The sequence below is a fragment of the Papaver somniferum genome, chromosome 2, assembly GCF_003573695.1.
Source record: "Papaver somniferum cultivar HN1 chromosome 2, ASM357369v1, whole genome shotgun sequence".
Taxonomy (NCBI): domain Eukaryota; kingdom Viridiplantae; phylum Streptophyta; class Magnoliopsida; order Ranunculales; family Papaveraceae; genus Papaver; species Papaver somniferum.
Window position 1 is genome coordinate 97,012,176 of NC_039359.1, and position 71,842 is coordinate 97,084,017.

The following is a 71,842-nucleotide window of genomic DNA, read 5'->3' on the forward strand; positions in this document are numbered from 1 at the left end:
AACCTGCTAAAAAATATAGCTGACGACCCTAAAAAATTTTAGAATGACCAGGAATCTTGGTATACAGAAAAGTGGTCATTTTGATTTTTTAAACATTGTTACCATCATTACCTTCATCCTCCTCCTCCTCCTCCTCCTCATCATCATCACCACCACCACCACCACCACCACCACCTAGTCCAGAACTACCATTACCACCACCATTACCATCGTCATGAATCTCTTCTTGTTCCATAATTTCTTCCTTATCGCTACCGGAAGCAGATACAACAAGGGTGGAAGAAGGTGACGAATCCGACGAATTATTATGTGAGTCTCTTGGTTCTTTCATAGACAAAGGTGCCTCATCCGTCTTTCTTCCTCGGAATGGACCGGCATTTAAGTATCTAGTGTGTCGGGGAGGTTTGGAAGGATGAGTGGGCATGTGTTTCTTGTCTTTCTTTTTACTACATTGGTAACATACACAAAAAAGGAACAAATAAGTTCAGTATTTCATGCTATCAGAACAAGGGTCGTCACACTTTTGTTCAAAACAAAAAACGACTCTCATACCTAATAGGACGAGTCTAACTAATATGTGACGACCGTATCATTTTTTTGGACAGTGAGTCTTTTTGTTTCTGTACAAGGGTCGTCATCTGTTACTATATAGAGGTAACGACTCAAATATAAACCAAAAGAATTCAATCACTACTCGCTTATATATAATGACGACCCTACCAATTCTTAAGACAGAGAGACTGTTCTTAGCAGAATTACGGTCGTCAAAAAGGATTCTGTTACAGAGTTAACGAGCCAAATCTAGGGCAAAAATTTGTAGTAGCAGAATTAGGGTCGTTCCCTATAACATCATACAAATTAAAGATTCTTCATAGAGTATACATGCAAATATAAGGTCGTTATGTTATAACATCATACATAGTAACGAGCCAAATCTAGGGAAACAATTTTGAAGATGTTCATGATCCCTCACAATTCTTGAAAGATTCATTTATTTATGGTATTTCCGGTTATGCCTCATGATCTCAGCACGTTTCTCTTTAAAATCTTTCGGCAAATGGGTTTCTTACGGTATATAACTTAACTACTCTTCAATTTACTATCCACGGAGTTTGGAAGGATCTCGTTATTTCTTTAGGTGCAAATGAGTTTTATTGTCCCTATGGACGTATCTGGCCATTGGAACTAGCAATTCTTTTATCGCTTTGTAAAACTATCCAAGATTCCAAGCCATATATGGCAAGGACATCTAATACAAATTTTTCAAGTGAAGGCCCTGGACCCTGGTGACTATTGTGTTTCTGTATTCTCTTAGTAGCCTCTTGCGAACTCCTAAAAAAAAAGAAAAACGCAATTGTTGGCTAAGAACCCTCACAATATAGGTGAGAATGGCAACTACTTTATCACCAACATGGAATTGTGCATCTGACCCAATCTCTTTACTTTTGTTCAATATGTCAGCTCTTCGTAGTTAGGGTTCCATTTTTATGATTTTCTTTGTTACGTTTGCTAAAGAAATTCCATCTTATTGTTGATGCCCTAATTTTGTGGGTACTAGGGTGATATACAGTTTGTTTATCGATTTCTTTCTTTCTTTCTTTTTTTTTTTACCTGTTTTTTTTTAATAGAAATTATACATGTTACTTTAGCTTATGTGGTGAAACTTTCAGAGGCTATAAATATTATCTTGATTTTTAACAATAATTTGGAAATTCTGATAATTTTTTCTTGTGACGGGTTTTATGTTTTGCATCATGCACAAATATAGTTATTAAATTTGAAGGGTTAGAGCGACTATATGTTTTCATGTTCCATACTCAGGAATATTTTTATCTCTAGGTCTTCATCTTTGTGGAACAAGGAGCACATAATTATTTTAGTTACAGTTCCAACCCTCTCTACTTGGTTTATATTTTAGTATTTGTTTTGGTAAAATTTCCATTTCCTTGTGTTGGTTGTTGTTTCTTGCTTGGTTCCAAGTTTCAATATAGCCAGGAAGCATTGCAGTGCACCTCTGTACCATAATTTATTGTGATTTTCTATATCTTCCACCTTTTGACTTATGTTTGTTTGTTCATAGGGTTTTGTTTTGACTAATTCTTATGATGTCTTAGTGTCGTAATTTAGTTAGATTTGTATATGTAATCCAGTTTAAACTTCTTCATTGTTTTCCTTGATTGCTTGAGTGCATGGTAGTCAATGCTAACTATTTACACCAGCATGTCAATAAGCTATAAAGAGAAAGTGATTATGCAAAAAAATTAAAGAAATTAAAGATCCCCTGTGCACATGTTGAGAAGCTGCAGATCGAAGAAATCTGACGACGGTATGATCAGTACTATTTCCAAATATGCATAATCCTATGTATTCCAAATTTAAACGGAAACATGTCCTTAGCAAAGTCTTTTGATATGTTTTTAGCAAATCGTGGAAACTATGTACCTTCAAATATGTAACCGTACGGGATTATTACCATATGAATTAGATATTTGTCCATATATTTTAATAGTTACCTCATTGGATGTAATTTTGCCTGAGAAAATATTTTAAGGAAAGCGGGTTTGGGTGGCATGTGTGTCCAATATACGACTATCTTTGATCCAATCAATAATTATGTATGCGTATTTTTTCAATCACATGGAATCACTGCGTTGTATCGAGTTCTAATTAATTATCCATGTAAGGAAAAACACTCTTTCATAAAACAAAAGTAATTAGTTTGGTTGAAGGCTGGAAATGCATAAATCGCTTCAAATGTAACAGGAAAATCGAATGCAACGATAATCATTTGTATAGTAATGCGTTGGGTGCAGAGCTTCCACGCCATCAATTAAACATAAGAAAATAATGTGAGGAGCCAATAATTAAACATTACTGATGCAAACAGGTACAGAATTCGTCTTAGAGTGGTGGATCACACTTTAAGAAGGTATTGAAAATCAGTATTCCTGATAATTAATACCTTCATTGACTAAAGCTACACATTTATAAAAGAAATAAATTGATGCATGACAATGTACTGGGGAACATTTAGAAGATACTTGGTCACTGTTTGATAGATAATTTGATGGACAATAGATATTTTTCCGATATGTTGTATTAGGGTAAATATAGAAACTTGATCAAACATGTTGATGGTATTGAAGGTTAATAAGTACGATACTCTTCACCAAGAAAAAGAGGAAGTGGAAGAATGCTTAACGTCAAAGATAACAATTGTGCCTTACCAAGATAGAGATGAACCGACAAAATTCTTTATAGTCGGACAAAGAGGATGTGGAAGAAGACCGGAAAGAAGTTCCTTTTCATTGCATATCTCCCTTGGAACCTTTTTCTTCTTTTTGGCCATTTTTGTTTTTTTTTTCCCGGCACACCAATAAATTTTTATAATAGTATTTTTTTCGCGTGAAATAAGTTTTAAAACGTGAGTTCAATTTTCTCCACGAGTTGTAAGAAACAACCCCGTGCATCGCACGGGTGAAAACTAGTTCAAAGAAAAAAGGAAGAACGATTTTTTCTTGTGACCCAACTGCCATTAGAACCAATGTGTAAAATCGGGTCCAACTGTAATCCATTTCCAGACCCGAGGCAATCTCTGTTCCGGGTTCTATATATCCCCGTACCATCGTACGGTACTCATTGTAATTGTCATATAATAGCAAGGGCATTCGCGTCATTTAAGTTTTAAGAGATATACACAGCTTGCTTCCTTTGGTAGGAAAAAGAAGACAGAGATCGAACCCGAGAGAAGAAGGCAAGTGAAGGGGAAGAGAGAAGATATAAGAAAACAAAAGAAACATAAAAAGAAGAACAAAAACCTAAGCTTCTCGAACCCTAAATAAAAAAATTTGGTACAAGGTTCTTTGCTTTTTTTTTTTTTTTGAACTTGGAAATTTTTGTGTTTTTTTGATTAATCCATGTTGTTGAATTTAATGCTCTTCATAGAACCGAAGTATGAAACCCTAAATCTGTTTCAAACGAAGAAGATCTTTTCAATTTTTTAGGTAACCCTAGTTTTACTGGAACCCCTCTTCCAGGGCCATTTTGTTCATGTAAGTTTGAAAAACTATTGAAATAGATTGGTTTTATGCTTGCTTTTGTGGTTTTAAGTTTCTTTTGGGACTTATAATTTGGTAAAACTTTCATAGTTATTGTTTTATTATGGATATGATATGATTCTGTGGGTTATGTTGGAATTTATGCATTTTGTTATTCAGCTGAGTAATGTATTTGTTAAGAAAATTTGACCTAGGAAAGCACTGTTTCTGTTAGGGTATCTTTGGGTAATGCATTCTGAGGAAATATCTTCGTTATGTTGTGTAGATTTTAGCGATTTTGACATGTCCTGTTTCATTGATTTTTCTTAGTTGGGATGTTTGGTTAGGTTTCTGTAGTGATTTGGCTGCTTTAGTAAAGGTTTCTTTATCGGCATTTTGAGCACTTATTACAGATTTCACTTTTATCAGCATTATATTATCGTTAGCTTAACATGCACTTTCACTACGAAAGGGAAAACACGAAAAGGTGTTACTGAACTTTTTATTGGTAAGAATGTCCACAAAATTAAGTATAAGGAGCGTATTCCTTCTTCATAGTAATCTTTGAAAAATACATCACATGCAGAATGGATGTTGCCTTTGCTTGAGATGAAGATTGATTAGAATTTATCCTGATTTAATGTTTGTTTCGTCTGTAACTGATGCAGTGAAAATATTTGATGCAGTGGATATACATGCAGAAATACTACAAAGTCTAGCAATGGCTGTTGACACTTGCATGACACCTAAAATACAAGAAGAGGATGACGATGATGATGAGCCAATTGTATTCAGAAGAACCAAGGTAACACCAAAGCAGAATCAAGTAAACTCCGAAATGAAGAAGGTATCATCACAAAGGCATGAGGGATCCTCCCAAAGACACGAGGGATCTTCCCAGAAGAACGATGGATCTTCTCAAAGACGGGATGGTTCTTCTCAGAGACAGGACGCATCTTCTCAAAGACGCGATGGATCTTCTCAAAGACAGGATGGATCTTCTCAAACACGTGATGGATCTTCGCAGAGACAGGACGGTTCTTCTCAAAGACGTAATGATTCATCTCAAAAACACCGTGGGCCATCAGAAAGGCCTAGTCCTGGAACAGCTTCTCCTAATGGTCAAAACTCAACTTTGCAAAAGGGAAAGATGGTTTCATCTTCAAAATCAGCACCACTCAAGTCACCTTTAGCTAATCCAAAGGCATCAACTTCCGTACCAGAGAAGCCGAAACAACCGCCTACGCAAAATTCACGAATAAATAATAATGAAAAGAAGCCTTTGAATAAACCTCCTGCTAAACCAAATGTCGATTCTGAGGATTCTGACGATGATAAGCCCTTGAGTGCCAGACTTCTGGTATCCACCTCAGCATTGCAGAAAAGCAACTCTCACAATGTTGCTAAGGTTCGTAGTCCACACCTTCCCAGTTCCAGTAAAAGATCTGTAGAAGATTCTGAAGATGAGGGTCCTTTGTCTGCAACGATCAAGATGAAGTCAGGGGGAGAGCCGTCTGTTAAGAACGGTTCCAGTAAAAGATCTGTAGAAGATTCTGAAGATGAGGGTCCTTTGTCTGCAACGATTAAGATGAAGTCAGGGGGAGAGCCGTCTGTTAAGAAGGAAATCGAAGAGAAACCTTTAGCTTCCAAAGCGAAGCAAAATGGCTCTATCAAGAAGGAAAGTGAAAAGTTAAACTCCCCAAAATTGTTAAACAAGAGGCCGCTAGGTGATAGCAGTACTCCAACTCACTCTTCTGCTAAAAAGCCAAAACTATCAGAGTCATCTGTTGCAGCTAAAGCAAAACAAGTGTCTGTGAAAGCTGAAGTCAAGACGGAGGATGACGATGATGACGATGATGATGTTCCAATTGCCGAGAGACTGAAGAAGGCAGCTGTGTCGGCAGGTACATCTCAACCAAAGAAGAAAACAATAACGAAGGTTGTTACCTCTTCACTTAAAACGTCAAAGAAATCAAAGAAAATAGTAAAGAAATCAAAATACTCGAAGTCTATAAAGCTACAGCCCAGTTCCGGCGATGGACAAAAGTGGACTACCTTAGAGCACAATGGTGTTATTTTCCCTCCAGACTACAAGCCTCATGGTGTCAAGATGCTGTACAATGGACAACCTGTTGATTTGACTCCTGAACAGGAGGAGGTGAGTTAAGGATCTTTAGATGGTTTTCGAGAATGATAAAATCACAATGTGGCAACATTTTTCATTTTCAAGCTATTTAATTGTGAATTGTTGCAGTTATCGTTTACTTAGTTTTAATTTCCCTTCTATGCAGGTTGCAACAATGTTCGCAGTGATGAAAGACACGGAGTTCGCTATGAAGGAGAAATTTGTGGAGAACTTCATGAATGATTGGAGAGGGATACTCGGAAGAAATCATATAATTAAAAAGTTTGAGCTTTGTGATTTCACCCCTATCTATGACTGGCATCAGGCTGAGAAGGAGAAGAGAAAACAAATGACCACGGAAGTAAGCATGCCTTTAGTTTTTAGTAGCAAAATGTTTTTTGGGTGCATCTTTCTCTCTCTCTCTGCTTTCTTATTTTTTGTTCTATTTTTGTGTATGAACTCTCATCTGCCATATTCTTTCATACTTCTTGAAAAAGTGGACTAAGCATTGACGGTTCCTACAGGAGAAGAGGGTTGCCAAAGAAGAAAAATTGAAGCAAGAGGAGAAGTACATGTGGGCTGTTGTTGATGGTGTGAAAGAGAAGGTGTAGCTCGTACCCTCATGCTTTAGTTATATCAGCAAGTATCTGTTAAACTTATTATGTTTATTTATTCCAGCATTGATCATGTGTTTTATTCCTCATTCTTAATTATTTGTTTATTTATTGAAGTCGGCTATCCTGATGTTCATAGATCTTCTATCTTTGTGGGCAATATATGCTAGATAGTTCATACCGTTATTAAGTATTAACTATGCTATATAAACTCATTTGTGAATGTGGTGAAGTTAACTAAGGCACGCCTCACGTTAGGATATGTTGAGTATCTCTATCTGAATGCTAGGCATAACAAAGTACCTACTGCTTGCTTGGATGTCCCATCAACATCTCTTTCTAATAAGCATTTTCTAATTTCAGAAAAAAAAATGTTCTTCTGCATATATTTAAGATGCAGAATTTTCTTTAATCTATAGGTATATTATTACTTAATTTTTACTGTGCACTATGTTTTTTGTTTTTTTAACCATGTTTACTAATTCTTCTAAAACCTTTTGGGGTGACCCTTCTGTTTGACAAATAAAATCACAGGTTGGAAACTTCAGAGTGGAACCACCTGGGTTGTTTCGTGGCCGTGGAGAGCATCCTAAGGTTCTCTTATTTGATGCTTTCTAGGATGATTGACAATTTGGGATGCCATATTAGTTGGACGCATCTATTTATTTCAGATATTTTTTTATTTTTATTTACAGTGGGTTATTTGGTTTTCAGATGGGAAAATTGAAAAAACGCATTCGACCGAGTGACATTACAATAAATATTGGGAAAGGGGTGCCAATTCCGGAGTGTCCAATTCCTGGTCAAAGGTTCTCGAATTCAACTCCTATATATAATTCTCTAACTGTATTCATGGTGTGGTTTAAAGGCATTATTTTGGCAGTTGACTGTTGAAATATTGTGGTGCCTTGACAGGTGGAAAGAAGTTAAACATGATAATACCGTTACATGGTTAGCATTTTGGATTGATCCAATCAATTCAAAAGAGTTCAAGTATGTTTTCTTGGCTGCTAGTAGTTCACTGAAAGGGCAAAGCGACAAGGAGAAGTATGAGAAAGCTAGATTATTAAAGGTACAGGGCTGTAGAGATAGCTTGGGTGTATTTGGTTAGTGTTTGTCTGCTACTTTTAACAGCTGCGGCATCAATATTGTTTGCAGGACTACATTCATGATATTAGAGCAAATTACACAAAGGACTTCACAAATAAAGATCTTGGGAAACGGCAAATAGCAGTCGCGACGTACCTTATCGATAAGTTGGCTCTCAGGGCAGGAAATGAGAAGGTAACCTGTATTTTGTGTGCTTCGGGTATTTGTTATGAACTTATGATCTATTTTTGTCTTTGTGAATGGCTTGTTTAAGTGAGGATATGCGAAAGGTGATTGATATACTGTGTTGTTGTGGTTCCACATTTCTTTGGTTATTGATTTACTGTACTGGATCTGAAGCAATCGTGTAATGGCAAAAACACTTATGAATGTACACCATCTTCATTTTTTGGCCTATGCAGGATGATGACGAGGCTGATACAGTTGGTTGCTGTACGCTGAAAGTGGAAAATGTTAAATTAGTCCCTCCAAACAAATTAGAGGTAGGTGTGAATTTCTTGAAGTATATTCCACTTGTTATAATTATTTTGCTGGAGATAACGTTTGAACTTCTCTCTTCATCCAGTTTGATTTCCTTGGTAAAGATTCCATTAGATATCTAAATACTGTTGATGTCGAGCTTCCAGTGTACAAAGCAATCGGACAGTTTAAAAATGGTGAGTGTATTTCCTTGTTAGCTAAGCTGTTTTTTCTTCACTCTTTGCATCTGGAGCTAATGACTGTTCTTTTTTAATGAAGGAAAAAATGATGGCGAAGATCTTTTCGACAAGCTTGATACTAGTAAACTGAATGCTCATCTTAAGGAACTCATGCCTGGACTCACTGCAAAAGTCTTTCGTACCTACAATGCATCGATTACTTTAGATGACCAGGTAAGAATTTCCAAGGCGGGTACCATGTATTTCTTTACTTCTTTTCTTGCCTTGAAATTTTGATGTGCATCTTCTGGCCACTGAGTTCTGTTTTGATTGATGGCAGTTGCATAAAAATACCAAGGATGGTGATGTTGGAGTGAAAGTTGTCGTTTATAACCTTGCAAACAAGGAGGTAAGGGTTGTGTATCCGCAGCTAGGAAGAAATGGCTTTTCGTCTTTATTGATTTCCGCTTCTGGTTTGCATTTTGCAGGTTGCAATTATATGTAACCATCAACGTACTGAATCAAAGTCCCACACTGCACAAGTGGGAAAATTGCAAGGCAATATACAGAAGTTGAAGGTAATAACCGTATTTCCACTTTGTAATATGATATACTCAGGCCGTAGATTTTTCTCTCAAATGTGTTAAGAGGAACATGTTCAAACATCTCTTTCTTGGTTTTGAATAGATTGAGATAGATGTCCTGGAGAAGGATTTGGAGAGAACCAAAAAAGGAAAGCCTCTACTTCCGAGGTTGGATGATAAAGGAGAGGAATTTGTGCCGAGGAACTTGGCCCCTGACGCGTAAGAAGACTGACCTAGTCATGTTGAACTTCGCCATAAATATCTTTTTTAGTTTTTATCTCACATCACTGTGATTTAATCCGCAGAATACAGAGGAAGATCAATAAGATATATGAGAGGATTGAGAAAATGGAACGTGATATTAGTACAAAAGAGGAGCTTAAAACCATTGCGTTGGGCACATCTAAGATTAATTATCTTGATCCTAGAATTTCAGTTGCTTGGTGCAAGCGACATGAAGTTCCTATTGAAAAGGTAAGCTATTATCTCAACTTTCAAATTCTGTTGTCCTTCATATCCGACAACTTTCTTGTCTATAATTTCTTAATTTGCTTTCCAGACCACATGAAATATTCTGATCATCTTAATACTAGGATTTTTACACAAGTTATCGTACTAATTGTATCCCACACAAGGCTTAGTTGAGTTAATGCTGCTCATCGTTCTTCTGACAGATATTCAACAAGTCACTTCTGGCGAAGTTTGCTTGGGCAATGGATGTGGATCCTAGTTTCAGATTTTGATATTTTGGTAAACAGAGCTTGCCTGAGTTTTAGTCGCAGACAGGCCGTGCCTTTCCACCTTGGATTTTTCCATTCCTTCTCTACTCTTCTCAGGCAGAATTTACAGGAGATGTATGGGAACTTTTCCCGCAGAGGTCTTATGGACTAGGCCATTGCCTAGAGCCTTAAATTGTTGGGGCCCAAATTTTTAATTTTTCTTATAACATGTTTCTTTTTCTTCTCATTTCTGTTCCCTTTAATGTAAGAACATTAGAATTCACTGCATTTTGCGGTTCTCTCTCAAAACTAATCTAGATATTCTCCTTCCCAGTGAATTAATACAAGATATGATGACTATCACTCTACCACTAGTAGAAGATCATACAAGATATGATGTTTCTATTAAAGCCACTCAAATGACGGGCTATCATCCAAAATGTATATGCATTTTGTGACTCCTGTTGGCGTGTTGGGTTCCATCAATATACTTGCACTTCCATGATCAACCAAAATATTGAGGTGGCATGGAACTTGAAGATGAAATTCTTACACCAAAGCACAAACATCCTTAGGTTACATTACCTATTAACTTATCTTCTAAAATCCATTCCAACGATACCCAGTTTTAAGTTTTAAATTCTCATCAGCTCTTCTTCTTCTTGGTGCTTGATTCAGGTATTTGTGAATCCAACTTCGTTTGATTATCTTTACTTAATTTTGCTATCAAATTTCAAACATCACGATTGATTAATATTGTATGTTGACATTGTGTTTGTGAAATTGCTCATGTGAAAAGCTAATTAAGAAAGTAAAGTTACTCGTATGTCTTAATTCAGATACATTTTAAGCTTTTTAAGATACAACCACGTAACCGAGGTCTAGAAGGACAGAGTCTAGCTTGATTTACTCAGCTTTTTCCAGGAAAATTTTTTCGTGTGTGTTCCTTTACGGAAAGGATAGCTGAATAGGTGTTTTATTGTAGCAAGAATCTTGTGAAAGTATTTATCTGATTGGTATTTATATGATTTGATCGATATGGAGGAACTGGCAGCGGAGAAACATGTATTATATCAGTCGAGAAGGTTCATAGATTCTAAATAAGTATATGTTTGCCAATTTGGAATTTGCTGTTGTAATCAGCTTTGACCTTTTGCCTTTAATTGTGTTTAGGAAAAGGATAGTTTTCAAGCTGTGTTGATGGAGCACCTGAGAATGAGCGGTGCATATTGGGGTTTGACCACTCTTGATCTTGTGGGAAAGCTTGGAGCTGTGGATCGAGATGAGATTGTTTCATGGGTTATGCAGTGCCAACATGAGTCTGGTTAGTGTTTATTGCTTTTAGCAATCTATTCTCCCTAGATTCAAGGGTACCCTTCAATTGGCTGTATTGGACCCAAACGCCAAGCGTGGACCTAAGTTATTCTATGGTCATCCACAGATTATCCTGAATATAACTGTTTAGACAAGAGTCTAATCTACAGTGCCTTACTTTCCCTCTATTGGAAGATCCAATAAGATAGCAGTATGTCAAAAAAGTATGGTTTATCCTAGGGGTGCACATACCCTACCCATACCCGCCAACCCTACCCTACCCGTCAGTTTTTTAACCTTATCATATCCTATCCACTATTTGGCGGGTAGGGTGGCGGGTAAAGATTTTCTTAACCGCCAGTAAACGGGTAGGGTGGCGGGTATAGGCCATATCCTACCCACTCTACCTAGGAGTGCACATACCCTACTCCTACCCGCCAACCCTACCCTACACGCCAGTTTTTTAACCGTATCCTACCCTATCCATTATTTGGCGGGTAGGGTGGCGGGTAAAGATTTTCTTAACCGCCGGTAAACGGGTAGGGTGGCGGGTATAGGCCATATCCTACCCACCCTACCCGTTGTGCAGCCCTGGTTTATCCTCCATTTCTCTTGTGCAGGTGGCTTTGCTGGTAATATTGGGCATGATCCCACATGCTCTACACGCTTAGTGCTGTGCAAGTTTTGGTTCTCCTTGACAAGCTCGATGTTCTGGACATCGACAAGCTATCGAACTGTATCCTTTTGTTCTATATTAACTGCTTTGAATATCCACTCATTTCTTGATTCCCTTGATTTGAAGGTCAGACATCGCCGGACTGCAAAATGAAGATGGATCATTTGCAGGAGACATTTGGGGTGAAATTGATACTAGGTGCAGGAGACATTTGGGGTGAAATATGGTTTGGTCCTTTTTAGGTGGTCCCACATTTATTTGATCCTTTCAAAAATTACTTTTTCCATTTGGTCCATAATTATTTAAAAATATCAAAATATCTAAAGTACCGTTCTTTCTCTCTCTTATTTTCATTCCTTCTAAAAATATCTAAAGTATCCTAAAAATAAAATCACTTTTTTAGGTGAATCATTTTTTTGGTTTTCTTTAGGGCTGCACATGGGTCGGTTTGGGTCGGGTTTGGCCTCACCCACCACCCAACCCACTGATGGTGGGTAACAGAAGTTGTCACCCACAACCAACCCAACATAACAATGGGTCGGTTTTCACCCGACCCACATTACAATGGGTTGGGTCGGGTGGGTGGTGGGTTACCCACCGTAAAATACACATTACAGTTACATTGCATCAAAAAAAAAAAGTTACAGACTTACCTAAAACTCTTACATATGACAATTAAAGAACTGACCCCAAGTCAAGTGTAAACAAATGATAATTATAATCCAGAGAAGTAAGAAGTTGGTGCAAAGTGCATACAAAGTACAAGAAATGAGCTCAATTGTTCGAAGCTCAGAAGATAAAAGACTATTCAAGGAAGTGATTGAAGAAGTGAAGACTGAAGTGAAGTTAGCGATTTAGGTTTAGGCATTATATATCACTACTTCAACGGCTGTGATTCATCTAGGATAGGTAATCTAAGGGTTAATATTAACTAAGAAATATTTAGGTGGGTAGGTGGGTTGGGTCGAGTGAGGGAAGCTTTGACCCATAGTCGACCCACAATACTATGGGTTTTGATGTTGTGACCCATAGTCGACCCGCTCCTAGGTGGGTTGGGTCGGGTGTGGGTAATTTCAGGTGGGTGTGGGTTGGGTCGGTGGGTTGAGTCGGGTTTGTGCAGCCCTAGTCTCTCTCTTCTTTATTTTCTCTACTAATTTCTCTCTCATCTAAACCTTAATAGATAAAAGTTTTAAAATTAAATATCTCTTAAAATATAAGTCAAAAATTAATAAATTTTATATATTCGGAAAGTCCTCGACGATAGCTTTCCAACGAGTATCATTGTCGCTATGTTTCAGAGTTTTTTTTTTTTTGTATAATAGTAGTTCATATTCGAGAATGAACACTATTTTATAACATGATAGTTCATTCTAGTTATAGCAGTTCATTTCGTAGAATAAACTCGTATACACTAGCTTTATTTTGTAGAATAAACTCATAGTAATTGTTCAATTTGAAGAATGAAGTCGCAATGGTAGTTCATTATTATAGTTCATATTGAAGAATGAACTCGTGATAGATGTTCTTAATTTTGAATGAACTCAAAATAGTTGTTCACTTTGCAGGATTGATAATTCATGTTGTAAAATGAACTCGTAATAGTAATTAAAAATGGTAGTTCATATTGTAGAATGAACTCGTAATAGTTGTTCATTATGGTAGTTCATTTTATAAAATGAACTCGTAAACGGTAGTTCATATTGTATAATGAACTCGTGATATGTGTTCATATTGTATAATGAACTCGTAATAATAGTTCATTATACCAGTTCATTTTGTAGAATGAAGTCGTATGGTAGTTCATTTTGTAGAATAACTCGTATGTCATTTAATCCAAAGTAGTTCATTTTGTAGAATGAACTAACTAGCATAATAGTTCATTAAAGTAGTTCATTTTGTAGAATGAACTCGTATAATAGTTCATTAAAGTAGTTCATTTTGTAGAATGAACTCGTATAATAATTCATTTTATAGCTAAAAAATAAGGCAAAAATTAAAAATTCCGAAACATAGCGACAATGGTACTCGTTGGAAAGCTATCATCGAGGGCTTTCCGAATATAAAAAATTTATCATTTTTTGACATATGGTTCAAGAGATATTTAAGTTTTAAGTTTTTATTTATTTATTTTTATTAAGAGAGAGAAAAAAGAGAAAAAAGAGAATTTTTGCCATACTGTGACATTATTGATGACATCATCCCGCGTGGGTATTGTCCAAATAGACAGTTGACTGGGTCAACTTGACCAAACTAACTCTAATATATTATTCTTAGGACCAATCGGTATTTCCTACTTCTAGTTAGCGTAATAAAATATCACAAAATGAAATATTTGTTTTGTGACAATCGTTTTTCCTTGTATGTAGGTTTTCTTATATCGCAATTTCATGTCTCTCGCTATTGCACCGTTTGGATAAAATCAATGTGGAGAAAGCTGTTGAATACATTGTGAGCTGTAAGAATTTGTGATGTAGGACATCCTACTCTATTTCCTATTATAGTTCTTCTTAGAACTTCCTATCATATTTCTTTATTTAGGATTTCCTTTCCTAGTTTTAGTGTGTTTCCTAGTTTGGTTTGATTTCCTTTTCTAGTCCTAATTATATTTAGAATCCTTAAAGCCTATATAAGAAGGCATAGACATAGCAGATATGTACAATTCTACAACCAATATTATTATTTGATTAATATCAAACTTATCTTTTATTTTATCATCATTTTTGTGAATCTATTGATCTCACACTAGTTTTTATCTTTATCGGATCTTTGATCCAAAAACATACGCTTCCGCTACGTCAAGTGGCATCAGAGCCACAGTTGAGATTCTCTTTTGAGTTTCTTGGATTTGTTTCTATCCACGGTTAAGAGCCACCATTGAGTGCCTTAATTTTCAAGTTCCTCATTATGGAAAAAGAATTTCGTACTAGATTCAGAGTAGATGGAACGATCACTGACTTTATTATTGATCCATCAAGTCCGAAAAACTATATATCTATTGGAGCAGCAAACTATTTTAAGAAAAAGAATTACGACGAATGGTACTTATTTGGCGGTCTTATTGAATTTACCTTCAAGAACGATAAGTATATCAGTTTTGCTTATTGTGAACTATCTTGTAGATAAAATTTTCATGTGATATTAGGCCAGCCTTGGCTAGGGGTGTAAATTGGGCCGGGCCGGGCAGCCCGACCTATTTATTAAATGGGACGGTATAGGGCGGGCCGGAACATTTCTTATCCATGAAATTAAAAGGGCCGGGCGGGAAGGGTTATTTATCTACAGTTAGTACCCATGGCCTACCCAAGCCTGTTTTGTAATTTGGGCTCGGGCGGGTAGGGCCGGGAGGGCCTTGAATATGACAAACAAATATATATATTATACATATATATTGTTAAAAATAAAAAGAAAGTAGTAATAATACACAAGTTTTACTTAAAATTAATAATCAAATACGAGAATTGAGATGGGAATAAGATAAACCAAACTTCCTATAATTTTTCCTGAATTGAATCATCAGAAAAGGAAACTTCCTTAGATTTTGCTCAATATTTTCTCTATATGGTTAACAAAATTAGACTCCAATGGAATAAAAGTTAAGAAATACATATGAAAACTATGAGGGTTGACTGTATTAAGTATATGTACCAAGTATATTCTAGGATAAAACAAATGAGAACAATCACTTAGGCTAGGTAAATGGATAACACTGGCGGGCTAACATGGCGGGTAGCATTGACGGGATAATAGGGAGGGTATTGGGCCGGGCAAGAAAATTTGAAGTGTGGCCTGTGCCCGCCCTCTTATTTAAACGGGCTAGGTCGGGCCAACCCGTAAAGGGCCACGGTCACCCATGGGCTGTCATGGGACAGGGCGGACGGTACTAGGCCTCGGGATGCCGAGCAAAATTTACACCCCTAGCCTTGGATTTCGAGTTTAGGTGTTGTTTATAATGAAAATTTGCATAGTTTTGATTTTCGTCAAGACAACAGAATACATCGTTTAATGGGATTACATGAACCAGCACCATTACGACGATGGACTGAAAAAGAAAAGTCAGATTTTTGGAAAGAATTCGATGAGATACTTGCATGTTTCCGAGAGAAGATATATTTTGAAGATCCTACACCAGCGCTAGATACCCAAGTGCCTATCTTAGAAGAAGAAGAAGAAAATAACGACAATGAAGAAAGTTCTAGTGTTGCTGAAATCGAGCACCCACACTCATCTGATTTTTCTGTTCCAATCACTTCTGTTTCTATCCCTAAGAATGTGCATATTCAAGAGAAACCCGATAACGACGTCAAGAATCTACCTTAATATTCTGAGATTTTTGATGTTTCTAATACTCCCATCGATCTAGTTATGCCAAATCCAAGCTTCAATAACCTCAGTTGTTATGTGAAGTTTCTGAATTTTCTTGCTTTATGGCCTAAACAATTCAAGTCACAGAAGGAGTCAAATTACATCGTTCGTTGGGATGGACGTTCGCAGTACTTACTAGATTTGAAGGTGAGTCCTTCAAAACATGGCGGGAATGTTCCTTCTTATAAATCACTTGAACTGATTCCAAAGCAATAGTCTATCTCCAGACGGATTTCGCAGGATACCATGGTCGACGGCTTGGAGCTGTATAGGGGAAAAGAGAATTCCGGTTTTCTGTGCTCAATACTTGGGATTTCTAAGGATGGCCACCTGATCAGTTATGAAGTGTATTGGATTGGCACAACTAATAAGTTTCAAATAGCTGAAGATAACAACTTCACTGGTCGTGCTCCTCCAGCAAGAGATTTCGGTAATCTGGATAAATATGTTCCTTCTTGTTCATGCTTCTCGGATGTTTTATTTGTCGGTTCCGTGAACAAACTTGTACAAGTTAAACCCTGAACTGGATACTTGCACTCGGTCGTTAATTCAGGTGCGCTTTTGAACTCTTTAAACTGGATGGTTAATTACAAACGTGAAGAAGCTTCTCCAAGTATGCATGGTAAGGTGTGTGAAATTCACAATATATTCCAAGCAGCTTCTCCACGTTCTCCGCATTGTGTTTCCACCCAAGAGTGTGAGATTCCAAGAAAATCATAGCATATGTTGAGCACAAAATATTTAAGTTTTATTAAATCAAATATGTAAATATGAGATTACCATTACTTTGGAAATTGGCCTAAAAACAATAAATAAATTGAAATTCATCTAGTTCTAAACACTAAAAACTTGAAACCGTGTATTCATAACTTTTTCTGAACTATTCATCCAGGTTCAACATTTGAATAGATATCTCTAGTTTGAATAATTCGGAATCTGCTTCTATCTTCCAGATTTTATTTTCTAGGTTTCCAATCAAATCTTCAAAAGGCATGCTCATGTCTCTTCTTTTAAATCTTCTTCCAAAAACCTCATTGTAAATATCATCTCTTTGCTCTCCTTGAATGATGTTTTTTTTTATAGACCTCAAAAAGTGTGGGTTCTTCCGGAATTTTTTTCTGTTCCACGTCAAAGAGAGGCTCATAAGTTGGAAACAAAAGTATAAATTACAAGTGATAGAGTTTTTTTTTTTTGAATAATAATTAGTAGTGAAATATATGTACCATTTTGTGGTGTTTAATGAATGACCTCGACCCTGTGTAAACTTTTTGGCCCCTATTTGAGAGAGTTACCTGTCGTTTCTACAACAATGATAAAATCATTAGCCCATATCTAAAAAAAGTATAATTATAACAAATAGTAACTATTATGCTAATAATACCTTAGAAGTCATTCTTCAATTCCTTTTTCGCCTTTGAAAACGACCATTGCAAAAAAAAAAAAGAAAAAAAAAAAAAAAAAAAAAAAAAAAAAAAAAAGAAAAAAAAAGAAAAGAAAAATAAACAATGAGATACATACAAACGAGATTAAAAACAAGTATAATCCAAAAGATATGCACAACGAGAAGAGGGAGATTTATTACTTGAGCAGTAGCAGTTGTTGACTTAAATTGAACTCAAAAACTGAGAAACAATGGAGAAAAAATTGTATAGAGATTTTGGAGATTTCTTATACTTTTTATTAGGATCTTTATGTTTCCTATGTTTTAGAAAAGTATTGAGTGGTTTCCGTGTATTTTGAGGAACAAATTTATCTCTTAATAAATTAGGTGCGTTGTTTCCGTATATTTCGGGAACAAATTTATCTCCTAATAAATTAGATGTATTTTGAGGAACAAATTTATCTCCTAATAAATTGAGTGTGGAGCGACAAATTTATCTCCTAATAAATTGAGTGTGGAGCGACATGTATGGAAAGTTGCTGAAATCTCTCTTTTAAAAGCGAGATAAAATATCTTGTAAATATCTCTTTTTTTGGAGAGAATATCGTGTAAAATTCCTTTGTTATAGGCCCAAGTTAATGAGTTCTGGTACACCTTAATAATAAGATCGTGTAAAATTCTTTTTTGGAGAGAATATCGTGTAAAATCGGCAGCAAACCCAACCAGTGTAAAATCGACAGAAAACCCAACCAGTGTTTGGTACACCTTAATAATAAGAAACATTCAGTATAATAATAGATTTTCCAGATTCTGTCAAAAGAAAAAATAGATTTTCCAGTTGAATTATAATCAAAATTGAAGGACAATATGGTTTAAACAAAAAAACTAAAATCTATTGATCATAAAGTGTTAAAATGAAAACAGTGGACCTATCATTAAATGTAGTAAAATAAAAACCACATGGTGTTCAAGACTAACTTATAAGCCTGCTTAAAAAAAGAAAAAAAAACTAAAAAGCGAAGAACACTATGATCACTCTATATCACTTTCTTCACCATTCACTTCTATCTCGTCCGCATCCAAAATGTCATTATTGTATTCATTCAATGTTTCATCATCTTCGTCATATGTTTCAACCAAATCATCATTGGGATCGTTAACATTCACTTCTACCATATCTGGTTGGACGTCTTCTCTATCAAGTTCATTTTCTTCAACATCATCCCCACCCTCATCAGCCACTCCCTCAAATGTAGATAATACCGGTAAATCCCCACCTTGCCGATACGCCTCGTCAACAGTCACGCCCAGATCATCCACCTCCGGAACATCCCCAAGTGTCTATGTTCCATCTTATGAACAACTTTCTAGTTTGCACCATTTTTATGATCATCAACATAAAATACCTGTTGTGCTTGTGATGCAAGAACGTACGGATCATCCTTATACCACATGTTGCTCACATTTATGCTTGTTAAATCGTAATCCTTTCGAATTTTATTTTTGTTCGGGCTCACGTCAAACCAGTCGCACTTAAACAGAACTATTCGATATCCATGTTGATATTCTAACTCAATAACCTCAGTCAAGGTGCCATAGAATTCAGTTGCATTTCCTTCATGTTCCGCATCAACTAACAATCCACTATTCTGAGTTGTCCTGCGAGCTTCACGATCTTTAGTATGATATTTAACCCCATTAACATTACACACTGCGTACGAGTTTACTCTGACATCAAATCCCCAAGCTAAAGTTTGCATTTCATCAGTGGCTTCTTTTTTGCTGTGCAGATATTGTATCTGCAAAACAAAAATTCGACAACAATATTATATACAAAGTTATTACGAAAAACGATGTATACCGTGAGAAACTATCAGCAGTAGTAGCTCAGAAATATGTACTCACATGTTTTCTAAACCATTCTGGAAACAATGTTCTTTTCCTCCGAACTAGATTGACTTTACTTTCTTTTGTCAACTCGTTCAAATGTTTCCTGCATTCACAACCAAATCCTCTTTTTTATCTTCTTTTCCAACAAAAAATCAGTTTAGATTGTTCTGGGGTTATTGGTGGCATACGAGTTCAGATTGGGTTGTATGGATGTAGCTATAGTGGATATATCTCAGTTGTGCCATTAGCAAGAATCCTCTGAAACTTTCTAATAACTCTAAACGTAAATAGAGATGAATTCTAGATGCAGGTAGCCTACCCACTGGAGAAAAAAACTAAACATGTAAGGTTTTTCTATGATGTGAGATAAATTTAAAATAGCACTTACTCCAAGTAAGGTTTGACTTCTTCGCAATTAGCAAAAACAAACCAATTAATTTTCTCCCTTTTAGCGACTGATAGTGGACGTACAGTTTTTGCATCAACAGGACGGGCACTCTGAGCAAAAACAGATATCTTTCCCTTACGGTAACGGGGATCCCTTTATTTATCGTCATTTCGTTCGCGTCGAGTAAATTTGGTTTCAGTCCCACGAAAGTACATCGAGCAAAATGTCAAGCATTCTTTAAGAATATAGGCCTCTGCAATAGAACCCTCTGGCCGAGATCTGTTTTTCACGTAACGCTTGAGCTCTAGTTAGGGAATTCCTATGGAATGAACAAACTTTAAGTTTGTTCATTTTGATCCCACTATGGGATGAACAAACTCAGAAAATGGATGTTCAAATGAACAGATCTGTTCATTTGAACATCGAGTCACACCATCAGACGCGCGTCTGTTGCAGGACGCACGGCATCCCTGCTAATGCGCGAGCCAAGAAGAAACGCGAGCGTCACTAGCAAAATCGCGGGCGTCACTAGCACAATCTCTGGCGTCACTAGCATGAACGCCCACTGCAAATTCAGTTTTTTTACTAATATTTTTCTTACTTTATTCTATTTTATCTCACTTTTATCCTATTTTATCTCACTACATCGTATTTTATCTATCCAAGATATTATATTTTATATTTCAATTTTATCCTACAAAGTATTTTATATTAAAAAGAAATACTAGTGGGGCTCTAAAAAACCAAATTTCGGCATGATATGGCGAGAGACGTTATTGCGGATATGCATGTTTCTTTAGACACACCTCCTTTTTGCTGCTTGCAATATACCTACAATGCATCTAGCAATTATTCCATTGACAACTGAAATTGAATGCTCATTTATAAAAGAAGCATCAAAGTTGACTTTCATAGCCAAATAGCAGTTGGAGGTTTCCAAACTGGAATATGCATATTGCCAGTAGATATAGCACACTCACAGTCAAATATAAACTGTGTATCAAACAAAATGAAATGGTCTGTTTAAATTGTGCATCGTCAAAACAAATTGAACATATATACCTCCAGATGAGGCATAGAACATAACAAATAAATATTTTCTCTGAGGTAAAGCCAACTTAATTTTCATGTCTTTCCTAAATTTTCTTCGATTGACAGATAAACTTTGGACTCAATTCATGTCGAAAAACTTCGAAAATCATTTAATATTTCTCAAAAATAACTCTTTCCTGAATTCTTTTGGAAAGATGTTGCTTGCAGGCTCTTACAACATTGGCTTGTTTTCTCCTTGGCTATTCGAAGGGTAGTTGTTCTTTGTTGGACCTCATCCTTTAAGCAGTGGTAATACCTCGATATCATTCGCTGCAATATCAGTGGTTGAAAGAGAGTATCAATTATTCCATTTTTAAAATCGAGATGTCAATTAAAATCTATCACTTTATATTGTGGTCCAAAGTTTGTCGTTGTAATCCAAAAAATGTATAAAGAATCAAAATTTATTATATAACATGGAACCTGCAGATGACCCATAATCTAAAACTTGGAGCCAAGCTGTGCATTAATGTGACCAATAATTCCAGAATTTTTCTTTATTTTGATGGAAAACTTCCATTTTCCCTTAATAATCTCAAATAAAGGTTACATGAAGGGCAAATACATCAAGAAACAAAAAATAACAAGAACAACATACTAGCATCAATACATATTCGAATAATTCGACTAGACATATTGACCGACAATTTGAATATTCTGATACCCAAAAATTGTCATCATACTTGTAAAAAATACACGAACCATAAAACATAATTTCTGATGCCAATTGTCATCATACTTAAAGAGCAAGCAATTTCATAACACTAATTAACCTAATATTTTCTAGCATTACGTCAAAAGGGTCGTGAAACATTTTTTACTTCTAGGATACAACCAGAAACAAAAACAAAATTTGTTATAATGGGATAAACGGACATGAAAGTGAGGAATACGAAGAGTGACACACAAAGTTTCTGAAGAATAATATTTGTTGCATTTTATTCAATCCATCTCTTTTTGATGCTTGAAAAATAAAAAATAACCCTTTTTTATTTATATATTATACATGATAAGTCTAAGAAAAATGGCCCCTAAGACAACTACATATATGATTTCCATAAAAAAAAAAAAAAAAGACAACTAAATATGTCGTGCGACTCGTGTGACTCGTGCCAAAGAATATTGATGGTTTTTCTCTCGTCCCTACCTAACCCAAAGAAAGAGAAAAAAAAGCCTCGTTTACTCAGTCAGTGTTTTCTTTTCTTCATCTTCCCAAACCCTAAGATATTCTCCAGATTGAGAATGAAATCTTCCATATTAAGAAGTTTTCTTATCTTCATTCCTCTGCATATAGATTTTGCCAGATTCAGTAACTAATCTCCGATTAAAACTGAGCAAAATTAATTCTTTCCCGGTATCTATTTCATACTCCCTCCAAAATAAATCTAGATAACGATTCTCCTAAATCAAGCAACTAATTTCCGAGGAAAATTGAGGTTTTAGTTTGGCGGGAGGCTTCGCGCTAATTTTTTTTGGGTTTCGAATTTCATCCAAAATTCAGGCTATATAAACCCAGAGGCATCGATGGAACATTCACATCTCATCTTCTCAGAAACTTATTTCTTCAAAATCCTAAGGTACTCATTATATTTTTCTTTTACAATACGTTTTTACATTTTTCCTTAATTTTGGTTTTAAAACCTTATTATTTTCAACTGTGTTGTGATTGCTTGATGGGTTCTTCTTCAATGAATCTATTCAAGCTTCCCTACTTGGTGATGGAAATCTGGTGTTTGAAATTTTACTTTTTTGGTACTTTGATTGTGAGCAATATCCATCTGTGATTCTTTAGCCTTTTGCGTTGTTGAGTATGGTTGTTGATGGGTTCCTCTTCCATGGAATCAAATCAATGCCAATTAGTTACATCTGTTTTTGTTTTTCAGTATGTTTGTTGATGGGTTCCTCTTCCATGGAATCAAATCAATCCCGAATACTTACATCTGTAGTTCCCTAAGAAGATGTTGCTTGCTTTGATGTTCATAATGGTACTTCTAAGTAGGCAGCAAAGGAGTCAATATGGTGACTACAAAACTGTAGCATTATACTTTCTTGTCTACTTTTATTAACCAACTATTAGGTCCATGTTTTAAGCTAAACTAGCTGAGAGGCAGCACCTTTTATTAACCAACTATTAGGTTAATGCTTAAGCTGACTAGCTGAGAGGCAGCACTACTATAGGATAGTGCATCTATAGGATTTGCAGTTGTGATGTCTCCTAACAATGTGGTTGTTGACGTTTTTCTAAAGTATTGTCACCCAACTTTTGTAAATGAAGCATGACCATGGTTCAGAGTTTGAACATAGCTGCTCGTTCGTGGATTTCCTTAGCCATTTGTCATGTTGCTGTCTTTTTATTTCCACAAGAATGTTTGGACTTTGATTATCTTGAAGAATCCTTGGTTTTTTATTTTGCTTACACTCCTGTACGTTTCTTTTCAGTTTGTCCTATTTCAAATGGCGCCCCAAATCACTGCTTCCACGGGTATGAAAAATCGCAAATATTGTTGAAATATCAAATATTGTTGTTATGTTATGTTTGTTTGTTCTGTGATTTTTTAGCTTATCGACATTTTCAACATGTTTTTTTTTTTTTTCAAGAATCAACTACCAAAAAATGAAATACAAGGGGAATAAGTCGGGGAGTCGGGCTTGAGAGACTACAAGCGATGACGAAGGATCGAAAATTGCCCGTGAAGTTTAAAGAGTCTGCAGGTGTGGCGGTGTGCTTCAACATATCATGGAATACAAATCATGGAAAAATATTCCATTGCATGACAGAGAAGCCTTAATGGAAAGGGTTAAGGTATGTTTAATCGTGTACAATATTTTACTTGTAAACTACAGGTTGACTTGAGATCCTAACTTTTATCTTGTTGCAGGACAAGTTCTGGGTGGACCTCAGCGTCCCCTTTTTCTGGGATTTCCTACACCGATCAATGGGCAAAAAGTACAACAGTCATAGGAGTTTGATGTCCTCATATTTCAAGAGATTGGTCGATTCCTCTCATTCCATTGAGAAATTAAAGCTAAGCCATACAAAGATGTGCCCCAGGATAAGTGGGAGTGGCTTTGCAACCACTTCTCTTCACCTGAATTTAACGTATTACACTGATTTAGATTTGGTGGCTATAAAAATGTTTTACTAATGTATGTATTGATAATTTAAATGAAATTGCAGAAACGGTCGTTAGCTGGATCCGCAAACAGGGAAAAGGTTCAGTACAACCATTGCAGTGGTTCCATGGCATTTGTTGTGCGTCATGAGAAGGTATTCATTTGTACCCCTAACTATCGATTTCTGGTTAGTTGAATAGTATGATCTATTGTAACACATGAAATTGCTAAAAAGTTTTGGATCTTATTCTTCATGAAACAGAGTATGGAATCGGGAAATTATTCCCCTATCCAAGTGTTCCATGACACACACACTCGCGTGATTGATAAAACGACTAACAATCGAATCTGGCTGAGCGAAGAGGCACGCAGCCGATATGTAAGTTATCATCATGTGAATAAAGGTGTCAAATGTTAAGTTGCACCGTTTTTGTTCATACTATATCCTTGCATCATCCATGAAACATAAATGGCTTTTTTCTGGGATCTGTTTAGGTTCTTCTTATTACTTATACATGATCTTTGTGTAGGATCAAATGCTCGCTCTCAAAGAGCAAAGCATGGAAGAAGGATCGGAACCTAGAGATGAAGACGACATCTGTGCTGAGGTCCTTAAAAAGAAAAAAACAAGAAGGCATGTATTTGTTCTGCAGTCAAATCAAGAAACTGAAGAACTGCGTGAGAAAGTACGAAAACAAGAAGAAGAAATTCGGAAAATGAAAGAAAACCAGGCATTATTCCAACAAGATGTGCTTAATCGTTTAGGACTTAATGTCACAGTTACGGACACTCATGATCAGTAGTCTAAGTTAAATTTGGTTTTACTGTTTTAGTTCGTCACTTACGAGACTCATGCTCAACAGTTTAAGTTAGTTTCTTTCTTTTATTTTGTTGGTTTGGTATATGTGTTCAATTAGTTTGGTTTTGTTTCTTCTTTGTATTAGTTTTCATTCTATGAGCAATAAAATCAATCTTTAAGATTCCCTAAGTTTTCGATCTTCTACTCTATATCGAATCAGTCAATTATGTGTTTTTTAGCTTTGACAGATTTGGAGTACGTGGTGTTTCATGCTGCCATAAGCTCTAGAGGTTCCCTTGCTGTCCAGGTACTATTACTAGATGTAAATGAATTTGTGATGAAATGATCATGAATATACTGGAAGGTTTTTATTGAGGTTAACAATGATTTGTCTGTTGTATGTGGGGAAACAGGAGTACTATATCAGGCAGAGAGATGGCTGCACTCTGGGTTCAGAGAGGGAGAGACAAAGGGTCAGGCAGTACTTGGTAGCAGCTGCAGAACGCAGGGTCTCCCATGTATGTATGCCCAGCTGTATATTCATCTACTTAAGAGATCAACACATTTATCAATCAAACCTATGCCTAAGGTTATCACCTGATCACTGCTAGAAGTCCTTTTTCTAATCCTTGTTTTCTCTCTTATTTGTTTTTCTCAAAATACAGGGGTTGAAGTTGGATGTGTGCACTAAGAACAAAGTGGGATTTCTTGCAGTGGGGGTGTAGAGGGAACGCCTGCAAAACTGTCATTGGTCGATCTACGCGAGTCTAAGGTAATTGCCAATAGTCCATTACAGGGAATGCATATCTTGAACCTGTTCGATTATCACTCTTTGAAAAACTGTAACTACTAATAAATCCACTTTGGGTTCTAAATATAAGTCTGTTGGAGATTGAGCGTAGAGGTTATTGGTACATTGTACTACCAATTGGAAACAATAATTCGATTTCTAGAAGTTACTGGGATTGTACTGTCTGTCATTTTTTACTGCTTGTAACTTGAGATGAAGTTCTAATTATATAGAACTTGATTCAACTGTATTGCAGGCGTGGAGAATTATTGTATCCTTGATGCTTGAGCTGAAGTTCTCATTATAATGGTTGCTTTTCCTGTATTTGTATAACAAATCTTCCAATTCGAAAAGGAGTGATTGAGGGTGAATGTCAAACAGAAGGTATTTTCTGATGTCCCTAATTTTTTAGCAACACACTCAGACATTGGTACTGGTTTTAAAGTTATTTATTAGGGTGTAAAGCATGTTTTAGGGACCTTAATGATTGGATCCCACCTCTGATTGGAGTATAATAGCAAAAGGAAAATAATGGAGTTGTATTCTTCTTTCTGAAAACTATAATTTGTTTAAGGTTAGCTAAATATGTTGTCATAATTGTTGATAGTATGGAAATATGGAAAACTAATTTGTGTCATCTATATTGGTGATGCAGTTAGCACTCTCTTGACACCGGTGCAGTTTCGCTATTAGTGATGATGCAAGTGCATTGTGTTGCAGAACCTATTTTCTATCTTTAAAGATAGTGCAGTTAGCTTGCTGCAGTTCCATCTTTTAGGTTGTCCAACCTATGGTTGGCAATTAGAGAAACACATTTAATTTGTCAAATGTTTGCGTTCGTCTCCTCGGCTTTGATGATAGATAACAGGCCTTTTCTTGGACATTTCATCAGCATTATGAAAACTTCGTTGGCCTTGGATTCAGTGTTTTATCGTAGTTGACACTCAATTAAAATAACAAAGTTTTCAGTATATAAGCTGACTTAGGGTAAGCATTATGAAAACTTCGTTGGTTCTGGACTGTCTGTCATTTTTTATAAGCTTGTAACAAATTCAAATTATATTGAACTAGATTGTGCTTAGTGGGATAGGGGAATTCTCGAACCCTTGATGCTTGATTTCAGACTAGTACATATGAGAATTATTTGTATGGACCTCAATGCTTTAGATATCGTACTCCATGGTCTTCATTCAATTTTAAGTTACCTTATTATGAATTGAGTCCACAACAGATTACGCTTAGAATGGATTTCAAGTAACCTTATTGTCTGTATTGATTTTATAATCTCATTTTGCAGACATCTCAAAGGCTCAATATGTTCGTGTAAATACGCTTAAAATGGATTGCGAGTCTGCTTTTCATGAATTGAGCAAACATCACAAGATGCGAGTCTACCAGATCCAGCACAAAAAGGAATGCACAATAGGTGATTCAGGTTCAGGTGATTCCTGTGAGGAATGTCCTTGCAACAACCGTCCCAGTCATACTCGAAGCAACATCACCACTTCAATTCCTCTGAGCAGACTAAATCACAAGCACTCAGAATGTTTGGATTTTGTGACCACAATTTGTCTTGCCATTACAAAGTTTTAACGGGGAAATTTCAAATTTGCTTCGTGTTCATTTAGATGACGAACCAATTTTTGTCTGCATAAATAGATATAAGGACAAAATCTACACGTTGTCAGCGGTAGTTTTTTCAAAGACCAATTTTTTTTCTGTCGGTAGAAAACAATCCATTTGCAAAAAAAAATTTGTTTGGATACTAATAGTTCTAACGGAAAAATCTTTGTTTGATGGGCATTCATTTTGGCGACAAACTAATTTTGTCAGTGTAAGATATATTCAGGGACAAAAGTCTTGGATCGTTAGCAATAATATGTATGGAGACTATAATTTTCCTTTGTCTCTAGAAACCAATTCAGTGACCGAAATAATTTGTCACAAAGAAAAAATTAGAGACGGAGACGGGATTGGTCATTATATTTGGTCACAAAAAAAATATTCAGAGACGGAGACAGGATTGGTCACCATACTTGGTCACAAAAATTTTCAGTGACAACTTTAAAGACTAAATTTACCGCTTGTCGTGGAAAAAATATATATGGTGACCAAAAAAATATTCCTCCCTAAACACTAGATTTGTAGACAAAATTTTATTGGTCACATAAAATTTTGTCACTAAACGTGTGTTTTGTTGTAGTGTGGGTTGTGCCTATGTGTTTGTTGTGTGGATCCCTAGGGAGAAGAACAATGAAAAGAGACATTACTGCTCTATCCATTCCATGCTCAGCAACAACAATCACCGCAAAAGAGTTATCTGAAGGTTTCCAGATGATTTTAGCCGCAGATGCACATCTCGGAAACAAAATCGTCGGTTTCCAGTTGAGAAGATTTTCTGATGTTATTATTTCTGTTGAGAACCAACAACACGTTGTTCATTCTACTAGGCCATATAGGACTATTCGAGTGAGCACCCGATCTAAATCAACAGAGATTATTAACGGAATTCCAAGAAAGCCTCCTTGGCTTGTACTTGTGCTGTATAAAACCTTAAGGAGAAGAAAAATGAGTGGAGATGCTACTCATTCTATTTCATCCCCAGCCACAACAATTACGGCAGAAGTCTTTTCTCAAAAGAAAGAAGATACAAGCAAGCTGTTAACAGCAAATGCACACAGCGGAAATGTTAATTTCCATATGGAAAGATCCAAGGGAGGAACTGACGGTATTTACTTCATAATTGATGGAAAAAAATTGAAGAAGCTTATGATGTCAGCTAGGTTTAGGGCTGCACAACGGGTAGGGTGGGTAGGATATGGCCTATACCCGCCACCCTACCCGTTTACCGGTGGTTAAGAAAATCTTTACCCGCCACCCTACCCGCCAAATAATGGATAGGGTAGGATACGGTTAAAAAACTGGCGGGTAGGGTAGGGTTGGAGGGTAGGAGTAGGGTATGTGCACTTCTAGGTAGGGTGGGTAGGATATGGCCTATACCCGCCACCCTACCCGTTTACTGGCGGTTAAGAAAATCTTTACCCGTCACCCTACCCGCCAAATAGTGGATAGGATAGGATACGGTTAAAAAACTGGCGGGTAGGGTAGGGTTGGCGGGTATGGGTAGGGTATGTGCACCCCTAGCTAGGTTTATTGAGAACTCACACGACGTCTTTGTTCAGTCTGCTAGACCAGCGACTGTTCTGATACTTGCTCACTGTATTGGTGCTCAATCTATTGCAGGAAAACGCACCCAGGATATGTTCATTAATCAGATGCAAAAACCTTTCACGGAGTCGCGTCTTCTCATCCTTGTCAACTCAAAAATTAACTGTCATCAAATCAAGGAAATTATCCTTAGGATCTTTCCGATAGACGAGTCAGCTCAACTGTCCTGGAGATTATCATTCTCAAAGCATTCCGTGATTCTCGAGGCATTCCCTGCTATTATTCAGCGACCGACAACTGTACGGTCTCAAGGTGCACCTGAGAATGATGGATTGAAAAATAAATATGTAGTTACGCATAGTCTGGTAATTGATCTCCTTGAAATGACTGCCAGGTTGAAACATGATGTTTTGTCTTGCAGCAGAGAGAGTTTCAGGATTTTTGTTGCAATGTTTACAGTCTCTAGAAGGTCTGTGAACATTTTTATTTATCGGGTTGCGATGTGTAATGAAGCTAAGTTAGCATTCTTCATATATTCGACGGAAACTGATCGTACCCTATTAGAATGGAGAGCTAGGTTTGACGTCACATTTCTGCATGCGCAAAAGGCTACTAGCCACGGTCAGATGAGAGCTGTTGAGATTATGCAATATGTTGCTACACATAGTAAAGGAAAGCCTAAACCTACCCAGGAGCGGAATGGTGCAGTCTCCAAGAAATCTTCTATAATTGCACAAAATCTTCTATCAGTTCCTACTCTAAAAGACAAGCTCAATAAACATCACTTGGAAAAAGTAATAAAAATAAAGATGGAAATGTTCCAGCGCAAATGGCGTCTCCGATTGCGAAACTTCCAGATCCCACTTTGGGAGAGGGTATTTTATAAAATCTTAAGGAATTACCATTTTCTACCAATGGTTTAGCATCTGGCATGACAGTTTTCCCCGAAGTTCACTATAGAAATCACTAACCCGTTTAAAGAGAATGGAGTTTCAAGGTTGATTACACAAACGAAATTTTTTGGGCAACTGCATTTAAATTTCATGGAAGGAGCTAGTAGTATTATTGATCCAAAGTTTCAAGAGAAGTTGTCATACTGCCTCGTGAGACTGCAGTCAACATCAACTGTTGTCTCATCAATTTTACCAAGATTTGATATTATTCTCAACATGCAGTTCACAGGGTTAAAAAGGAAGTCTTCTATAATATGGGCCAATGCAGTACATGCAGTTAATTTGATTGTTCAAGCTGATCTACTATTCTTATGTAAGATATATGTTTTGTCTGTTATTGAAGGAAGTTTTTGTGACTCATATATAGATTCGAAGGAACGAGATATGGACAGACAAAACAAGAATGACCTGACACAGCAAGTGCGTAACAGTGAAGACAAGAGGCGTGATCGAAATAGGCATGACAACTTTTGTCTTTGTTTTCGACCATACGACCCAGGCGGCAACGGTAACAGTGTTTTTCTTGTTATACGAAACTCAAGCTATCTGATTGATGACGATCTTTGGCGTGGTTTCCGACCGTATGACCCTGGAAAAGGTGTTTGTGTTTTTGTGCCAAACTCAAGCTATCTGACTGTTGACGATCTTCATCGTCGTTTCCGGCCCTTCGACCCTAGCAAGAGTGTAGTCTATTGAACTCGTGGTCGAGTTCTTTTCTAGAGGGGGCCTGATGTAGGACATCCTACTCTATTTCCTATTATAGTTCTTCTTAGAACTTCCTATCATATTTCTTTATTTAGGATTTTCTTTCCTAGTTTTAGTGTGTTTCCTAGTTTGGTTTGATTTCCTTTTCTAGTCCTAATTATATTTAGAATCCTTAAAACCTACATAAGAAGGCATAGGCATAACAGACATATACAATTCTACAACCAATATTATTATTTGATTAATATCAAACTTATCTTTTATTTTATTATCTTTATTTTATCATCATTTTTGTGAATCTATTGATCTCACACTAGTTTTTATCTTTATCGGATCTTTGATCCAAAAACATACGCTTCCGCTACGTCAATTTGGGTGGTGGTTTTGGGTGCACACCTGGTGGGGAATCTCATGCAGGGCAGAGTATGTATTTTACCTAAAATTTGTGTTTCATTGTAAAAAAAATTCTAGGCTCCTACATGTATGCATTTGTTAGGCTTTCAGTTCAGTAATTCTAGTGCGTTGCAACTGTGTTTACAGTTTTTTGCTGCGTGGGTGCGCTTGCTATAGCGGGTTCCTTACACCACATTGACAAGGACCTTCTTGGATGGTGGTTATGTGAAAGGCAAGTCAAATCTGGAGGTCTAAATGGACCCCCCGAGAAGCTTCCCGATGTAAGTCTTTTAAATACTTTATTTTTTCATGTCTATATATCTCAAGAATGGTCTCCTCCATTACTCAGGTTTGCTACTCTTGGTGGGTTCTTTCTAGCCTAATTATTATTGATAGAGTGCATTGGATAGACAAAGACAAGCTTGCTAGATTCATTCTAGATTGTCAGGTGAGTATCTCGCCGGGTTCAAAGTCATCTCAATTTCTGTATGATACTCTCACCTGGCAGTGTTCTAAGCAGTGTTTCAATATATGTTCAAAATTGTAGGATAAAGAGAATGTCTACCATACATATTTTGGTGTCGCAGGTATGCTGTTATTAGCCCTTTAATCATTTACCCACTAGCGCAAGGATCACAACATGAAATCTAGAGATACATTATATTTTATTTTATTTTGCTGAAACACGGTCTATTCCTATCCCACAAAATACCTCTAGGCTCTAGCAGATTGCATTACTAGCATGTACTTGCAAAACTGATTCATTTTCTTTATTAATATTTTACAACATTATCGAATTTATTTCTATTTTTTCTTTTCTTTTCTGTACATTGTAATGCAGGTCTTTCACTTCTCGAGTATCCTGGAATAAAAGCGATAGATCCAGCATATGCTTTGCCTGTTGATGTTGTAAATAGGATCTTCTTCAACAAAAAGGACTCATCAGCCTAACAAGCAAACCCTGTATTTACAACTTCCAATCCAATCGATGCTCTTTTTCTTTTTTAAAGGGAAATCAAGTAGGATTTTCAATTTTATCTAGCTTAGTATTGTTTACCAGTTCAGGTTTAGATGACTCGAACTAATGGAAGCTGTATGTTTCCAGTCACAAAAATCAACAAGTCAATAATCCTACATCTCTATGCTTTCCCCTTTCTTCTTTCACTGAGGTTGGATCTTGTAGTTGTGGTACAACAAAACAGGCATTACTAATACTGGCTCATCAGAAATTGATTAAGTTGATAATCTAACAGTAAGCTTGTGTCAGAATGATCTGGACCATTCGTAATACTGGTTTGTTTGTGCTCAAATATGTAATTGTGTTGTTACTCCTCGTAACTCTTGTACATAGCAGATTACTGAGGATGTGATGCAGAAAACTGAGTCTCTACATGTTTGTTGTGTTTCGTGTAATTTGACCATGACATGTGATGACATTTTCCAGTCACCGATACCATGACATTTTGTGCGAATCAATTTCTTCGTGGCATTAACAATTGGTTTACAACTCAATTTTAGCTTCTTCTGTAGGATACAGTCAATTTTGCCCATTTCAATTTCGCGCCAGTGAGTTTAACTGATCCAGCTTTCTGTCAGTTGTCTAGTGACAGTTCTATTGAAGTATGATTTTAGATTTTTTATGTTGGCGCTGAAATTTTCAGTTCATAACTTGTTTATGGCATCTAGTTGCTTATGGTATGAGAACAATATTCTTTATTTGTCTCTATAATAGGCCAGGTAATTTTGAATCCGTGCACTAGCCTTTGCACCAGGTTGGTGTTTTAGTTTTCCCGCTCATTATTACAGCTAACCCCCTAATGGACAAAATCAGTTCTAACCAATCTTTTCTGCTTAAACGCTTCGCAGCTTTACATAGTGCACTTCAGATATTATGTTTCTGTCTAGAATTTCTTGCATGTTTCACATTCACACTCTTCCTTTTCTTGTGGTATGTATAATTTTCTTAAGCAGGTGATGCATTTTTTATACAAGCACCTAAACAATGACATGAAAAATTTGATCATGTAATGTTTTCTAGTGGTTTTAGAATCAATGAATCTGACAAGTGTGTATATACTAAGCTTGTAAATGATGCCTGTGTGATTGTATGCTTGTATGTTGATGATATGCTTATACTTGGTACAAACATGGATGTAATTAATTCCACTAAGAACATGCTGAATGAGAACTTTGACATGAAAGACCTAGGCCCTGCAGATGTAATCTTAGGGATGAAAATTAGGAAAAATTCTAACGGTTATAGTCTTAGTCAATCTCATTATGTTGAATATGTGCTTAGAAAATTCAATCATTTTGATTGTAAACCTGCTTATACTCCGTATGATCCTTGTTGTAAACTCAAAAAGAACAGAGGTAATGGAGTATCACAACTTGAATACTCACGAGTTATAGGAAGTCTGATGTATTTGATGAACTGTACTAGGCCAGACATTGCTTATGCTGTGAGTAGGTTAAGTAGGTATACTTGTAATCCATGGCAGGAACACTGGGATGCACTTTTTAGAGTGTTGAGGTATTTGAAATACACGTTGACTTTTTGTTTGAATTATGAAAGGTATCCTGCCGTCCTTGAGGGATTTTGTGATGCAAACTGGATATCAGACTCAGAGGAGTCTAAGTCTACGAGTGGATATGTTTTCACTCTAGCATGTGGGGCTGTTTCTTGGAAGAGTTCCAAACAGACATGCATAACTCGATCCACTATGGAATCTGAGTTTATTGCGCTAGATAAAGCAGGAGAGGAAGCCGCTTGGCTAAGATGCTTTTTAGAAGACATTCCTCTCTGGCATAGGCCTGTGCCGACTATATCTATACATTGTGATAATCAAGCTGCCATAGCTAAAGCTAAAAACAGCTACTATAATGGGAAGTCTATACATATAAAGAGAAGACACGATACCCTAAAACAACTAATCTCAAAAGGCGTTATTTCCATTGATTGGGTTAAGTCCAAGGAGAATATCGCGGACCCTTTGACGAAAGGTTTGTCCAAGGAAATAGTTAGTAATGCATCTAAGGGGATGGGGCTTAGGCTCATTAAATAAACTTGCCATGAAGGATACTCAACCTTGCTGACTGGAGATCCCAAGATCAAGGTTTCCAATGAGAAACTAATTTGTGGCGGGTCAAGGTAAACACTATCAGAGAATTCATTCTCTGCCCCTTCCCTATGGTGTAGACGTGATAGTGTGACTGCATGTGAGGATGACTTTCTATTAAGTCTTAATGAGTTATATAGTTTCAATTTTAGATTGAAGTGGGGTGTAGCAGTAAACACTCTTGATAGAACTCACCTATCTGAATGTGGAAGTGGGTCGCTTCCTATGAGAAAAGAGCTGATTCTCTAGAGCATTCGGAGAAACGGGATTTGTCCAGGGCCAAAAAGGACACAACGACACGAACTCGACAGCACCTAGAGAGATATCACGCGTGGTCATTATCGCGGATTACACCAAACGATGGTAGTTCAAGACATCGCGTTCACTGTCCATCAAGTAGTTCCGGCAATTTCTCACTAAGCAAAGGTTCAAGACCTCATGGACACCTCTTGCCTAAGTGGTATTTCTCGCTTTCCGTTTTCTGATTTTTTATCGGTATTTCATTCATGTGGGGGATTGTTAGAGAAAATGAGTTTATAAAATAGTTTGGTTTTTGGTCATGGTGGGATTGGAACTTAGGATCTATTGGACACTAAGGACACTAGCTCATTTTCACTATTTGTGAATGAACCTTTAATCCCACATAAGGAAAACTAAAGATGATACCTCTCCATAAGTATTGAAAATTTTGATATTAGAGTGGCCCTTGGGTCATTAGCACTTTTGTGCGAGGGAGAGGACTTAGGCAATTGGCTAGTTCGTGCAATCACACATTTTCACACACGTGCGGTGCTTCGCACCGAAGCACGCACGCCACCGCCGTACGGGCCGGGCTCGGGTTTCGGGTGTGGGTGTCTATGCATTTTTGAATTTTTGGCAAAACTTCTTATCTTTTTTGGCAAAACTTCTTTTGAATTTTTGAATTAATACTTAAAAGATTTCAAACAAAATAAATCTTTGGGCGACATTATGTCTATGCATGAACGTTATATCAACATTAACTTGCATGAACGTTTTATATCAAACTTAAATTTGCATGAACGTTTTTATTTCAAATTTAAATTTGCGTGAACGTTTTATATCAAACATAATGACGCATGAACATTTCAAACCATTGGAAAAAAATCTGAATTAATTGAAATTGTTTTAATACGCGTTTATGAGACCTCTCTCTATTCTCCCCTATATAAAGCGATCACTTTCTCTCATTTCGTTTTGTGTCCAGAAGAGCTACTATCCTCTTCTTTTCGTCTTCTCCCCCTGTGTGGTCCTTTATTTTTCATTTCGTGCACAATTGTTGTTGAGGTCGTAAGAGTGGGCAAGTACTGTAGTGCTAACAGTGCTTGCAACGGGCAGTTTTATCCTGGATACGAACTTGACCACAGGGTATTGGCATCACTCATTCTTGAGGCGTACCGGTCAAATATCGTGTTAAGGACAGCGTGTTGAACACGTGACTCTGTCCTCTGTTTACAGTCCAATTGAGTGTTGCTTTACTTTCCAGAAATTAATCCTTTTATTCTAATATCTTTCTAACATCTTTCTTGAGTGTTTTATTGTTACAGACGCAACAAGAAGAGCTGTCAGATCCCCCAGAAAGTGGAAGCAGAAATCCAGAAGCTCCACTTCTTCTCAAGTAATCCCATATCCAGCAAGCAGGACCAAAGGCTATCTCCTCCTCTGGAGAGTGATACTTAATCTCCTCCAATGGACTCGAAAGCAAAATTCGGGGATTAAAAGATTGGCAGAGCTTGTAAGGTGCTGTTATAGACGGAACGTTCTTCACGCAACTGGCTTGTTGTTGAAAACTACTTATAGATCCCCTACTACTAGTAACAGCATCGAGATCAACTTGAGCAACCAAAACCTCAACATCCTGTAAAGAAAATTGAGAGCCTTGAGCAACCACCTCCCCATCAACAACTACGCAACAACAGCCATCGTAGTATAGACGACCGCCGTCACATCCTTGTTGATTACTGTACATATAAACCCCTCCAGAAGTACGGACAGTAGCACCTTTAATAGCATTGAGACGAATATCAAGCTTTCTCAACTGATGGTGACTTCCACTTGCATTCAGAAACACTTCAAAACCATTAAGTGCTAACTCACCATGTGGAGGTTGCGGAGTAAATAGCTCTTCACAGATTTCAGCAGCAACAGCAGCGTCGTCAAACTGAATGTACCCGTAACTGAAAGGCGCAGATCTTTGTGATAAAGCATCAGCAACATCTGGTGGGAGTAGAAATTCCTCAATCCCGTCACTTTGTTTCCATGCAGTAAACCATCTTAACTCTCTATAGTTCCCATCATTAGCAAGCCAGATTTTTGGCCGTATCATCAGAATCTTCCGATTGTAACAGAGAGCCTGACAATTATAACGCTGAGATTTTCGCATTACTGGCATTCCAATGCTGCATAATATTCCGTCAGTGTAGTCACCAAGTAATATTTCTTTTAAGCATTCCCATGAATGAGTATCAGTATTAGGCTCTGGGAAGCCATCTTCACATCCGTAAGCAGTGATTTCAAGTTCAGGACCAAGTCGAATTGCTGCACCAGCTTCTTTAGATTTTTTTGATTGATTCTTTAGATTATTATCAAATTCCACTCCCCATGGATTCAAATTACATGTTGCAACCTCATCTTTTGGGATCGTAATACTAACAGTTGATCCTTTTGATAGGAGAGCAGCCGCACCTTAATCGCCTGAAAAGTTGAATGAATAAAAAAAACACATGTGCCGGAAGAGTATTTATAGGACGTGATGGAGTCCTAGTCCCACGCAAATATTGAACACATGAATAAAAGCATGCACACCTTTTTTTTTTTTTTTTTGGAACCAAAGGACTTATTTATTAAACAGAAATAGTGGTTACATCTTTGTCTAAATGAGTAGTTAACAACATAGGTGGATCAGACCACCATTCCTCATTAAGACGGTACTGTCTAACAGCTTTTGCCAAGGCAATAGTTGATTTATTACAACCTCTATTCACATAAACACACGACCAAAAAGGATTAATATTACATAGGTTTACACATTTGGTAAGAAGAGGTAAGCTTTGATAAGGAGAAGGAAGTTGTTGCTGAAGAAACTTAAAGATACTTAGGTTATCAGACTCAAAAATAACATGATCCCATCCATTAGTAAGAGCCATGTACATTGCTTCCAACAGCGCCCAGGCCTTTGCTTGATTGGCATGTTGTGTTCTCCTTAACGTTCCCTTAGCGGCCAAGAAGCGCCTTGCATGATCCCGGATTAAAACACCAATTCCAGCTAAATAAAAGTTGGGATGAAACGAAACATCTACATTAATCTTCAAGTAATTAACAGGAGGAGCTTTCCAAGGTACATGCATGTGAACATTACTTCTAATAGAAGAAATTATAGTTGCAGATGCAGTCAGATGGTGCTGTTGTATATATGCAGCGATACTATGTATGACTGTATTAAGATTAAGAGATGCATTATTAAAAATGACTTGACATCTGTGTTTCCAAATGGAATGCAAGATGCATGCAATGATATGGATGATCTGAGTAAAATGATAAATGCTAATGTATGAGTCTGATGATTGCCAAGTTTGAACCCAAGAGAGAAACGACTGACGAGAATTCAAATTCTGATAAACTTGTGGCAGAAAGTATCTCCAAATGGCTGCTGAGAAAGGACAGTGAACCAAAAGATGATCTAAGTCTTCAATCTGATGAGTGTTGCAGAGGACACAATCCAGAGAAGTAGCTGCAGTAGCATGAAACAACTTCTTCTTGGTAGAAAGACAATTCAGAAAAATCTTCCACATAAAAATCTGAAGCTTGTACGGGATATTAGCTTTCCAAAATTTTAACCAAAACCTAGAAGACAGAGCTGTCGAATTACTTGATTGATGAGTGCAAAGCAGAGAATAGGAAGACCTGGTAGTAAAGATTCCAGCTGAAGTGAAAGGCCAAATTAAACTATCCTTCTGATCCAATTGAAGAGGTATTGTAAGAATAGAGTCCACTTGAGAAGTAGTAAAAAGCTTCCTTAACAAATAAATATTCCACTGATTTGTATTAAGATCAATCAATTGAGAAACCCGTTGATAATCACTCAAATGCAGATCATTCCAGTGTTGTAAAGGGTTGGATAAATTTGGAATCCAGTTATGAGTCCAAATATTTATATCACAACCATTACCCACCTGCCATTTAGCATTATCAAGCACAATTCGAAGCTCATGAGAAATACTCTGCCAAACCCAACTTGTATTTTTATCTAAAGGAGGAGGATGAAACTTCAAATCATGAAAAGGGAAGTATTTACCTTTTAACACCCGAGCCGACAGATTTTGTTGGTTATGAAGTAAATTCCAGGTCAGTTTAGAAAGAAATGCTGAATTGTAATGCTTTAGATTCTTCAAACCTAAACCTTCATCACGTTTAGGAAGAGAAATCTTATCCCAAGAGATAGTTCTAGGAGATTTATGATTATCGAAATTGTGACACCAGTATTGTCTTTGCACTTTATCCATTTGATGAATTGCAGTGTCAGGTAGATTTAAAAGATGCATTTGGTACATACCCATGGTACTAAGAACATAATTTATCTGAGTAGTTCTTGCTGCTTGATTGACTAATTTACTCTGCCATCCTTGAAGCCTGTTACTCATGTTATCTAAAATGCCTTGAAAATTTTGATGCCGAGATCTGTGCATAAGTAAAGGAATACCCAAGTACTTTTCTCCTACACCCATTTGTTCAGCTGCAGAATATTGTTAATATTGTTTCGATGAGAAGGAGAAGTATGCTTACTGAAAAAGATGTTTGACTTCTGCATATTAATGACCTGACCTGAAGCCTTACCAAAGATGTGGAGAATAGACTGTAGATGTCTCATATGAGCTGGAGTAGCTTGGAAAAACAACAAGCAATCATCTGTAGAAAACAGATGATTAATTTCAGGACAATGTTTGGTTAGTTTGATACCTTTCGGCTGACCTTCATTAACATGTTGTTGAATGAGTCTAGACAAAGCTTCCATAACAAAAAGAAATAAATAAGGGGACAAGGGGTCCCCTTGACGAATCCCTCTTGAAGGAGCAAATGTAGAACTTGGACAACCATTGATGAGTAATGAAACATTAGTCGTAGAACTACATTGTTGAATCATAGAAATTCAATCTGAATGAAAACCCAGGTGCCGAAGAATAGATAAAAAAAAGGCCATTCTAGTCTATCGAATGCCTTAGACATATCTAATTTGAGACCAACCAAAGCATCCTTGTTCTTTTTCGTTTTCACGGAATGTAAAATCTCTTGTGCTATGATGACATTATCATAGATGTGTCTTCCAGGGACATAGGCAGTTTGGGTAGGGGAAATGATCTTAGGTAAAATGGTTTTTAATCGATTAGCTAAAATTTTTGAAACGATTTTATAACTAGCATTACAGAGACTGATAGGTCTGTAATCAGCTGGGGTTTGGGGATAAAAAGTTTTAGGGATAAGGACTTGATATGTATGATTAATAACCTTCAACATATATTTGATATTGAAAAAATGTTGGACCATGGAAATTACTTGAGCACCGACAGTATCCCAGCAATTCTGGTAAAATGCAGCTTGAAAACCATCATTACCCGGAGAAGCCCAAGGTTTAATCTTGAAAACAACTTCTTTAATTTCTGCATCATCTGGAATATGAATAAGAAATAAATTTTCATCTTCTGAAATACAAGGTGAAAAATTATTGAGAATATCCATATTAGGAGCAGGTTGAGTAGTAGTGGTGATGGAAGAAAAGTGCTTCAGGAAGATATCTTCAATCTTAGGTCTAGAATCATACCAGATGCCCAATGGACCTTGAATAGCTTGAATTTGAGATTGCCTTTTGTTATAATTGACTTTACTGTGAAAGTAATTGGTATTCCTGTCAGCTTCATGTAAATGAGAACCAGCTAGCTGCATATAGTAGTCCTTTTGAATAGCAAGACACTGTTGAAGATAAGAATTTAAACGCTGCACTTCAATATTGTTAGTAGCCATATTATTATCATAGCAGTGTTGAAGTTGTTGATGAAGAGAATGTATCTGAGACTCAATGTTACCAAAGGAGAGCCTTTTCCATTTTTTAAGTTCAGTCCTAGTATGCTTGAGTTTACTAGAAAATTGATAAGCAGGAGACCCTCGAAAATCTTGATTCCAGCTTATGTGAATAGTATCGTAACAAGAAGCAACTTTAAACCAACATCTATTCAGTTTGAAAGACGAATGTCTACCTAATTCAGATGTAGTATGCAACAAAATGGGACTATGATCAGATGCAAGAGGAGATATATGTTGCAAATGAGATGAAGTGAAATGATTAATCCACCGGGAATTAACTAAAGCTATATCTAATCTGACAGAGGTAAAATCAGCACCATTCCTATGATTAGACCAAGTAGTCGCCGATCCAGAATAACCAAGATCAATAAGGCCCAATTGGTTAACAATATTTAGTGATAATGAGCAGAAGGGTGAGTACTATGAGTTTCTGAATCATATATAGTAAAATTCAAGTCCCCTATTAAAATCCACGGTACATCAACAACATGGTTCATGTCTAATAAGTATTGCCACTGATCATGATTTGTAACTGAGTTGTTATCCCCATACATACAGGTAAGAAGCATGTCAGGCATGTGGTTATGAGAATTTATGATGGCATCAATGGTATTATGAGTAATATGCATTATATGAAGGTCAATACCATTTTTCCAAGAAAAAACAATTCCTCCCGAAAAACCAATAAAAGGAGCATACCAATAATTAGGATACTTCGTATGAGATAAATACAAATGCATTTTATTATTTTTCAGAAAGAAAAAAAAATATCAGGATCATACTATGAAAAACCGAAAATAATCTCTAGTATGAGGATTATTAAAACCCTGACAGTTCCAAGAAAAAAATTTCATAACAAAGATACCAAAAAGAACAAGTATAAAGTAAAACAAGAAGATAATAAGATTGAAATAATTAAAATTTGAAAAAAGAGAGGAAATAGTAACCTGAGTCCAAGCATCAGTGTTGTTCTGAGTCTGGTAAGCCTCAGCAGCTATGTCCCATACATTAGGTTCATAACTTGACTCTTGACTTTCAACAGGCTCATACGCCATATCAGTGGTAGGAGATTCACTAACAATAGCCAAAGTAGGACACTGCCTAGTTCTTTTCTTCTGACTGTTATTGTTATCCATAGCACACGATAAACGAGAAGAAGATTCAGACTGCGAAACAGTAGAGGAAGACGAAGCATAATCATTATCTGTAGCAGTAAAATAAGAGATATGCATTCCATCAAGAGGTCGTTGCTGAATCTGAGTTGACTGTCTAAGTCTTGAACGATGATTAGAACCATTTTGCAGAAATAACTGAGCTTCTTCTTGAGGATTTTGAGCTTGTGGAAGAATAGTTTCAGCAAACCCAAAATTGTGAACAGTTTCTTCTGTACCTAGTCTCCGATTTTTCATTAGTTCACAATTAGCATCAGAATGATCAGCTACTTTGCAAGCTTGACAAAGACGATAAGGATGTTTTTCATAAAAATAACCCACCCATCTGGTAACACCAGTAGCACTTGCAGCATAAATACCATTTATTAAAGGAGTTCTCACAGCAATCATAACTAAAGCTCTGTATTTATTGGAAGTATGAGGGTTAATGCCATCAGGTTCTACAAGTCTAGTATCACCTACAATATTTCCAAGAAGTCTAAGAATCTCAGGATAGGTAAATTCAGGAAGCAGATTCTTGAACTCAATCCAGTAAAGATATATAGTGAAATCCAAATTATGATAGTCTAGAGTTAAGTTCCAATCTTTAAGCATAAGCAAGAGACCATCAAAATTCCAAACACCTCCATACAAAATTGAATCCTTATCAGAAGCATTATGAAACTTGATACTAAAGATATTAGGATATAGGGACCTAACTTGAACATACCAATGATCATTCCTTCGAAGATGAGGCCAAATAGCTCTTGCAGCCTTTTCAGCATCATGCCATATCATAATACCTGGTGCATATAATTTTCCAGCCAAACAGAATCTCCATTCTCTAATACCAGTAAAGATTGCAGTGTCAGAATGAGATATAACTCTTCTATGAATAGGTTCCTCACTTAAAGAAGTTTCTTCCATTTGTTGAGTAATATGACTAAGATGAGGTCTAGCCATTAAGATAAAAGAAACTAAACAGAGGATTGTGTTGAACAGAAGATGAAAGTATGACAATTTATAATCAAAATCAGAAGTATGTGTCAGGTAATAATAAACATAGGTTTCTTGAGTATAGGTATAGAGTTGATATGTGTTGTAATCAGAGAAGGTATAACAAGAGAAGTTATCTTGAAGAGCTGCTGAATAAACATACCCGTGAGGAGAAATTTTAGGTCCAATATGATATATCCAAGTAATAGTTATCTGTAAGAGAACCCGATGCACCACTGCAGAGATAAGAAGCCAACTAGGATGATGCCAACTGATGAGAAGCCAACTCAAAAAATTGATATTGATGTAATAAGACATAGCTGAAACACTGATTCGTGGCCAAAGGAAGATTACTGAAGATGAGCTACCATTAAAGAGAGACAAACAGAATCAATAAAGATAAAGAAACAATAAAGAAAGAAAAGTGACAAATAACAAATTAGGACAAAGAAAAGAGGGAAAACAGACAAATTTAAAACATAAAAAAAAACAATCGAACCGAGATTCGGATAAAAAAGAACTAGAAGATAAGATTTGAACAAGATTAAACGGATAAAATCAACAAATTTGATGGAAGAAAAAAGATTGACAAATTTTGACTTTTCATTTGACTTTCGCTTGACCTTATCCTCGTCCGCTTTTATCCAAACATGCACACCTTAACAATACACTAAGCATGAATTTCTAAACATCTCCATAACTATCTATATAGATATACAACTTCAAGCGCCAGTGAAAACAAAATCCCCCTCCAACAAAACCGGGATTAAGGATTCAGGTTAACCGGAGATGTATAAAAGATACCACCCCTTCACTCCGATATCACACGTGGAATATACACAGACAAATCGGATGGATCACGTGCCGTTACGGCACGGCACGAGTTGAGCGCTAGTCATATACAGACTGGGACACCCCAGACCCAGAGAAACAAGTTTTGATATCCAACACACAAAGTAAAACTTCAAATTCCCGGAGCAGATCGCCTGAGGTTAGTCCACACCCATCTCTAGCTATCTGTTTCTCTCTAGGGTGAGATTTCTTCGTTCCAAATTGTGAATTAGGGTTCAAATCTTGGATTCTTGGGAACAAAATTTGATTAATTCTTTCTTATTACATTTGCAGATCCGGGCGTTGAATTTGGTTTGAAGTGATACGTAGATAGATCGTGTTTACTTTACAGAGGAGACAATTTGATTTCCTCCTTGGGTACAGTGTGTGATCAAATCAGCAATGGGTTTCTTAATAACAACCCTAATTTTCATCGCTGTTGGTGTTATTGCATCTCTTTTTGCTAGAGTTTGCTGTAACAGAGGACCATCTACAAATCTGTGAGTTCTTTTTTGTTTCTTAGTTCAGATGTGATCTTAGTCTAATTAAGTAGCTGGATTTATTGAATAACTTGGTAGTTCTATTAATTTTTGATACTTGATTGGGTTTTAGGAATCTAGGGAAAATTGTTATGTTTATTAATTGGAATGTATATCGTGTTAGCATAGGACGATACTTCAATCTTGTTTAAGTAAGAGTCATTTTAGTGCTGTACTTTTTGATTGTCTGCATTTGAAACATGAGTCAGCATTATATGAGAGGTATTCATCTAACTGACAATGATAAACAAGGAGTATCAGAAAAAAAAAAGCACACTCTAAGAGTCATAGTACCTTGGTTAGGTTTCTGACCTGGGAAACATGCTTGTCAACTGCATCCGAAGTGCTAGAACTTCACTATCAGCTTTATTTTCCTTGACTTTTTTACTTAGGTGTTAGCATTAGGCCAAAGAGACGTATAAGTTTAAACGTACCCATGTAATTACTAGATAGCAGAGTGCCCTGCTAACGTGGATGCCTCCAGTTACGATAAGAATGTCATCTAGGTACTGACTCTTGTATTCTCCAAATTCATGAGCAAAGTGCAGCGATCTTTCAAGCACCTGTGAGCTTGTTCACCACAAGAGTTGCAAGAGCCGCGGGTGCACTGTCTCAGGCAACTATTGAGACAGGGTATCCTCCTATAGTAGCCTTTTCCAGGACAAAGATCCCTAGCATTTGTGATCTTTCTAGCAATTTCGTGATAACCAATTATGGTGATTTTGTACACCTTTAAACACATTATTAATTTATTAGAATTTAAATTAAGAGTCTGAGTCTGAGAAGTGTATGCCGGAATTACATATTGTTGACAAACTGTAAGCTTGCGTAGTAGTCCTATGCTCGTAACCATTCAAGGAAATCTATTCAGTTATACTAGTTCTAAGATTATTTTCTTTAAGTGCTGTAATTTCGAGATTTAGTGTGTGATTTGAGTTTCTGAATCTGTTCAGTCGAAGAAAAACAGTATTTTCGATAGGAAACAAGAAAATGTGCCTTTACTAGTCAGTAAATTTTATAAGAATAGTGAACTCTAGTAGGCAGAACCTTGTCACTGTATGCAAAGGGGGTGATGCTTTTTAGAAAGAGAAATAAAACTTTCACTATGAATGCTGTAAACAGTTTCATGAGAGTGGATGTACAACAAAGCTAATCTTAAGACCTAACTGTTTATACATGCTTTTAGTATAACCATCGAGTTCAGCTGGTAAGTCTTAGATCTGTTTTCCCGCGGTTCAAGTAAAAAACCTCTCAGTCTGCTAAATTTTGTATGACAGAGTTATGCTGCCAGAGTGAAGATTTAGGCATCCTTTTTCTGGTTGGATGAGATTTCTCATCACATGCTATTCAATTGAATTTCTCTCTCCTGGATCTTGCAAAACTGTCAAATAGGGTAATTAGAAACTGCACCTAAGAAGTGGGGAGATTGCTAACTTATAGTTTATCGATGTCGAGCCATTTGCTCCTATGAGAATGGTGCAGATCTATGCTACTAGGATACAGTCCCTACCATCATGATATGTAAGCTTGAGAAATCAGAGAACCCTTTCTGGACCTAAAATTTGAGAGTTTAGGGCAATCAATCTTAGTAATCCTTGTGGCTTTCATTACTGTTGCAAAGGCACTTATATTTTGGCCCTGACATTACATTTGGGTACCAAATTGGATGGGTTTGTTTACCCTGAAACTTTGTACTTTTTTCGTTAGTGCAGTACTGACAGCTTTGGGGTTATATTGGAATTGGGGGTTTGCAGTCGTTCAAATGCTGGGTGTTTTAGGGTATTTTAGAAAATGCTGATACTTATTAGGTGTCTGTCAAGGTTATCATGTCATCTTTTATCTCCTATGTTATGTCTTCTAACCTCCTTTGTTGATGGATACTGCATTATTAAAAAATGTCTATGAAGGCCTGCTTGGTATGTGGATCCTAAACCCTGAACAGTTCTAATTTCTCCATGGTATCACCCTTGGCATTTGCTTAGGTGTTAGCATTAGCCCCCATGGTACATCCCTAAATAATTCATATCGTGTCTAGTGACTTACTGATGTTCGGTATTCCTTTAGGTGTTAGCATTAGCATTAGACTAGCATTATTAGTTACTGGAGTACAGTCCCTTTCATTATTATTCAAAATATCCATCCCCAGAATTGCAGTGAGTGTACATGAATGGATACAGACATATACTACAGTTATTTTATTTTTGGTTTTTGACAACAAGGGACCTTTTCTTGCATTTCACTAGTGTTTTTCAATTGGTGTTCCTGTTTTCAGTATTCAAGTATTCTTACTTAATTAAACCAAGTATGTTTTAGTATTTTACTTCATGGATGAATCCTGAAGATGTTCTAATTCGTGATCAAGTAGATCATTCTCACCCTTGTTAGTAGCATTTAGTAAAGACCCCAGCATTGTGGATCCACAAGACACTGGGTATCTTGCCATCAAGTAGTAAATGATGCACATAATGTTCCCATTTTAGTTATGTCCTCATCTCCACAAGATCCCAACTTTAGAGTCTTGTGGCAAGTTTGCGTACATGAACACACATACTTTATAAGGTGTGGAAACGTTCTAGGCTGTTATGTAAGCTACTAGATCTGAAATTGAGGGTGATTTTGGCTCATCTACTTGTAACTTGAGGCTGGGATGGCAGCTTCAGTAAATTATGGCTTAATCAAAAGGAGATTTTAAGATCAAGCCATATAAATCATGTATACTATTCTGAACATGGAGTTGTACTGAAAAATAAGCTCGATTAGACCGTAGTTCATGGATTTGGCTTATGCTATCACATCTTTTTTTTTTTTTTTGCTTCAAGGAAATTTTTATTTATCTAAACATTGTCATACATAATAGAGTTTAATAGGAAAGATGGGGCTTCCCCTTTCCAATTATTACAGACTCTCTCTTTTCGAGCATGTTTAGCTAGTTTGTCCGCACATTTATTGGCTAATCTGTTTATGTGTTTACAAGAATAGAAATCAAATTTAGATAACTGAAACCGTATGTCTTCTACGATGCCACGCAGCTCCCATGGAATGTCAGAGGCTTCTCCTAGGATAGCTTGTATGAGGCTTTGATAATCCGACTCAATAATAATCTTCTTGAAACCTAACTGCTGCCCCCATTGCACTCTTTCCAGCATAGCTAAGCTTTCCAGATGATGAGCATCCAACTCCCCATTGAAGCTACTGCACTTCAGAGCTACATGCGTACCTGCATCATTTCGAAAGATTAGTCCATATCCTCCTGTTTTAGATCTGTCACAGGAAGATGCATCCGTATTAAGTTTGGTAAAATCATAATCAGGTGGCTGCCATCTAGAAGCCACTATGCTTTTGTCAGAAATATTTTTCTTCATAGTAACTGATTCAGCACTTTGAAGGAATCTGTTTATAGCATGAGTTAGCTGTTGTGGAGTTTGAGATTTGTTTTCAAACACCAGGCTGCATCTTTCTTTCCATAAGAACCAACATATGATGGCCATTTTACTAATGATAGCAGAGTTAACATCAGTAAACCATGAAGCTATCCAATCTCTCGGATTGTTCCACTGATTGTCATCTCGCCTGTATCCTAGACTAAACCATACTGCTCTTGCATAGTCACACTCAGTGAGAACGTGTATTGTGGATTCTACCGTACATTTGCATCTGCTACAGAAAACTTCCTCCTGCCATATTCTTCTACTCAATCTCTCTTTAGATGGAATAATATCTTTAATACATTTCCAGATAAAGAGTTTTACTCTTGGGATGACGTCCATATTCCATACTTTCCTCCAAATATTAGCTGATGAAGGCTTGTACGTGGCTAGACCATTATGATTCTTAATGTTGTAGAGTGCATAATAAGTTGACTTTACTATAAAGTTCCCATTCTTGGTGAGAGACCAACATAGCTTATCTTCGGAACAACGTGGGATCCTCATACTCAGAATCTGTTGAGCAGTGCCAGGATCGAAGAGATTAATGACTAACTGAGTTTTCCAACTTTTTGTATCTTCATCAATTAATTCTGAGACATACGTATACGAAGAAGGATTGCTTGCAGTACTAGAAGGAGTAGGGGGAGTATCCTGATGAAGAATCCACTTATCCTGCCAGATGAGGATCCGCTTACCATTTCCAAGTGACCAACAGCTGAATTTCTTAATAAATTCAAACTCTAAGCTAACACTCTTCTAAGACCAGGTGGAGTCCGCCTTTTTAGGGGCATGAAGAGGGTGACCATTTTTGAAGTACTTGGCTTTTAGAGACCGTACTAGAAGAGTATCATCGGTAGTACAGATCCTCCAAGCAGTTTTGGCCAAAAGTGCGTGGTTAAAGCAACGTAAATCTCTGAAGTTCAGTCTACCATCATCGACTGTCTTGCACATACTAGAAAAAGAAGTGAGACACAAACCCTTCTTGTCAGCTTTATTCCACCAGAATCTTAGTTGAATCGAATCCATCTTCTTTATAGTATCCTCAGGCAACTTAAATGACTGCATCTGGTGTAGAGGAATGGTACTGAGCACATTTCTTACCATTACACCTCTATGAGCTTGTGACTGAGCAGTTCCCCTCCATCTTGATAGTCTTCTCTCCATATTACCTATAAGATTATTAAAAGAGACTTTCTTCTTTCTGTTGAGGAAAGGAGGACTGCCTAGATACTTTTCTTCAGAACCCATCTTTTTCACATTAAGAATTCTTGTGATAGTAGTAGCTTCTGCAGTGCCAAGATTTTTACTGAAACAGATGCTTGACTTTTGATAATTTAGCAATTGTCCAGAACTTGAACTGAAATCTTGCAAGATATTCTGTAGACTATTAATGTTATCAAGATTGGCCTTAACAAAATAAGGCAATCGTCAGCAAACAACAAGTGACTAATAGGGGGTGCTCTTCTAGCAATCTTGATTCCACTTAAACTCTTTGAGAATTCAGCTGCCACCATTGCTCTTGAGGAAGCTTCCGTAGCAATTATAAACAAATAAGGAGAGATGGGATCTCCTTGTCGTATACCTCTAGAAGGTTTAAAGGGTTTACAAGGAGACCCATTTAGAAGAACAGAAATTTCCGTGGTTGAGATGCACTGAAAAATAAGAGAACACCATTCCTGTGCAAATCCCATTCTCTTCATAACCTCCATAATGAAATCCCACTCCAGTCTATCGAAGGCCTTCGACATGTCTAACTTCAGTGCAAGATAACTCTCACCCTTCCTCTTCCTTTTCAGTGTATGGATAATTTCATGTGCTAGAGATATGTTATCTGAGATAAGCCTTCCAGGGACCTATGCAGATTGTAATGGAGAGATGACTTTATTAAGAACTTTCTTCATTCTTCTTGCCATAAGCTTGGATATGACTTTGTATGAAGTATTGCATAATGCTATAGGACGATAATCTGACGGAGAGCTAGGTATCTTCACTTTTAGAACAAGCATGAGTCTGGTCTGGTTTAATCTTTTACAAATATAACCACTCCTGAAGAAATTTTGTATCATTTTAACCAAATCATTCTTGACAATATCCCATTGTGATAAGTAAAAACCCGGAGGAAAACCATCCGGTCCCAGGGCCTTCCATGGGTCCATACTTTTTAACGTAGCTAGAACTTCAGATTCAGTAGGGATAGCTATAAGATTTGCATTGTCTTCAGCAGTGATGACCAGTTGTACATGCCGGAGGAAATCTTCATTTAGTGTCGGCGAAGAAGTGGTGTTTATGCCTTGAAAGTGATTTGCAAGAAGTAAGGATAGAGATTCCTTATCGTTACACCAATTACCATCATTATCTCTGAGTGCATCGATCCTATTTCTTGATCTACGTCTGTTTGCATTAGAATGATGAAATCTTGAATTATAATCAACCTCTTTGAAGAAAGTTTCTTTGTTCTTTTGCATCCAAAACTCTTTCTTGATCTCCTCCCACTTATCAATCTCTTTTTCCACTTTGGTAATTTCTGAAGCCATATTAGAGTGATTCCCAGAAAGATGAAGATTATCAAGCCTTGCATAAAGCTCTTTAATATTTGTATCTATATTCCCAAAAGTAGTTCTGTTCCATACTCCGAGAAGTCTCCTTGTGAGCTGAAGCTTGTGATTTACGTTATGAGCTGCACTACCAGCTATACTTGAACTCCAAGCTTGCTTTATTTGATCCGTACAACACCTGTCTTTCAACCAAACACCAAAAAATTTCCAGTTTCTGCTAGTATGACTGTCAGCTTTATACAAATTTAGGCAAATTGGTGTATGGTCAGAAGCAAGATGAGTTAAATGAGTAAGGGTTGAATCAGGAAAACTAACTATCCAGTCATCATTAGTTAGAGCCCTATCTAACCTACTTTGGTCCTACCAGAGCCATGCTTATTACTTGACCAAGTAAAAGGGTGAACCATTATAACTTAAATCACAGAGACCTGCATCTTCAATACATTAGAAGGAGAGGTAGAACTAGAAGCACTATTACTGCCTATTCTATCACTAGGGTCTAGGATGATATTTGAATCCCCAATCACAACCCATGGTTGGTTTACTTCTAACCCTAGTTCTTTTATAAAGTTCCATTGAGTTTTCTTTTCCGGAGGCTTACAAGAACCATAAACACAGGATAAAAGCCATTCTGGTTTAGAGGGATCGTGTTTCACAAGGCAGTGAATCATATTTTTAGATGAGTATACAATATCAAGAGAAAAACCATCTTTCCAGAAGCCTCAAAACCGTATCTTAAATATCTAGTATGTATATAACTTGAATGCTAATTATCTTGTAACTGTTGATTGCTCATATGTATATATGCGTAATGCCGTATACGCTTATGTGGAATCCCTAAAGATTAAGTGGAAAAAGTTGTGACAGAGAGTTAGAATCTGTTAGTGACGTAGACCAACTGGCAAAGAGATCGTTATAGCTCGGATTACCTAGGACTTTTCCAGGGACTAATCTTCTGTATTTACTACTTTACATTATTTGTTGAGGTTTAAGTGTGTTATCAGTGTCGAGCTTGCCTACAACAGATGAAACCCCTAAAATTTTTTCGGTTTCCCTATAATGTTGGAGGCCGTAACTTGATTAATGGAATGAGTTTATTAGGAAAAGAGCAAGGCAGGTCCTCTGATGGCCTCATCTTTACCGGTATTTAACATGTTCTTCTTAAGTACTAAATTAATTAAAAAAAATTCTTTCAATTATAGGTTGCGTTCGGTAAATTTCTTGCTTGATTTTGGTCAACTACAAGGAAAGATGTAGATATCTTTATTTGGGTTATGTGCTCGACATCTAGTGAATAGCTCGGTTTAGATTTTAATCTTAAGATTTCCTAAAATGATTTGTTTGGAAGGTTATATTCTTCAAGGAAGAAAAATTTACTGCTGGTATTTTTCATTGTATTATTTGAAGTATATACAAATGAATAATGTTAACATTTCGTGCCTGGTGAACAATGAACGCTGAACTATCTAGTTATTGATTTGATGTTATGTTTAACAGAAAGGCCTTAGGAATACAAACCCAGTTTTTGGCTTGTCATGTTTATTTTTCAAGGTATACAAACCCAGGGGATTTCACCTTCTTGGATTATTTGGAAAACTGAGTCCAAAAGCTTTATTGCTCAAGGACATTGAACTTGCTGATTATGATTCGATAGATAGACTTCCCTTTGTCTTGAATACACCAAATTTTATCAATATGCCTGTAGTTGGTTTAACACCATGTGGTAGTTCCATTTTTGATTTTGTTTATTTAGTTGGCCACATTATCAACATCTTGATGAACATACCATTAGATGATGAACGCTCTTTCTAATGTTATTGTATGACCTCTCAGGGTAACATCTAAGAATTTATGTGTTTGTTTTCAGAACCTTTTCTTTCTTCCACCTGATCTACTGGATATGATTGTTAAACTAGATTGGTGTGCCAATTGATTCTGTTGTGTATCTACGCGTTATTTGGTGGTTCATATGGACGGAATAGCAATGTTTGCAATGTTTATCGCATACATTTTTCTTCTCAACGTTTCCGGGTGCATGAACTGTAATCTGTATCATACATTGCAAATAATGCATTCAGGCCCTTTTGGTTTTATTTGGACTAACTCGTTTCCGTTTCTGATGCAGATTCCACCTTACATTGGTTATCACAGCAACGGTTTGTTGCTGGATGATGTAAGTTTCTAGATGCTTCACTTTAATTTTCTGTCAGTAGTATAATTTTCATATATTTTCTCCCAAATTAGTTTCTTTGTGAATTAGCTCCACTGGAACACACCTATTTTTCTAATGTATACATGCACCTTTGTTATCACCATCATCTATGGAAGAACCAGAATAATTCTTAGGTTTTGTAATGTATATGTTACTCGTGCGCCTTTGATAGCACCACCACTTATAGCAGAACCAGAATAACCCTAAGGCTGAATGTGTACCACACTTTAGTGACTTTCCTTTTGAGTCTGATCAGCGATCTTGGATTTCTAACTGTGACTGCAATCTGCAGCTTTAGTAGAAGAAGTATATATATGTTGAAGTACATATGAGTATGGCTAATATGGCTTTTGACATTTGAGTAACCTCAATCACAGTTGGGAGAAAGGTGCTTTGTTAATTACATATATTTCCAAGTGGTTGTTTTAATGAAAGTTAGTTACTGTGTCATTGAGATAATGTGGATGATATGCACAAGTTATTTTATGGTGTTCTAGAGGATATGCGCATATAGAGGATGTGTGTAGGTCAAACCAATTTTTGTTTTTCTGGTGGGTATGTGTGTAGAGATAGAGCAGGTTGAATGTCTCTAGTTGTCATAAAACAGCTCTATAACAGCTTGATTAACTTACCTACTTTCTGACCTCTGGTGTATCTCAACTCCTGCTCAATATTTTAGAGCTTCCATTAATGTGATTGAATCGAAGATATGAGCCTAATTCATGTTGTATGACTGGAAGACCTAAAGTGGGTCTCCCTTGGACAACCCTTAATGAGTGGTTCCTTTTCTGGGTAGTATTTTAACATTTCTGATCTTGCATCATCAGGTGGGCAATCGTGTATCTTGCACAGCTAAATCCATTAATCGTTCCGATTCTCAGTGAAGAGTGAGATGCTCCATGCAAGAGATGTAGCTGAAACTTGTATCTCTTTGGTAGGTCGACATTGTGTATGATGGCTGATTTGCTGGAAAACATATTATTATTTTGGACCAACAGTGAGATCATTCATATTTATTTATCTTTCTCAGAACATGACTTGTCTGTTGTATGTTTCTTGTAAGAATCTATTTCTCAAATTGATCTTTTATTATTTTCGTTCTTGTTCTCCATTTGGCTAGAATAAAAACCTGATAAGTATATGTGCTTTTTTACTAGAACATAAACTCCAGAGTTTCATTGAAATAAATGGAGTGTAAATCGTGGCTTCTATGCGTAATTTTCGGTCTTTCTACTACATTTTGTTCTTTAGTATCTTGCTTCTATACTGCATCTAAATATTTTGGTACAGATCCATGCCTGAAGAGTGGATTTCACAAGTGCTTTTGGTTTAAAAGAACTTGACCCAGATTTCATAAGTGCTTTTGGTTTAAAAGAACTTGACCCAGATTTTTATGAACATTTGACAAGTCTGCAAATATGAGCTTTTTAGACCGCCGCATACGGCACCAATACACAGCTTGAGTGTTTGCGTTGGCATGTGCCTGATTCTTTGTCCCTGTATCCTTCGGTAATATCACCACCCAGGTTGGTATGGGAAACATTTATGAAAATCAGTGTGCCTTAATGAGTCTATTAAGATGAGCAGAGCATTGAGAAGATAACCAAGATAGTATGGTGACGGATAAAACAGAAGAAAGGTCATTGAAAACAACAGTTATTGATAATCCAGCGGTGAACATTAAATACACAAGAGATGGCTATAAATAAAGGCACAAAATGAGTAAGAGTTTACCTAGAGAATTTTTTTTGTGAGAACAGGAGAAGAAAATGAAAAGAGGGAGGAAACAGTTTCATGAGTTGATCATTGTAGCTGCTGTAGTATTATTATTGGTGCAGTCATTTGTTGTTATGCCTAGTTTGGGTTGCTCTACGAGTAAACCTAACAATGGATGTAAAGACTGCATTCTTGATCAGTTCAAGTATGGATGCCCAGCGTGTACGCCTATTCTTCGATGCATGGCGAAATGTCTTTGGGCTGGAAAATCGCAAACAAAATGCACGAAAGAATGCGACTGTAACGGTGGGAAACCACGTCTTTCCGATTGCAAGAAATGCATGGCTCGCTGCAAATGTAGTTGTTCAAGAAAATGAAAACAAGATGTTGTGATGAACTTATGATATCGTTGTCTTCCTCTTGGTTTTGTGTTTATATTTTCTCATTTAATTGTCGGTTTGAATTATGTTCATCGTGAAGTTGGAACTTCCAAGCAAGTTGATTGGATAAAAATTAAGAGGTTGTAATTCATAATCCTGTACTCATTGGGTTTTTTTTTTTTTTTTTTGAAAAAAAAGATTGATTTCTTGCGAGAATTAATCTGTTACATAATCAATATCTTTAATTTATTGGTGTCTGATCTCATTCGGACAAGAGTCAGGCCAAATACTAGTTAAACCATTCACTCTTGCTAACTTAAAAGGGATATCTGCTATTTTAATTCTTTTTTACATAATAGCATTTCCAAGAGGTAAAGGCTGTACAAAAAGATTTAATACCTTTGGTGTAATTAAGCAATCTTCAGTTAATCGAACCATCTTATTTATTAACAGCATCCACAACCACTTTTGCGTCGAGCTCAAAATGCACCTTCTCCGGCTTAGCCCATTGTATAACATTCCACAGTCCAATGCATTCAGTTTGCTTTGCGCTCCTGATATTTTTTAATGGATATATCTTGCTGCTTGTTGTTCACCTGCAAAATTACGAATAATCAAACTTATGCCACCTGACTTGTTAATATCTTGAAAAGAGCAATCACAGTTTATCTTTAAAAAAAAAATCTAAAGGAGGAGGTATCCAATGTACGTTCTGACGATTAACTTCTAATGGAAATATTAGGTTTCCTGACTGCATGCTCTTCAATGAATAGTCTACACCTCTGAACTGTCTTTTCTGGAGATGAGTTTTTGTTTAGAATTTTTTTTTTCACATCTTTCAGACCAGATGCACCAAGCAATGATAGATGTTTTAACGACTTTTAGTTCAGAGATTTGCTTATTGTGTAGGCTATCAAATCAGCTGCAGATTCAATCTAACAGATTATTCCGATTACTGGAAGACCATCCTATAACAGAGGACCAAACCAATCTCGAGAAAGTGCGGTTTATAATAACATGAGCTGCAGATTCTGTATATTGGCCACAAAAAGGGCACATGTCATCATCACCAACTATTGCTTGTCCATGAGCATTTTTAGTAGGAAGAAGTCTAGAAATTGCTTTCCAAAAAATTGGTGGATTCTTGGTAACAGAGGCATCTTCCACATTGTAGTATAGATCCTCTGTAACGTATGACCAACTAACTGAGTAAATTTAGCTTCTCCATACATCTTCCACGTTAGGAAGAGTTGTATTCCATGAAGAAGTATCTGGGATGAATAATTGGTTAACATGAGTACAGTCATGATGAATAAGAAACCCCTGTTTTGATTGAAGAGAAGTATGAATCTCTAGTATCCATTTGTGCTTCCATATTAGGATTGTTTGACCATTACCTAAAGTCCAACAACTGAATCTCTAAACAAAATGTAATTTCGAGCTGATGCTTTTCCATGACCAAGTGGAGTTAGATTTTTCCTTTAACTCGAAAATATCACCATTTGGATAATATTTCGCCTAAAGAGATTTGGCCATGATAGAAGATTTGACTGTACAGATTTTCCAAGCTGATTTAGCAAGTAATGCTTTGTTGAAGATATGCATGTCACAAAAACCAAGATCACCCTCTTCTTTTGGATGGCTTGCTCTTTTCCAAGTGATAATATGTTTACCTTTGTTTGATTTCTTGTTTCTCTAGAAGGCATGTTGAGAGGAGTTTAACTTATGAATGGTGACATCTGGATGTTTGAAGCTCGTCATATGATGAATTGGGATTGCATTAAAAAAATTTCTCATGATAACTGATCTTGCTGCTTCTGACATGTTGCTAGCATTCTATTTTTATCACTAGCATTCTATTTTTTGATAATCTATAATCCATCTTGTCAATAAGAATAGAAAATGGAACCTTTTTGTTTCTACCAACAAAAAAGGGAGACCTAGATATTTCTCAACTTTAATGTTTAGTTCTCTAACTTGAAGTATACCAATTAAGCCCTGACAGTTAACTGGATCCATATTCTAACTAAAAAAGACTGTTGGCTCACTGAAGTTTATCAATTGACCTAAACATGAACTGAAATGATCAATAACCTGAAGAAGCTTTTGTGTTTGAGAGAGATTAGCCTTGCAGAACAAAAGGAAGTCATCCGCAAATTGTAAATGGTTAACTTTAGGTGCTGATCTTGAAATTTTCATACCCGTGAGTTGACTTGTAGCTTCACAATGAGCTAGATATCTAAAGCAAGACTCCATAGATATGATTAATAAGTAAGGTAATAATGGATCACCTTGACGTATTCCACGAGCTGGATCAAAATCTGAAGTAGGAGAACCATTTAGAAGTATTTCAATCTCAACCGTGCTTATGCATTGGTGTATAAGCTGACAAAACTTGTCACTAAAACCAAATTTTGTAAAAATATCCATCAAAAAACTCCACTCGAGACCGTCAAAAGATTTTGACATATCCATTTTGAGGGCAAGATGACCATTTTTTTTCTTTTTTTTCTTTTCTTTTCATTGCTTGAACCAATTCTTGAACTAAACAAACATTCTCGGATTAATCTCCTTGGTACATATGCAGCATGCATATGAGAGATAATATTGAATATCTGTTTCTTTAGTCTCAAAGAAATTATCTTAGATATAATTTTATAGACAGTATTGCACAATACAATTGGTCTAAAGTCTTCTGGATTATGAGGAGTTTAAGACTTTGGTATTAATGAAACTTTAGTCTTGTTGAGCTGCTTGAGAAGAAAACCAGAATGAAAGAAATATTTGATCATGATGCAAACATCCTCATTAACTATTTTCTATTGTGATTGGTAGAAGCCTGGAGGAAACCATCTGGACCCGTAGATGTCCAAGGATCCATAGTCTTTATAGCATTATGTATTTATTCTTCTGAAGGTATTTCTTCCAGTTGTTGATTGTTATCTTCTGTGATACATGAAGGTATATTATGAAGAAAATGATAGATGTATGCTGGCAAAGATGTAGTCATGTTAGTTTGAAAGTGGTTGCTGATGAGAGCATCAAGATATTCTTTATCTCTACACCAAGATCCATACGGAGAAAGCGAAGAGTTTATTCTGTTTCGTGCTCTTCTTCTATTGGCTATGACGTGGAAATATTTGAAGTTGTTGTCCATGTCATTAAATTAAATATTTCTTGCTTTATGTCTATTGGAGCTTGCTAGAATATCATTTAGAGATCTGATATCCCTCTCAAGTATGACAACTGCATCTGTATTGTTGTCATTAATATCTGAAGCTTGAAGCTGAGAAATGTTGGCTTGTAATTCATGAATTCTACTCTGAATATTACCAAAAGTATGTTTACTCTATTTATACAGGACATGTCTAGTATTAGACAACTTATTTGACAAAAAAAAAGAAGCATTAGAACCCACATAATATGCAGACCAAGCATTTTTAATTTCATTTTGACAACTCTCATTTAGTAACTAATGTTCAAAAAACTTCCAATTTCTACCTACAACCTTATTCATTTTGTAGAGATTTAGGAGAATATGTATACGGTCAGAGCCATTTTGGGAAAGATGTGTGAGAATAACATCAGGAAAAGCTAAAGACAATTCACTAGTTATCATAGCTCTGTAAAGTCTAGATTTATATTTACCAGTGCCATATTTGTTACTAATCCAAGTAAAAGGATTTCCAATAAATCCTAAGTCTGTTAAGTCAGAATCTCTAATTAGAGCTAGTACTTCAGAAAAAATAGTATTGGTAGAATGAGAGTTTCTTTCTACATGATCAATTGTGATGTTTAAATCTCCTAAAAGAACCCAAGGAATGTTGACATACTTACTAAGATCATTAATGTATGACCACTGGATGACTTGGTCGGTTCTATAAAAATTACCATACACACATGAAAGAAATCATTCCCCTTTACTAGGATCATTTATAACTATAACATGAATCATTTTCTCAGTACTACCCACTATCTCAAGAGAAAAACCACCTATCCACAACAAAATAAGACCACCTGATGCTCCCACAGAAGGGACATAAATTTTATTAGGCATGCTCAGGTTATTTGTTAATCTAACGATTCTATCATTATTTATTTTAGTTTCAGATAGAGATATGATGTAAGGGGCATGCAAAGTATTAAGATGATGCAGATGATCTCTCGTATCTTTTCCTAGGACACCCTGACAGTTCCATCTTAAGACCTTCGTAGTTAAGTAATACAAACTTAGGTGACTAAAGAATGAGTTTTTCATTCAAATTTCCTTATTCAATCAAGTCATGCTCCATGCCATCAAATTCAGAAGTGATTGGACATTTTCCAACATTATGATCAATTATACTCTTGTGAGAGTCGTTAGTTTGGAGGACAAATATAGGAATAACTCTAATGCTTTCTACTGGTTCATCTTCAGTGTTTTTAGATATTTTTGATTTCCTAGTTTCTTCTTGATCCTCACTTTCTTCATTAATTCGTCTCAGACTAGCTTCACATATTTTCTTCAGCATTAAATCAAGGTCTTCAATGATTTCCACTCCATAAACTCTTGCAAGTTCATTACAGTATTCTGTATACTCTTCATTTGTGTACCTACTAATCCGCAAATCATCAGCCACATTTTCACACTCTTCATCATCATGGTCAATGATGAAAATTTTATGACAAAGCTTATGTGGTTGTCTCTCCCAATGATACCGGATGCAAGTAACTCCACCTGTCGTTGTGTTCCACCATCCTCCTCTATAGAGGGGTTTCTTCAAATTAATATTGGCTCTGGATGTAATCATACTTCCAATAGCTGGTCTGCAGTTCTCTGGATCAGTCCACACTTTAGTTCCCAACTCCATCAGAGCTTCATCCACAATTCATGTAGAATGATGTCCTAACATAAGGTTTTTGAATTGAACATTCCACTCCTGATGAGAGTACTCTTGATCTTTTACAACAATAGAAGCATCATATTTTTTGAGGTTAAGATGAAACTTTTTGAAATTCCAGGGACCCTTTTTGAGAACAGCTTCAAGAATCTCATTTGGATTGACCTTGAAGAAGAAAATATTCTTATCGAGAGCCCGAATCTGCTTCCAAAGGACATTGATTTATTTTCTTACAACATCACTTTCAATAGGATATTTAAAGAATAACTTACCTATCAAGGTATTACTCCATTCATCCATAAAAACAGAGATACCTCTTGTAGAACCAACAGCTCTTCTCATCTGTCTGGTACATATGTCACGGATCTTAGCATTTTGCAACTGGTTTGTGATGGCCGAAACTTGATTGTTGGAAGATGAAGCCATTTTATTAGAGTTTTTAGATCGAAGATTGATTGGTGAAGAAAATAATAATAGATACACAAATTTATCCTTTTTATCAAGGTATGGATAATTAATAAAGTAACTTATAATTAGTTATAGAGTACCCGAGAGAATATCTGAAATTCGGTAGGAAACCACAGATAAGGAAGATAATTTCCATCTTTAAATTGGGTAGTAGTCAACCGAGACTTTTCCACTAAGTAACTGAAATGCAACTAATTCCGTAAAGTTATGGTGGTAAAGTTTGAAAATTCAAATGTTTATACCGAATTACTTGAATCAGACAAACTGGGTATTGAATGGAAGACTCACAACAAGAAATATTGGGATCATATACATGATAAAGAATTGAAGATCATAATACTGGAACATACTGTTTATATCCATCACTAATTTGATGGTTTGCAATACCTGCTGAAGAAACTGACATCAAAACTGTATTAGATTGCAACAATAACATTAGTAGAAAGAATATAATGATGAAAAACGTTAAAAATTGAATGCCTTTCATGATTAATGAAGGATGTCCCTGCAAAGAAGATTAAGCATTCATTAGAAACAAAGAGTAAAGAGAAAAAATAAAATAAAACTATCTATAACATTGATACTAATTTGATACTACAGAAAGAATTATGTTAATAACTTATAGAAAAATAAAAAAACTTTAGAAATAAAAAACTGATCTAAGGTGACATGAAGGTATAAACTGGAGATTCAAAATATGAAAAGAATGACATTGTGAATAGAATTAGGAAATGAAAATCATGATAAAGCTTAAAGAGTTGAGAAGAAAATTTTTCAATACTGAGTTAACTCAGTGTCACCAGATTTGCAGAACTCTGGCAGAGTATTTCAATCTCCCAGTTCATGCACCAAGTCTGTTCGCTCATCGTGTTCCTTATTTTCCCTTTTTATGTTACTCAAAAACAGGTTTATACAATGTTAAAAATGAAAATGCGGGGGTCTAACAACCACACCCAACAATTCGTTTGGCAATTGAGAGGACTTACTTTAATATACTTTATAGAGAATCAACTAGACAGTCAGACTCAATCTAGAGAAAAGTATATACGAGAGTTTATATCTCTAACTCTTAATTCAATCCGCAATCAGCAAATAGAAATCTGCGAGCCCGATTGAATATAATAGGAGTAACTTGAATGGTACCAAAGTCCAATGTTCAAGGATCAATCAATTTCAATCAACAACCAAAGGTTGGATTTCCCAATTGATCGATTCAACGCACAACCTGTGATATTTCAATTATATAACAAAATATAATGCGGAAAAGAAATAACACAGACACCAGAAGTTTTGTTAACGAGGAAACCGCAAAGGAAGAAAACCCCCGGGACCCAGTCCAGATTGAACACCACACTATATTAAGCCGCTACAGACACTAACATACTACCAATGAACTTCGGACTGGACTGTAGTTGAACCCTAATTAATCTCACACCGATTCAAGGTACAGTTGCGTTCCTTACGTCTCTGATCCCAGCAGGATACTACACACTTGATTCCCTTAGCTAATCTCACCCACAACTAAGAGTTGCTACGACCCAAAGTTGAAGACTTGATAAACAAATCTGTCTCACACAGAAAAGTCTATTGGAATAGATAAATCTGTCTCCCACAGAAATACCTATGAATTTTGTTCCGTCTTTTACAAATCAAGGTGAACAAGAACCAATTGATAAACCATACTTATATTCCCGAAGAACATCCAAGTATTATCAATCACCTCACAATAATCTAAATCATATGATGTCGAAACTAGATATTTTGGAACCACAAACGATGAGACGAAGATGTTTGTGATTATTTTTTATCTTGCCTATCGGAGAAATTAATCTCGAGCAAATCTTAGAGAAGATAGTAGTCAAACGATAGAATCGAGCAAGATCAGAACGCGCAACTACAAGAGAAATAGTTGGGTCTGGCTTCACAATTCTAATGAAGTCTTTCAAGTCGTTAACCCACAGGGTCTCGATAGAAACTTAAGGTCAAAGGAGAATCCACTCTAGTTCATGCAACTAGTAACACACAGGAGTGGGGATTAGCTTTCCAAGTTGCTAGAATTCTCCTTTATATAGTTTTCAAATCGGGGTTTGCAATCTAAGTTACCTTGGTAACAAATCATTCAATATTCAATGTTAGATGAAAAACCTGATTCAACCAAGCTAATATCTTTCAACCTGGAAAAGCGGGGGTCTAATAACCACACCCAATATTTCGCTTAGCAATCTGTATGGAAAAACTCCAATATACTTTCTAGAGAATCAACTAGAAAGTTAGACTCAATCAATAGAAAAGTATATCAAAGAGTTTAAATCGCTATCTCTCGATTTAAATCTTACTCAAGCAAACTGCGAGTCTCAATTTAAATACAAGAGAGATAAACTTGGAGGGTACCAAATACCAATATCCAAGTGTCAATCAATTTAAATCAACAACCAAAAGGTCGGGTATTCTAATTGATTGAACAACGCACAACCTGTATTGTTTCAATTATATAAACAAATATAATAAGGAAAAGAAATCACACAGACACCAGAAATTTTTTTAACGAGGAAACCGCAAATGTAGAAAAACCCGGGACCTAGTCCAGATTGAACACACACTGTAGTAAGCCGCTACAGACACTAGCCTACTCCAAACTAACTTCGGTCTGGACTGTAGTTGAACCCCAAAAAATCTCACACTGATCCAAGGTACAGTTATGCTCCTACGTCTCTGATCCCAGCAGGATACTACGTACTTGATTCCCTTAGTTGATCTCACCCACAACTAAGAGTTGCTACGACCCAAAGTCGAAGACTTTAATAAACAAATATGCATCACACAGAAAAGTCTATGATAATAGATAAATCCGTCTCCCATGTATATACCTACGAATTTTGTTCCGTCTTTTGATAAATCAAGGTAAGCATGAACTAATTGATAAACCGGTCTTATATTCCCGAAGAATAGCGATAGGTGTTGTAAACACCTTAATTATTATCTATTGTTTATGTTTTCTTTGCGAGTTTTCATGTAAATTATGTATCTTATGATTTCTTTTGAGTTTATAGGTGTTGTGGAGTCATTTGGAGTAAAAGAAGGAGAAATCGTTCATTTGGAACGTAAAAGACACAAAAGTCAGTTCATGGGCAAGTATTACTTGGATCCCAGTCAAGGATAAGGGACAACCAGCTGGAGTTTAAGAAGAATTGCTAAAAACACCCATGGGTGTTGATAGCCGTCCCATTGTTATTACCCTAAAACAACTCGAGAGATTTTCACACTGTTCAACCCCAATTTCATCTGTGAGCTGCTGCTAATGATGGAAGCGATATTAATGGTGAGATCGAGCGAGTAACTCAAGGAATGATGAAGAGAAGGAAGAGAAGATTCAGATGGGGTTTGAATGGAGCTCAAAGTGATGATTCGAGTGGAAGAAGTGATTGATTTGAATTCAGTGGATGTGGGAAATGGATTAACAATCTGTTTGTGGTCAAGAAGGAGTTTGAGCTGAATTGAAGAATGTGTTGCCGTATCTGGAAGATATTGATGATGGAATTAAGGTTATGGTGGATGCAATCAGTTAATAACAGGGAAATTGAAGAACAATTGGGTGTTGATGCTCAGGATGAATTGAAATTGGACATTATCATGGGTTCAATTGTTGTGTTGTTGTTGCTGTTATGGAGCTGAATCAGTCAAGAACACAGCTGCCGGCATCAACTGTTGGTTTTGAGATAATGAAATGGAGGAGATTATGGAGGATTCAAAGGGTTTGAGAAGAATCAGAAGATGGGTCTCTGAAATTTAATGGAGGAATGGATTTTGAGATGGTGCAGGTGAAGGAGAACTGCAACTGGAGTTGAAGCAATTACAGGAATGATGCTGTGAAGTTGCAGGTGCAGTTCAAGGAGGATATTGAACAATAGGTGGGCCATGCTTGGAGGAAATGGAGTCTCGATTGGAGCTGAACCTGCTCGCGGAAACGATGGCGATTCTGAAGACAAGAAGATTTTGGTTCTGGCAGTAATATCAGTTGAAGAATGATATGTGGTGGTGGTTTGAAGTTGTTGGTGTTTGAGCTCATGGTAATTGTTGCTTCTAGGGAATGAAATGTGCACTTGGTGGTGAGATGAATTGTTGGTTATGAAGTTGATGTGACAGGGAATGGTGCTGAGAGTATGCTGTGCAGTTCAGGGAGAGAATGAAGCTACAATGAAGTGGAATGAAGAGTGAACAATGAAGATGATATTTTATGGGATTTACCGTGGTGGTATAGATGAATGTTAGGAGAAGCTTTAAAGCTGATGCCGAGAACTAAAATGTTGGCGCCGCTGCCGGGGAAACAGCGGTTATCACTTGTTTTTGGTTTCTTATTTTTTTGTTTTCAGTTTTGTTTTAAATTTTCTTATTTTCTGGTTCTTAACATAGTTTTGAAAACTCTTGTTTCAGGTACTTATTATGTAAGGAGCATATTGAAGCAATCGATACGGCTTTCAACCTCAACAACATGCCAACTATTACCCTTACGGGATGTACAATCAAAACCAATCATTTAGTTATGGTCAATACTCCACGTACCCTTGTAGTTGTTCTCATACATTCCAACCTTCTTATGGTGGGTATGTAAGTGAGCAACCACAAAGAGGGGATAGTATTTGTGCTTCTATTAATATTTCCTCTAGTTTGGTAGATGAAATGCAACAATTTATGGTCAGCATGGAGTCAGTTCGTATACAACCAAGCATGGAACCACTTTCATCGACCGAATGTGCTCATAGTATGTTTGGCCCAATTTCTGATCGTAGTTATGATCATTCACCCATTCAACGGGAAGATAATTGGCCTAGCAATACTGAAGTAAGTAATTCTACTTTTGCCTTGTCGAACGATATTTACAAACAAATGGAACACTATATCCAGAATTTGGATGGATCACTCCAAGAGCTTCAAAGAGGTGTTTCCGACGTAAGAAAGGGCATTGATGAATACAAAGAGAAAATGAATAATTATGTTGAAAAAGGCGAACCTTTGGGGACTTTCGTTGATAATTATGTAGTGAACTCAACTATTGATCTTCATAATGACCATTCACCTATTCAAAAGGATGAGTTAGAGATTAGCAACACTAAATTCAGCGATGAACAACATTATGTCAACTATGAAAGTGACGGTGATTATGATACATCGCTTGAACTAACTTATGGTGACATCTCCGAGGAGTGTACAATTGAGTCTTTTTGGGATCAAGACGAAGATGAATATGATGATACTAGTGTAGCTTACTCAATCATTGATCTTAATAATGATCAAGAACCTACTCAAAAGTTAGAGCTTGAGGATGATGCAATGCGTGTTCTTAAAAAGTTCCTTATGGAAGACTTGAATCCGCAGTAGAATATGTACCTTACAACAAATAAGAGTGTGTTGAGAATGATACCGTTGTGAAAAATATTGTGGAATACCCAATTGAGATTGCAAATGATTGTAACGAAGATGTTGATGTCAAGACTTTGGTTAAGGCAGAAACAGACGAAGAATGGTTGCAAGGTTTGATAGAGGACCATGATATAAAAGAGGTGAATAATTCACTTGAGTTTTTCAAGGATGAAGAGGATTCCGTGATACAAAAGATTGTGCAAGGTTTTTCTAACCCGTTTCCTATTGTTTCTTCTCCTTTACCTCTTATTGGTTTGAATGTATGTGCTTCGAGAATATTCATATTTTTGAATGACTTTGTTTCTCGATTTCTGCCATTAGAGATACTTGATTCTCATACTATGCAGGTTTTGGAACAAGAAACCATGGAAGTTCCCGATTTTTATATTCTTTATACACTTCCAAGTGTGGAAAAAAATAAGTGTGGGGGGAAATTTTATCGGTTAATAGCTTAATTTATGTTTTATATTACTAATATGTGTGCGAAGCTAGTGTTTACAAAACAGGTGCTATGGGTGGATCCCCAACTTTTCCGATTATTGGTGTATGGAGAATTCGTCTTGCAAGTCGAGCTGACGACTTTAAACCAAGCGCTAAATGGGACGCAACCCACTGGTTTTGTGTATCTATCTCTATCTTTTTATTTCTCAAGTCTTTTATCTTTATTTTCTTATTTTGGATATTTGCATATCAAAACTCCAACTTTTAGAGATTTATAATAATTTAGAATAAACACTAGCCTTTCTAAGTAGATGGAATTTTTTCTTGACGATGAGGTATATATTGGCTGAGTTGGGATTAGATGCCAACTAAATATCTTGTTTAGTGTTTATCCTCTATTGTTCAGAAATAGCTATGAGTTAGAGTATCAGTTTTTATTCTGCATTTTATTTTCTTATTGTGTATATATATCATGTTATGAATTTCCCATCTTGAACTTTACTGTGATTGACTAAATTTTACATTGAGGACAATGTAAAGTTTAAGTGTGGGGGAATGTTCTCATATAGAGTTTTTAGCCTTGTTAATTTTCCCTTGTGTTTATAAGAAGAAAAACAAAAATAGAAAAACTAAAAAAGAAAGAAAAAAAAAGATGATAAACTTCTAAGTCTGGAAACTTGTGCCTTACACTAATGGAAACATCGTGGTTGTAGGAGTTGAGGAACCCATTAGTAGAGTCTATTCATATAAAAATAAATAAAATATAAAAACAAATAACATGATAGTTGTCACCATATCTCGGAGTATTCACCATATCACGTTCTATTTTTATTTTTTTCGTATTTATCTATTGTTTATCTAAGTGATTTGGTGGGGCACCAGCATCGAATTGTTATCACTGTTAGGATGAAATAGAGTGATTGGGTTACTATATATATATATATATAAGAGATTAGACCAATTTGACCAAACGGTGTACATATATAAAGAAAAAAAAAGATTGACACTTGGATAGCAATATGTGTGTGTTCTCCCTGTCTCCGTCGCCTAAACAAGCATGGAATGTAGGATCCATGGGAATTACCATGTAATATGCTGACAAGAATCATGCGCTTGGATCCAAAAGATCCAATCATGTTGTCGATTTGAAGAAAAAATAGAAATAAAAAATATTATTATTATTGTGTTGAATAAAATCGATCACTGGTTCCCTTTTATATGCCTGTGAATTGATCTAGAATTAAGTTTGTCGACCGTTGGTTCCCTTGTATATGCCAGCTGTGTTGATATTAGAATTCAGACCAGTAGCTCAATCCAATTGGATTTTTAGGTTTATTTTGGTAGTGACCTTCATACAGATATGGGAAACACCGTTCACCTTAGTCAACAGTCCGCCACCATCTACTTTCTATATCCATCTTCTTAATCTTTTCATGTAATTGTGGTTGATTAAATTCCGAGTATTGTGGTTGTGTTCAACTTTCCGAATGAAGTTATATCACTAATTTATGAATTGGATTTGAAAGTGGGTACTTCCTCTTGTAATCATTGATAGTATGCCAATTAATAAAAATATTTAGTATCATTCTTAAATTTTCAAAGGTGGCTGGAGTTTGGATGTATAGGTTTTGTAGGTAGACCTCTTGTAAACCTTCACGAGACTATAACTAGTTTACTAGGGACACCTAGGGGTTCAAAGGCCTGTTATTCATGCTAAGAATAATCATATCCTCGGCGACACAGAGTTGTATGTATGTTTTAGAATTATTTTGTTTGATTTGCTCGAGGACTAGCAAAGTCTAAGTGTGGGGGAATTTGATAGGTGTTGTAAACACCTTAATTATTATCTATTGTCTATGTTTTCTTTGCGAGTTTTCATGTAAATTATGTATCTTATGATTGCTTTTGAGTTTATAGGTTTTGTGGAGTCATTTGGAGCAAAAGAAGGAGAAATCGTTCATTTGGAGTGTAAAAGACACAAAGGTCAGTTCATGGGCAAGTATTACTTGGATCCCAGTCAAGGATAAGGGACAACCAGCTGGAGTTTAAGAAGAATTGTTAAAAACACCCATGGGTGTTGATAGTCGTCCCATTGTTATTACCCTAAAACAACTCGAGAGATTTTCACACTGTTCAACCCCAATTTCATCTGTGAGCTTCTGCTATTGATGGAGGCGCTGTTAATGGTGAGATCAAGCGAGTAACTCAAGGAGATGATGAAGGGAAGGAAGAGAAGATTTAGATGGGGTCTGAATGGAGCTCAAAGTGATGATTCGAGTGGAAGAAGTGATTGATTTGAATTCAGTGGATGTGGGAAATGGAAGAGCAATCTGTTTGTGGTCAAGAAGGAGTTTGAGATGAATTGAAGAATGGGTTGTCGTATCTGGAAGATATTGATAATGGAATTAGGGTTCTGGTGGCTGCAATCAGTTAATAACAGGGAAATTGAAGAACAATTGGGTGATGATGCTTAGGATGAAGTGAAATTGGAGATTATCATGGGTTCGATTGTTGTGTTGTCGTTGCTGTTATGGAGATGAATTAGTCAAGAACACAGCTTCCTGCATCAACTGTTGGTTTTGAGATAATGAAATGGAGGAGATTATGGAGAATTCGAAGGGTTTGAGAAGAATCAGAATATGGTCTCTGAAATTGAAGGGAGGAATGGGTTTTGAGATGGTGCAGGTGAAGGAGAACTGCAACTGGAGTTGAAGCAATTGCAGGAATGATGCTGTGAAGTTGCAGGTGTAGTTCAAGGAGGATATTGATCAAAGGGTGGGTCGTGCTTGGAGGAAATGGAGTCTGGATTGGAGCTGAACCTGCTTGTGGCAACGATGACGACTCTGCAGACAAGAAGATTTTGGTTCTAAAAGTAATATCAGTTGAAAAATGATATGTGGTGGTGGTTTGAAGCTGTTGGTGTTTGAGCTCATGGGAATTGTTGCTTTCAGGGAATGAAATGTGCACTTGGTGGTGAGCTGAATTGTTGGTTATGAAGTTGATGTGACAGGGAATGGTGATGAGAGTATGTTGTGCAGTTCAGGGAGGGAATGAAGATACAATGAAGTGGAATGAAGAGTGAATAGTGAAGATGAAACAACCTAGTATTATCAATCACCTCACAAGAGTCTTAATCAACGCAGCGAATGGTGGAATCACAAACGATGAGACGAAGATGTTTGTGATTACTTTTTATCTTGCCTATCGGAGATAGAAATCTCAAGCCAATTATTACAATTTTACTCGTACGATAGAAACAGCAAGATCAGATCACACAACTACAAGAAAAGTAATATCGGTCTGGCTTCACAATACCAATGAAGTCTTTAAGTCATTAACCTGGTTTAGAAGAATAAACCAAAGGTTAAAGTAGAATCGACACTAGCTTAGCACAACTAGTATCACACAGAATGTGTGGGGATTAGGTTTCCCAGTTGCTAGAGTTCTCCCTTATATAGTCTTTCAAATCAGGATTTGCAATAAATGTTAGCTTGGTAACAAAGCATTCAATATTCACCGTTAGATGAAAACCTGATTAGATTCAAGATAATATTTATCAACCGTTAGATCGAAAACATAGCTTGTTATACACACATGAAATGCACGTTCCTGGGCTTGTGTAACCGTACCCAAACTTGTAAATTAGTTGGTTCAACAATAGTTAACCAAATGGTTATCCATATGATCACTTTCATATCAACCATATTCTTCTTCACCATAACTATTTCAAATGACTCAAATGAACTAGTTAGAGAGTTGTTCAATTGCAAGGAAATCTCATGTACTACACAAGACACAATTGAAGCAAAAACGATTTGATTCACATGAATCGGTTCATGAACTCTATAGACACGGTTTGCAATTGCATTCCTTAGTTTATAAAGATAAGTTCACTAAACATCGTTTATACATAACCTACTCAAGTTCGCGGACTGGGTTCGCGGACTTAAGTTCCCGGATGGAGTTCACAAACTCCAGCAGAAATTCTCGGGTTTGAGAACTTCGCCAGTTCGCCGACTGAGTTCGCGGACTTAGCTCACGCACTACTCCAGTTCACTTGATCAACAAAGTTCGCAAACTTCGATTCAAGCAATAAAGACTTATACATATATGTGTTTCCATAACAATACTTATATGGTTATATAGTTTAAACTCTCATTTCAATCATCGAAACATTCTCAGAGGACGTTATATAGTTGTTATTCACAAACCATTTTTCGTCATAGCAATTTTCAAAGTGATTTGAAATATAACATGACTTCCGTCACTAGGTAAATATGAACTTGGCTAAAGAGAAAGCTTACCAACACATATTTCGAGAAATAGATAGGCGAGGTAAACTCGGCTCGAAATACCAAATGTGTATAATCTAAGTCTATATAGCAAAACAACTTTTGTCTCAAGATAAGATATAAATAGACTTTTGAGTGATAGATAAGTTCAAGTCTCTATATACCTTTTAGTCGATGAAGATCCACCAGTTCCTTGAGTAGTCCTTCATATTGTATGATGATTGCCATGGAGTTCTTGAGCTCATCTACACTTTTTATCCTAGTCTGAGGCCTTAGCTATAGTAGACTAGAAGTCAAGACTTACAGTTTTGATCACTAACATTGACAAACATGCTTGAGATAGCAACGCATGCGAGTTTGACCGAGCAATGATCTAACAATCTCCCCCTTTGTCAATTTTACTGACAAAACTATCAATACATATGGAATACAAAAAATATATAAATAAACTTTTGTAGCTCCTATTCCACATGTCTAATCTTCAACATTACTTGAAATCTTCGTCACTTCCAAGTACTCCAATGATCCAAAAGGTTGTAAGTTTAGCATCACCGTTGTTGAAAATCCGTAGCTATAACAACGAGAAAACAAGAGTTCTCAATCATTGTTATACAGTGCCATAGTATCATTACACAACGTCAAAGTTCAACTGTATCACAACTTTAACAACAATACTATGATGATATGTTTCTCCCCCTTAGTCAATACTCCATCTCACATGGAAACCACTCCCCCTTACATAATGATCCGAAACCATATGTATTTGTAGTGTGAACTACATATTAGTTCTCCCCTTTTTTGTCAATAAAATTGGCAAAGGTAGAAGAACGGGATCCTAATGAAATTTCCAAAAGAGACATTTCATGACCAAAAGAAAACATATATCATCTTATTTAGACGCAATCATAAATCCGAAGCTAAATGCATTCATCAAGGAGTTTAAATATACAAGATAACCCCTATAATATTCCACAGGCGCACTCCCCACAAAGATTTGGCAATTAAGCACAAGTTCAATTAAGAACTCTCCCCCATAAAATGTCATTCCCGAAAGAACAACAAGAGCGACCTTAATTTCAAAAAGAAAAGAAGGATTTCTTTGGACATAAAAAATCACATACAAGTATGAATTTGAATCCAAAATATTAAATTAATCATAAGAGAACCCATGATTAACTTAATCGGAAATGCTCAACACAAGTAAACTTATGGAGACTTAAAAACACTCAATTAGATTAATCACAAGAAAACCCATAATTAATGTAATCGAAATACACAACCAAACTAATCACAAAACTAATTAATTTAATTGGTCATGCTCGACACAAAGTATCTCATGTAACAACAACTATGCCAAAACAATGACTCAGTCGATAGAGCTCAACATAAGACACCTTATGGAACAACACAGTATGTACACAAAATGTGGATCGGAGATTGACCTAATACCGTGGAATAATCAAGGACTCATTCTATTTTCCATTACCATTTGCACAATGACATCCAAAAGACATAATCCTTGAACACAAAAGATTTTAACCTATCTTCCATCAAAAATTGACATAATAGGCTTAACTTTTGTATTTGTCAAAAGTCAATTTATTCTTTCATCAACTTACGAACGACTTTACTTTTGACAAAGTATGGGACAATCAAGTTCACGGACGTAAACACACATATCCCATAACAATATTGGAATATATAAAACCATAAAGATTAATACTGCAAAAATCATCTTCCAAACAATTTTAGAATTTAAACCAATAATTCGAAAAACAAGAAGATGAAAACATTGGACATAGCTATGTGTAATCACAATAATGGCTATTCCAAACTCTAGTTATTCTTCTAAGTAAAACAAGAAAAATAGAAGATTTACTAGGCAAATAAAAATAAAATGGAGAACATGATTTTAAAAACCCTAGACATGTTCAGCAACGAGAGATTGAACAAGAACAAGCTCTTCAGTTGCTTTCTTTAGTTCGTTCTTCAGGAACTCAAGATTCCTTGTTGAAATTCCAAGTTTTTCACGAACGACCTCAAAGTCCCGAAGAAGATTTCCTACTAGTTGTGAAGACCTCTGAACTGGTAGTTTGTTTTCATGATCAATAGCATGATGACATATTATAAAAACAGGATGTTCATGGAAATCGATAGTCTTGCCTTCCTCGACCACATCTTTGTTGCTTCCATCCATTGTGCACACAGAGAAGATTCAGTAGAACCTTTTTGACCTTATGGAATAAAATTTCAATTGATGACATATATATAGATATATAAGAGGTTCCATAAAAACCCTAGGAAACTTGACGTTCGTGTAGGTCTGGTGAACGTGCACTAATGGTCATAATACTTATGTGACCAAATAAAAATGGAGGAGCAAAAACCTAGTGGAAGGACGGTTGAACAAGGAACTTCCTTCAAAAGAGAATGATTAGAACAAACTTCACGAAGGAGAAGAGATGGAGAGA

General features: G+C 36.4%; 4 protein-coding genes and 2 long non-coding RNA genes across 12 annotated transcripts; 4 read left to right on the top strand and 2 right to left on the bottom strand.

Moving 5' to 3' along the window:
* Nucleotides 1-3,711: 3,711 nt before the first annotated feature.
* On the top strand, nt 3,712-10,190 carry LOC113348497 (DNA topoisomerase 1 beta-like). 5 transcript variants are annotated; one of them, XM_026592293.1, is made up of 16 exons: nt 3,712-3,851; nt 4,724-6,195; nt 6,329-6,523; nt 6,687-6,767; nt 7,311-7,370; nt 7,491-7,585; nt 7,692-7,848; nt 7,935-8,060; nt 8,288-8,368; nt 8,452-8,542; nt 8,625-8,758; nt 8,865-8,933; nt 9,013-9,102; nt 9,212-9,327; nt 9,414-9,582; nt 9,783-10,190. In XM_026592293.1, the coding sequence occupies exons 2-16, from the start codon at nt 4,759-4,761 to the stop codon at nt 9,849-9,851; spliced, it is 2,970 nt and encodes a 989-aa protein (XP_026448078.1). In that variant the 5' UTR covers nt 3,712-3,851; nt 4,724-4,758; the 3' UTR covers nt 9,852-10,190. The 5 variants fall into 5 exon arrangements, with proteins under 5 accessions (XP_026448078.1, XP_026448079.1, XP_026448080.1 ...); XM_026592294.1 differs by having other exon boundaries at nt 3,729-4,052; XM_026592295.1 differs by having other exon boundaries at nt 3,749-3,851; nt 4,706-6,195.
* A 101-nt stretch (nt 10,191-10,291) lies between these two features.
* On the top strand, nt 10,292-14,476 carry LOC113353741. 2 transcript variants are annotated; one of them, XR_003361499.1, is made up of 5 exons: nt 10,292-10,505; nt 11,001-11,151; nt 11,762-11,877; nt 11,949-12,059; nt 14,184-14,476. XR_003361499.1 is itself a non-coding variant. In XM_026597246.1 (4 exons), exons 2-4 carry the CDS (start codon nt 11,028-11,030, stop codon nt 12,057-12,059), a joined length of 351 nt encoding a protein of 116 aa, XP_026453031.1. In that variant the 5' UTR covers nt 10,292-10,505; nt 11,001-11,027; the 3' UTR covers nt 12,060-12,219. The 2 variants fall into 2 exon arrangements, 1 of the variants encoding a protein (XP_026453031.1); XM_026597246.1 differs by lacking the exon at nt 14,184-14,476 and having other exon boundaries at nt 11,949-12,219.
* A 2,525-nt stretch (nt 14,477-17,001) lies between these two features.
* LOC113353742 lies at nt 17,002-17,591 on the bottom strand. Its single transcript, XR_003361500.1, has 3 exons — nt 17,561-17,591; nt 17,403-17,480; nt 17,002-17,297 (listed from the first exon to the last, which is right to left on the bottom strand). It is a non-coding gene; the product is annotated as an uncharacterized LOC113353742 (long non-coding RNA).
* A 13,518-nt stretch (nt 17,592-31,109) lies between these two features.
* On the top strand, nt 31,110-32,124 carry LOC113353743. The gene is made up of 4 exons (XR_003361501.1): nt 31,110-31,133; nt 31,202-31,300; nt 31,400-31,439; nt 31,694-32,124. It is a non-coding gene; the product is annotated as an uncharacterized LOC113353743 (long non-coding RNA).
* Nucleotides 32,125-32,815: 691 nt separating this feature from the next.
* On the bottom strand, nt 32,816-41,112 carry LOC113351661 (glutamine-dependent NAD(+) synthetase-like). Its single transcript, XM_026595604.1, has 3 exons — nt 41,098-41,112; nt 35,535-36,615; nt 32,816-32,847 (listed from the first exon to the last, which is right to left on the bottom strand). Exons 1-3 carry the CDS (start codon nt 41,110-41,112, stop codon nt 32,816-32,818), a joined length of 1,128 nt encoding a protein of 375 aa, XP_026451389.1.
* A 2,013-nt stretch (nt 41,113-43,125) lies between these two features.
* LOC113348498 (V-type proton ATPase subunit e1-like) lies at nt 43,126-53,012 on the top strand. Of its 2 annotated transcripts, none has more exons than XM_026592298.1 (4): nt 43,126-43,202; nt 43,337-43,542; nt 51,690-51,737; nt 52,604-53,012. In XM_026592298.1, exons 2-4 carry the CDS (start codon nt 43,445-43,447, stop codon nt 52,665-52,667), a joined length of 210 nt encoding a protein of 69 aa, XP_026448083.1. In that variant the 5' UTR covers nt 43,126-43,202; nt 43,337-43,444; the 3' UTR covers nt 52,668-53,012. The 2 variants fall into 2 exon arrangements, with proteins under 2 accessions (XP_026448083.1, XP_026448084.1); XM_026592299.1 differs by having other exon boundaries at nt 43,146-43,243.
* Nucleotides 53,013-71,842: the final 18,830 nt, after the last annotated feature.

Excerpts from the sequence above, each read along its gene's own strand:
- LOC113353741 (XM_026597246.1), top strand. The coding sequence starts at position 11,028 with ATGGAGCACCTGAGAATGAGCGGTGCATATTGGGGTTTGACCACTCTT. Across the intron at positions 11,152-11,761 it reads GCAGTGCCAACATGAGTCTG|GTGGCTTTGCTGGTAATATT; the intron begins GTTAGTGTTTAT and ends TCTCTTGTGCAG. Across the intron at positions 11,878-11,948 it reads CATCGACAAGCTATCGAACT|ACATCGCCGGACTGCAAAAT; the intron begins GTATCCTTTTGT and ends TTTGAAGGTCAG.
- LOC113348498 (XM_026592298.1), top strand. The coding sequence starts at position 43,445 with ATGGGTTTCTTAATAACAACCCTAATTTTCATCGCTGTTGGTGTTATT. Across the intron at positions 43,543-51,689 it reads AGAGGACCATCTACAAATCT|ATTCCACCTTACATTGGTTA; the intron begins GTGAGTTCTTTT and ends TTTCTGATGCAG. Across the intron at positions 51,738-52,603 it reads ACGGTTTGTTGCTGGATGAT|GTGGGCAATCGTGTATCTTG; the intron begins GTAAGTTTCTAG and ends TTGCATCATCAG.
- LOC113351661 (XM_026595604.1), bottom strand. Across the intron at positions 32,848-35,534 it reads CAGCTCTTCTTGTTGCGTCT|GTGCTTGTATAAAAAATGCA; the intron begins GTAACAATAAAA and ends GTCATTGTTTAG.
- LOC113348497 (XM_026592293.1), top strand. The coding sequence starts at position 4,759 with ATGGCTGTTGACACTTGCATGACACCTAAAATACAAGAAGAGGATGAC. Across the intron at positions 6,196-6,328 it reads TGACTCCTGAACAGGAGGAG|GTTGCAACAATGTTCGCAGT; the intron begins GTGAGTTAAGGA and ends CCTTCTATGCAG. Across the intron at positions 8,543-8,624 it reads AATCGGACAGTTTAAAAATG|GAAAAAATGATGGCGAAGAT; the intron begins GTGAGTGTATTT and ends TTTTTAATGAAG.